Raw genomic sequence first — 72,089 nt, 5'->3', positions numbered from 1 at the left:
CTTAGAACCATATCGAGGTCACATCTCTATGTATACACTTGAAAATGATAAAGGCACTAGGATAAAAAATCTCTTTAGTTTAAAAAACCACCCACATGCAATTCCCCTGAGTAAGCCCATTTGAGTCTTATGAGCCTTAATTCCTTGTTATGAATCCCCACGTATAAACAAACTCTACCGTCTTTTTATTACCCTTGTTTGGCCTTTTTAGGGACTAGTAGAGCGTCAAGAAAACAAAGATGTATTCTAAATATGTGTTTTGACATTAAGTGTGGGGATATCTCAATTTGTAAAGGGGGTTCATGAGCTAATATGTCATGTGACAATCTTGTTCTATGCCTTAATGCAAAATAGACAAAGAAAGAGAGAAAAAAAAAAGATAAATATGCCTTCGAAAAAAAAAAAACAAAAAGAAAATCGAAGAATGCAAAAAAAAATAGAATACTCTCTCTCTTTGAAAGAAAGGCATAGCTTAAGTCGAGGAAAGTGGGACATGAAATTAGAGCATGAGATAAATCAATTTTGAGAAGCTTGGATTTTTACATATATCACTTGGTGCTCTAATTTAATTTCTTGAATTTTCACCTCAATTTTTCTTATTCTTCCCACCCCTAAACCAAAGCCCCATTACAACCAAAATATAAGATCTCTTGATTCAAGTGTGTGCATATTTATAAGTAGTGGAGATTTTGGTGTATAATTAAGCCTATGGTGAAGCATTTTCATAAGCATTTGAGGGAAACACTCAACAACAAAAACACTTGAGAGATTGGCAGATATGAGAGCACAGTCCACTTGTTTTCCATGCTTAATTTTTGATAAAAATCATCTTGTGAAAACTTATTTGAAGCTTGTTGAGTTGTCTTTTATCATATGGTGTACCATTCTTTGAACACTTAACTAGATTTCTGCTTGGGTACTTTCGTCTGCGATCTGTAAAGTTTGGAATGAAATTTTTGAACGTATCTTATCCCTATTTTTTTGAATCGAGGACGAGCAAAGGGTTAAATGGAGGGATAATTGATAAGATCGCATTTTGTGCTTATTTTATATTATATTTTGACCTATCTTCTGACCAAAATGCTCCTAATTAAATATTATTTTGCAGCATTAGGGCAAATGAAATGGAAAATGAAGAAAAGAACCAAAAGGAAAATTCGGACAAGACTCAAACTCAATTTTTGGCAAGAATTTGGATCTGCTTGGACAACCTTTTGATGAATGAGGAGTTTAAGGATTATAATTTTATTTCCATTAGTCTTTTAGTTCAATTAGGAATCTACCTTTAATCTTAGTAGAATTAGGTATCTAGTTAGTATGTATATGTGATATAATTCACTTTAAGAGCCAACTTTTAAACTCTTGAGAATTTTAGATCTTAAATTCTCGTCTCTCTATTTCTCTACATTTTTATGATATTTTCTTATTTTATTTTTCATGCGTTCTTCCATGAGCATGTTTAGCTAGTTCTCTCATTCCGGTTGAAGACTTGGTGAATGCTTAATTCGAACAAGTTGTGAGATCTAATTTATGCTTTCTACTTTTATTCATATTGGTATTTGTTGTTCTCTGTGCTTTTATTACAAATAATCTGATTTATGAATGATAGGTAGTTATTCATTGTCAAGAATATTTGCCTAGCCAATTGAATTTGCAAATGCGTAATTGTTTGTTTAGTTCAATAACTAGTAATAACATATCATAATTGATTATGTAGAAGTTTTCGATTATGTTGTGGGGAATGCACAATTTAACTTAAATAAATTCTCGTACGAATTTATTAGTTAGAATTAGGTCTTTCTAGTTCTTAATGTTGTTGGTAAATTAAATTTTGAGGACATTTCCAAGGTTGTTTACTGATTAGGGATTTAGTCAACAGACGTTCCTTGACTATCCACAAGGAAAGGTGAGATCATTAGGTCGTAAAAATGGCCATAACCAATTTATCTATCATAAATAATTATTATCTTTGCATCTATTATCAACCGTGGAATTAAGCATGATCCTGTCTTTAACTGAAATACTTTTTTTTTATATTTACCTCTTCTAATTATATTAGCTCTTTAGTTTAATTTAGTTTTTATTTTTATTCTTCTTTACAATCAAACACTCCTCTCCCCCCAATTATTTTTATTTTTGAAGGAATTAATTTAAAATCAATTCCTGTGGAATCGACCCTACTCACACTTCTACAAAATTATTCGTAGGAATTATTTTTGGTGGAATCGACACCCATCACTCAAGTTCGAGGACTACTCCCGAACTATCGAAATTGGAGATTCAAATCATACCGGCCAAGCCTCCAAAGCTTCCATATGAAAATCCCCACGAGTCAGTTCAGTTGATTCAACACCTAGTCAATCAACCCATGAAGACGCATAGACGTCCGCATCTGTCACTGATGAAACACGGTACTCACCAATTGAATGCGACTCTTAGTGCAAGTCTCCATAGGACTCTCGATGTCAATTCTTGAGGTCCTCAACTTAAAACGTTTCAAGCCCAACCTTTTGGCAATTGGTTTCATGACCACCATCCGATGCGCGGCTCAACTGCACGGTTATCAATTGGTCTATGGGCTTTGTTGTGATGTTCAAGTAAAAATATAAACATACAAAATGAGTACAACGAAGTGGATGCAAGATAAGCGTACTCATTTTATTCACTTCAAATAATATTACATGATATTGTTAATTTGTCAGAACAAAATACATCTAGGCTAATCTAATTGGCTTTTGAGCATTTATTCTAACAGGGAGGCGCCCCGAAGACCTAGGACTCCTAAACCTAGAGGGACTGCCGCAGAATAGGAGTCCTCACATGCAAGGAGTCCTCCCTCAGGCAAAAAGATGTTGCTGTGAGGTGGTCAGTTGGAGATATGATCGAATCAGGCCTCATTTACACGTATTTTGGTCCCTTTTTCCGAGAACAAAGGTGGTGTGTAGTGTCCCAACCAAATAGGAAGGCACCCCTTATATGTATAGGTTCAATTCCTCAATGGGGACACTTACTATGATCTGAAAAATCACTCCCTATTTCTTCTCTATCATTCCAATTGTACTCTAATCACGACCTATTCCATGAATTTATTTATCATATCTCAATTTTTCATTACACTTTATTTCTACTATTTAAATCTGGAACTAACTTAGGCATCAGAGTATTAATGTGTTGTTTTGCAGGTCTCATTTTTAAATTCTTTTATTCAATTGACCCAAATTCACCATCCAAATCCAAACTTGTTGGATCCCTACTAAAATCACATGCATCACTGTTACATTTGATTGTTAGGGACTTTAATGATATATATATATATATATATATATAGAGAGAGAGAGAGAGAGAGAGAGAGAGAGAGGAGAGATGAGGGATTATACGAGTGCATTTGAAAGAAAATGGACTAAAATCGGATAAGAACACGTGACAAGGAACTGATAGAGAGAGATTTGGACTTTATTTTGCAATAATAAAAATTGAGAAATTGTTTGGAAAAATAATTTTGATTTACATCTCACTTTCAATTTTAAAAATTAATTACTTCTGATGTTAATGAACTTGAAACGTCGCTGAAAATGTGCAAAAAATAAAAACTGAATTTTGTTTGGCTCATGTGATTTAATGATCATTATTAGATATTCCCAAAATACCTTCAATTCATGTCTAGAAATGTTGGCCTATTGTTTAAGAACTGGATTTTCTATTTAATCCTATTGCATATGCATTATTTTATTTAAACTATATATACCATGTTTATAAATATTACCTTATTTATTTTATCTTAAAAAAATGTACAATTGATGTGTGTACATTAAGGTAATTCGAGTCTAGTCGAACATATTATGTTTAACATTATTTGAGACATTATCAAGCTTGAAAAATTGCATTTGAATTTGATTAATTATTTACTTAAAAGAGCTCAAACGAGCTCTAATTGAATTAAACAGGAATTGGGTTTGAATAATTTAATATTTTTAAGTATATTTATTATTTTTGCACTAAGCAAACCGAGTTCAAGTCAAGCTCGAAATCTTATCCAAAAGAAAAGTTGTTCAAGTTTGATTTATTAAGTTTAACAAATTGAATTCAAATAAGCTTTTATCAATCAATTTCAGTCCATTTGTTTTTCGACTCTAGTGCATATTAAATGAATTTGAAATAAAATTACATATTTTCCTATACAAGCTCTGAAACTTTTATATAAGAAAAGACATGAAATCTTTATGGTTGCAGAGTTCATCGAGGAAGAGAGTTTTGAACTTATTTTGGACGTTTACTGTACTTTTTATAGGTATGAGCAGAACTTGGATAGCTTAAACTCACTTCTGCAAAGCTTGAACACCATGAACTTTAATATGAATTAATTTTTTAACGGGACATACTTAAACATTCTTTGATCTTTTAATTAATAATTTATTGCAAAAGCTTTTTGGTATGAACAGTGCCAAAAACAAAATTGAAAGCAAAGAAAAACAACTCAGAAATAAACACTTCATTATCATTCTTTTACTAATATTTACCTAACTCTTTGCAAAAAATACTATTATTGTTCAAAGAGAATTCAACAATATATGTATAGATATAAATATTTCCCTTGCTTATGTCTTGGTTTAACTGATGATAGTACAAACATGAAATTTCAGAGCTATCAGAGCTCCATATAGCCGTTTTCGATCATCCACCTGAAACTCCAATGCTTCTGCTCGCACTTGTACGACCAATAAGCCCATCCAAACGTGGCCTTCCCATAAACGTCGAGCTGAGCTTTTGCAAATCTCCGATAATCTTGCATCGAGGCATTGTCGATGTACAAATCAGCAGTCCATTCTCCTGCAATACGATATCAGAATTCTCTCATTTGTCAAAAACCAATCCTTCAAAACTTCATTTGAAAGTCTAAGTTTGTGTCATTTTCTCTTACCGACAAAGCTCAAAGGACCACCGGGACGAGTCACTTCTTGCAGCTGCTTTGGTCTTTTCTTGTAGACATAATCGACGTTCTGCTGACCGTTCAAGCTCCGGAAATAGTCTGAATACCGGTTGTAGTAGTGAACATCTATGACCGAGTAGTTGAGTCCTGCAGCAAACGGGAGGAGTTCTGTATGGTTTGCTTCTCCTAATCTATTTGATAGAATAACATAAGCAGTGGAAGTGTATGCTCTGACGGCATCATAACCGGCTTTATAGTACTTTCTCAAGCTATCCAAAGTGACACCAGGAGCTAATGGCTCATTCATCAATTCGATTGCTATGAGACTTGGGTGATCAGCATACCTGAAATAGAATGCCCCTATTAGCTTGATATGATACATAAGACTGCTTGAGAAAGTGAGAATAGGGTCTATATTGATATTTGCAGCTTATGAATTTTATCGAAATGCTTTAACTGAATATGGAGATCTCAAATACAACATGAATCCTTACATCAATAGAATTTGTGAGAATAGGGTGAATGTTGATAGTTGCAGCTTATGGATTTTATCGAAATGCTTTAACTGAAGCAATACTAGCAATATTATACAAATTCTATTGATGTAAGGATTCATGTTGCAAAAGAACAGAGAAAAGAACTCTAGGAAACTTAGAACCTATGTACAGCTTGTGAGTTCGAGTTGAGGATAGTTGAAAGTAATTCAAGAGTGAACCTTGCAGCCAAGAAGTCTATGACTGAAACAGTTTCGGGTATTCTGGAATCACCCCATTCCAGGAATCCATCTCTGGTTCCACTGTGATGATTACCGTTCTGTGATCCTGGAACTGCATGCAGATCCAATATGACCTTCATATTGTAGTTACTACAACAGAAATGAAGAAAATATTTTTACTTTTAACAACAATGCTCTAAGAATTTGTGAAGGAAGAAAGAAAAATAATCAAAAGTATATCCTGATCTTTATAGACAGGGTCTAGGATGGAGTCAGCACTTTTAACTAGAGGGGGAAGAAATATTTTGAGCCACATGAAATGCAAGTTTATTATTTGGGGGTGGGGGGGTGGGGGGGGTGGGAGCGCTGCCTCTATCATTCGCCTCTGGCAGTCTCCATTACTACTTATAAATGAAGATAAAACGAAAATGTGATGTACTATAAAACAAAAGATAACAAGCGCATGCTTACAAAGCCCACTCGAATGCGTTGTCTAGAGCTTGCAAAGAACCCCCAACAAATGGTTTTGGTGGAACAGGATCATTAATGATCCACCAGCCCACTGGAATTCTAACGGCATTGAGACCATTCTGGGACATAAATCTGAAATCGTCTTCAGTAATGTAAGTGCTCCAATGATTCTGCCGTTTGTACACAGCTTTTAGCAACTTCTACATTGTGATATTGATGGTGGAGTTGGTCATAAGCAGAATTATTTTTCTTACTCTCATTATTTCAGGAGCTACATCTGGACCATAGCCGTTGGTTAATTGATATTCCCCTTGCAAGGTCTTGACAATATGCATTTCAAATACGGAAGGATCTTGATCCTCCCACTCATCAGGGCTTCCCGAGTAATTCGCCATCACATAATCTTCTGTTGCTGCCTTTCACAGCCCAAATTTTTATACATATAAGAAACCCCAAGAGCATATTCTTCAAAAGTAAAAATCACCAGTCTCTCGGAACACAGTAATTTGATTGTTTGAGGATAATGAAACTTATTCACTCACAACCATCGTATACGGATCACTGGTGTTTGGTAATTCAAGAAAGCAAAATATTACTCCACTAGAGATAGTTTTTACCTGCAGATAAAGGTCATTCGCTGCTTGGATACGGACTCTAAGTGGATTATCACCATTGCGTACAATCCTGAATGATTCAGCCGTCCCTGGTTCAGATGCATGGGCAGATACTTTATTCCCTAAACCTTGAGTACTTAGTCCAATGAAATCTTTGTTGAGAACTCTAAAATTGAAGGTCGTCTCGTTGATTCTCCACAACTGTAGATCAAACAATAATGTTTTCAACTACAAACAAGAATAACCCGCGAGGTGGTGAACCAACCAGGATACCAAAAGAATAGAGAACTCACCCTGAAAGTTTCCCAGCTTCTAGGAATAGCACGGTTAGCTACCAAGGCCGAACCACCACCATTTTCCGCACATAGGTACTTGTTGAGCCTTACAGACTTCAAATGCACTTGAGTTCCATCCTAATTAACAAACAAGATGGCGTTAAAAATTCTCCAAATTATACATCCAAGTGAAAGGACATAGACTTTACATTCACTTAAGAATAAATTGACTACTTCTCAAACTGCTCTGTCATCTACAGCTACCTTCTATTTCAACAGATGAACACATCGATCGAACAAATTTAAGATTACCGATTCTTCAAATTCAGCAACGTAATTAGGATACACTGACAGCATATTAGATTTATCAAATAACATTTTTGAAACTTCAAAGACGAATCTCAGAGCCCGCGAAAGCAAGAAGCTCGATTCAAATCCGACCATCACCCATTTATGAAAAAGAGTTTTAACATCAGAAAAAGTGCAGCCTCTACATAATATAGGTACCAACGGAAAGCAAACTAGATGTCTTCTTTAACAACTTGAGCACAGTCAGTTCAATAATGTGATAATAGGTGAGATTCACACTTTTCTTGGATTGCTCAAAAGGGTTCCAAATTTCCACCAAATACACAGTCGAGCAGCAAAAATCCATTCAAGAACTCAAAAGAATCTGCAATTCTCAATAGCTTCACAAATCAAATTTTATCAACCAAAAAAGGCATCACAGCCATTTCTTGAGATGACTACCCCATCTTATCCAGATCAGGAAACAAGAAAAAGGAAAGCAATCAAACACTTACCAGGAGATCTTTGTTGGGGATGGCATCAAAAAGAGATGGGGTCATCCAGCCTTCAATCACAAGCCATCCCCCCAAATTCACCGCCTTAAATGGCAAATCGTGGCCCAAACATTGGAGCAGAAGCCAAGAAAACAAGAACACTGAAGCCGCAAACTGCTTCTTCATACTCTTCACCTCTGATTAACTGTCACCCTTGGAAAATGAGCTCCTTTTCAAGAAATTTACGCTGTTCTTGGAGCAACCGAAAACAGTACTGAACTAATCATACAACTTTACACTTTATTCTTTTGCTCGTTGAAATCTGAGGTGCAAGCAAACTCCCAAAAGTGGAGGAGAAAATAAAAGATAAAGAGAGAAAGTGGAGGGAAAAGAAAAGTGAATAAAACTCAGCCAATAGATCCATGCATGTCGCATCCCAGCCGTCCATCAAGCTAGCAAATGCCAAAGATGGTGGGGTGAGAAATTTAATCCACCTACGCTCCTTCTGCCACCCAATCCAACCACCCCGACACTGCCATGCATGACCCGGATTGAATTTTGTATTTCAAATTATGTTAAATTTTTCTTTTTGTATTTAATATATAAATATTAAGTATATAAATTCTTCTTTTAAATAATATAGAGGGATAATTATGTTCTCCTTTTTTGAAATTTGGTATAATTGCACGTACATTCCTGTAGTTTGGGAAATTACATGTAGCACCCCTAAAGTTTGATTCCGTCTAACAAATAAGTCCATCAATTAGTCAAAATTTATTGAATTTACTGATATTAACAAAAAACTTAATGAAAATTGATATTTACTTTCGATTAACTCATTACTGACTTATTTCAGGTCAAATAATTTTTTTCGAACTAAATTACCATTGTAAGGTGAAGATATACCTCTTCAAATGCATTAACGCGTGTGGCGTATAAGAATAATTTGATCGTAAAAAAGATTTATACGACCCGGAATAAATCAATAATAAGTCAATTGTGGTTAATATAGATTTTTTCTTCTAATTTTTTTATTAATATCAACAAATTTGAAAAACTTTGACTAACGAAGGGACTCATTTGTTAGATCGAAGCAAACTTCAAGCGTGCTAAATGTAATTTTTCGAACCACATAAAAGTTATGTGTAATTACACTAAACCTCATAGAAGCGAAATATAATTATCCCTAGTATAAATAGTGTAAATTTTGAATGCATCATGTGTATGTGTTAATTGAAATAAAAAAATCTCATTTGACTTGGATGAGACGTAAATAAGATGTTATAAAACGTTTGAAATATTCTTCAAAACATGAATTTATGATAGTACAGAATAAGATGTTCCGGACTTATTATAATTTCTTTTAAGAAAGGGTTTAATGTAATTTAATTTTTTATGATATTGTAAATGAGTAAATTATTCATCTACTAAAAAAGAAATAGCAAATTATTTTTTTGTATTTTTTTAAATAAAACAATTACATGTCTGTTTAAGGAGGTAAATTGCTTCATTATGAAAAATACAGAAGGATAAATTACTGTATTTTTTAAAATACAGAAAGGTAAATTATTATTTTTTTTTTTTGTAGAGGGATAGTTTGCAAATTTATAATATTAGAGTTGGTAGAAATGGAATTTCCAGTTTATTTTGAATATTATAAGTAATTTGTTCAATTTCTTTACAACAGTTCCAAACTTTTTTTTTTTTTAAGGTAAGGTAACTCGCATTAAATAAACAAAAGTAATGTATAACAAGAATGATAGGCTGACAACTTATTCTCAGTTCTGTTGTCGGTAATACTTCATAAGCCCCCGATTTTATTTTAGGGAAAAGTATTATTTTAATCCGTTAAGTATGCCTAATTTTAATTTTAGTCCGATAATTATGTTCATTTTTGTTTAGATCCAGTAACTTACGAAATTGCTTACTTTTAATCATCTGACAGATTTTCGAATAATTTTACCCCTATGCAACTTTTGAAAGGCAGTTTTAGTCCATATCTACTCATAGGGGTAAACTTGTTTGAAAATCTGCCAGAGGACTAAAAGTAAGCAATTTCGTAAGTTACTGGACCTAAACAAAAATGGACATAGTTATCGGATTAAAACTAAAATTAGGCATACTTAGCTTGCTAAAATAATACTTTTCCTAGATATTTTAATAACTTATTTTTAGGATTGAGAAAAAATGAAAGAAATATAGTTTTGTTCTTATAAGTAATGTTTGTTTTATTTGATCATATTTATTATGAAATTAATATTTTTAATTTCGTAGTTACAAAATTAATGTTTTTGGTTTTCATCCACTTTTTTTTTTTATCATAATTTTGATGTTGTAGGTGCATATGGCCGGTAAGTATTTTTGACTGAAGGAAAAATTAGTCTTTTTTTCCCATAATAGCATATGAATGCTCCATTTGACATACTTAATTTACTTGTGGAATAAGTGATTCTTTATGTTATTTCACGTGGCTTCAATTTATAAAAATATGAGAAGGATGATATTTAAATTTTGTGATAAAAGAAGAGAAATCCTGCTTGCCGACCTGTGCTCTGATGGTGATGATAAGCCCAGAACTACAGGAGACAAACCCGGAACTCCCAGCGCTCCACAGATCGTGCTTCCCCACTCCTTCTTGGGACCCAACGAGCTGGACCTATTTACAGACTCGATCATTGACCGAAAGTCCAAAAAGCATGGGTCGAGAAAAAAGGTGATAGCTGGCGAGAAGAAGTGAACGAGCTCTTTTTTTTTTGTCTTAATTTCCTTCAAAAAATTTTTTTTCCTTAAATATAGTTATATTTCTCCCAAAAATGATCCCGAGTTGAAAATACATTGATTTTTCCTCTAACCAAAAATACTTAATAGCCATGTACTGTACACATTGCCTGCGCTGTTAAATTGTAATGAAAAAGTGAATGAGGACCAAAAGTATTAATTTTTGTGTGTTACGAGAATAAATATGCTAATTTTATAATGAATGGAACAAAAATTGAAACGAGCCTAACTTATAAAACCAAAAATATTATTTTTCCAAGAAAATGCAAACAAAAAAAAAAAAAAAACTACTAAAAACAATGTTACATTCAACTGAATTCGATCATGATTCTTTTTTTTCTTAGTAATATATCGATTCAATCAATACATCTATATTACCAGCAGTAACAAATTATAATAACTATATAAAATGAGATAAACACTCACATAATGTGAAATAAATAACCACACGTCCAATTATTGGATTTTAACTCATGACACCAAACTTGTTCATGAAACTTTAATTTAACTTTAATCATTAAGTTAAGACATTATTAGCGACCATAATTCCTCTTATATACACCGACCAGGCATTTTCGTCAGTAAAAAGAGGGAAAAAAAAAAGAAAAAAAAAAGGGTCCAAACACGCCAAAAACATGACATCGCACTAAGAGGGCGTGTTTTTTAACTTCCATTTATTTCTATCAAAATGAGAGTTTTGTGATTAATTTTCATATTTTGGCATAAATAATGTATGAGAAAAGTATTAGTTTAGTCCGCTAAATATGCCTAATTTTAATTTTAGTCCGATAACTATGTCCATTTTTGTTTAGGTCTAGTAACTTATGAAATTGCTTACTTTTAGTCCTCTGGCAGATTTTCGGATAATTTTACCCCTATGCAACTTTGAGAGACAGTTTTAGTCCATATGCAACTTTGAGAACGCATCCGGGCCAATCTAATTGGAGTTTTGATCATCTATCCTACAATGATGTGATCTTTTAATATCCGTTCCTTATGTGTTTCAAAGCTTGTTCCAATATGGAAAGGGTTTTGGAATTATTACTTTTAACCGTGCTACATCCCACCTTTTTTTGTGTAGTATTAGAGGCAACTAACTGGAGGAGTAAAGAAGGGCAGAATTTGGGATATGAGCTCGGAAATGAGATTATTCACTTCTCTTACCTCGACTAACACTACCACTCTCAATCTAGTGTTGGAACACGACGGATCAGAGTTAGTGCACACGTTGTTTCTTCAAAACAAGACAATACATCGAAAAATCAAGTACAAAAAAAAAACAGAAACAAATGCTAATGATGCGATTCACAAATATATTTGGTATGACATGGATGAAGGAATTAATCAGACGATAATTCCAGTGTTAATGATTTGCCATCCCAATCTAGCCAACCCCCTTTAGATGATTGTGGAAATAATGATGACCCCCCATATTAAATATTAAATATTTGAAACTTTAAATCTCCATTTAGTGGACATGTATTGACATGTATCGACATATCTTTCTATATTTTATTTTTTACTAAAGTTTGTTAAGTTTAAATTTTATAAATTTTTAGTTGTAAATTAAGTATAATATTAAATTTAAAAAAATTATATATCACAATTTGAAACAAATAATATTGTAAAACAAAATTATAAATTTTAGGACAAAATGCATAAATTTTTGGAGGATTTGACTTCTTAATATTTCCTTTTTCTTGATTATTTTGTTTTTTTTTTTTTTTTTTTTTGCTAGGAGTTGTCACTTTCATCATTATACTAGAGGATAGAAGCTTAGAGCTAGAGAATTTGCTTATAACCCAGAATGAATTTTTACAATTTGAAAGTGAGATGATATTTTGGCGAAATACTGACATTTCTAGTGATAAATTAAATTATCATGTTTTTATATGTATTTTAATTTTTTTTCATACATTGCGAAAAATCACGATGAATTCAAAATATCATGAATCTTTATTATAATGATGGTAATAGGCATTTTTGGTTATTGGATAATAAAAAATAATTAAATTAATTAATTATGTTGGTCACAAACTCAAATTTAGTTGAAAGTGAACCAAAAGAGTCATACGCAAATCATTGAAAAGTGATGGGATTAATTGAAATTAATTTAGAAAGAAGTGAATTAATTTAATTAGAATAAATTAATTCTTGGAGAGCATAAATGATTGGATCATTTATGAGAAATAATCCATTGGATGGATAGTTCAAAATTTAATTAATCTTAATTAAATTTTGGACTTAATCTTTTAAATTAATTAGATTAATTAAATGGGGCTTGAACTATTTAATTGGTACACGGGCTTGTCTAAGCAATGGTTAATTAGTGGTGATGGGTAAGAAATAATTAGTTGCTAATTTATTAATTAAGTGTGTTGGACTTTGTATTTTAATTAGATTAAATATTCACATAATTTTTTTCAATTAGGTATTTTATTTAATGAATTAAATAGTAAACCTAAAATAGACTGGTAATTGAGCTCAATTCCATGTCTACACAAAATTCACAACTCTCCCTCAACACTCATCTCACGCCTCCTCTCGGTCATCTCTCTCAAGCCCTAGACGAGTTCTCTCCTCTCTCCATATGTGTTCTTTTTTATTTAGAATCAAGTCAAGGAGAAAATAAGATCAAAAACATTAATTTATAGTGTAGATTTGATCTTTTCTTCCCAATTTTGGACTTACTGCCACGACAATAAAATCTGGATCCTTCTTGGTGTGGTGTGGACTACTTTAGAAATTCCTATGTTGAAATCTCGATTGGATGCATCTTGGAGGAAAAAAGCAACACTTATAGCCGATTAAACAAAACGAAAAGATATTTTTCGATTTAAATATTGCACGTGTTTTCTCCATAGCAAAGAACTTATAGGTCGTATTTGTTTATATTTCTGCGTTTTATACACCATTAGCGCGGGAAAATCAAGGCTGCATCCCTTGATTTCTTATTTAATTGCTTTTAATTTTAATTTTTCGCACTTTCGCCGCGTTCCCTAACCAATCCATTACCTTTCAAATGTGTCTGACGGTCATCATTATGCCAATGTTCGAACTCTTCGAGTCCGGCATCAGTAGACCCTCTAGGCAAGGAAATGGGAGGAAGTTTGTTAAGAAAATTGGTGTGATTTTCATACTCCAAAATAATTTTGGGATTTCGAAAGTCAATCGGTATAGTTTCTTCTCGTAAGACAATTATTCTCAAGTATAATAGAAAGCGGATTCTTAGACATATTGATCTACATCAAAATTAGAGAAAGTGAAAATTGGCATTCATTCTTAATGTTAAATATAAGATTTATGACTTGGTCTTTTAGCTAAAAATTACTCCCACTATGTCAGCAAAACTACACCAACTTGCAAGTGGTCTTTTGGGAAATATTTTCATAGTGGGCTTGAAGTCCACAAATAATTTTCATACCCCATTTTTACGATTCACATGAAAAAGATTTTATGGGAGGTAACTCTTTATCTTTCTCATCTTCATAAGATCCCCAAGTATTTGGCCTCGCTTTTCATGTAACTCCAAGTGAATTATGTTATTATGTGTTAGATCTAACCCATCAACCAAAGGATAATCTTACATGTTACCCCCACCGACTCGTGACACAGGGTAACACTAAAATGATCTACTTGTTTTGAAAATATTACAACTTTTCAATACTCTCTTAAAATGTCAGAACTCATGAGACCATGATTTGGAAGGTGGTAGCATCGCATAATACACCATTATGGATGAAAGGTTTGGATTATCAAACACTTGTGATTTAATTTACTATTGGTCTAATATTTGAACTTGAATTTTCCAAGTAAGAGTTTATGTTTTTCATGACTTCAACATTTCCTCACAATATTTATTACGTATTTTGTATGCTTGCTGTTCATATATCATACATATAAGCAAGTAAAGCATAATAAATACTACATGTAAAATAAATAGCACGACCCTATGCATGATCATGAGCCCGTCTTATGCGACCAACCAAGTTCGTGATAGATCATTGGCCAATCTAAGAATTGCGATTGTAATTGTCCTATACTATTATAAAGATTGTATTACATACAATCATGGACCTTGGTCTCTACAATTGGACTCCCACCAACGCTCTTCATCTTTATCATTTTTTTCACCAATTTATATTTTACAATAAAATAAAATCCTCATAATCTATTCTCGTTACAACTTAATTTTTAATAAACTCTAATCATAAGTCAGGGGAAGTACATAGAAGTCAGGGGAAGTACATAGAAGGCAGAAAGACGTCTTATTATGACAAGGCAATAGACAAGGAGTGAATTAAAAAGACATACAGACTTCATCAAATGCAGAACAATAAATAAATAAACCAATCACATGGGTTTAAGGACTTCATGTCATCCTTGTTCATCAAATAACAAACACATATGATATATGTTACATAATATCTTACACTAAAGCATATATCGAATATATGCAGACATCCAATTTCATACATGCATCACAGGTTATTTTAAAATTAAAACTAACAATTAATTTTAAAGTTAGAATTTGAAAATAATTTTTTAGAAACGTATTTGGACATTTCAAATAGAGTTTTAATTTATAAATAATAGGACAAAATGCATAAAACCTCCCTGTGTTTTAAAAAGTATGCAAAAAATACTCCCATATTTTTAGAATAAGCTAAAAACCCCCTCTTGTTTTGTTTTAGTCAGCAAAAAATCCCCATTCTGTTAGCAACTAACGGGAAGTGGAGGAGACGCGCGTCTGCTGCGTTTGGTAGTATTTTTCTGCAGTTTAGGCTCATATTTAATGACACTTTGAACTATAAATACCCCTCTATGGGTCTATATAATATATAAAGAGCTTTTTGACTTGTTTTCTGTCTTCTTTTTGTCATTTCTCACCCTAAAAAATAAGTATTAAATTTTGTCATATTAAATTTAAATTAAAATATTAAATTATATTTAATTTATTTAATATTAAATATTGAATTAAATTATATTTAATTCAAATAATTTTATAATTATTAATTATTAAATCAAAAACTATTTTTAATTAATTAAAATATATATATAATTACAATAATTATTATTAATTAGCTAAAATATTTAATTATTATAATTATTTAAAATATTCTTAATTAACTAAAATATATTTTAATTAATATAATTAAAATTAATTAAAAAAAAAAAGAAAAACTGCGATTTCGCCCCTTTTTTTGCTGGAAACTTGTTTCTAAGTTTCTGGCATCGTCCGGACGAATTTTCAACATCCAATGGTACCATTCGAATCCTCTTTTCAATACGAATATTTCTATGCCTTCAATTTGAGTTTTCGTCAATCATAGAGAGTGAGATCAAGCCACGATCGCGAACATGTTTGTCGTTGATTCATCTCCGTCTGATCGAATCTCGATCTCAAACCACCACCATCAGACTCGTCTTTCAGATGATTCTAACGAGACTGGCTTCAATCAATTTGATAAAGAATTTACCGAGATATGAGGATTTTAATAAAAAGTGCTGCCGGCGACGAAATGATGGGGAAGCTGGGGGTGGGGGTCGGGGGGGCAGCGTGGGTAAGCGGATGGGGTGGGTAGTTAGTTTTTTTTTAATATATAATAATAATATATTTTAAAATTTTAAATTATTTATATATAATATAAGTTAAATAATTTGTTGAATCTAAATCTTTTATTTTTTTAAAATCTAACGGTTGAGATTAATTGATTAGATCTAACGATCAATATTTAATCAAAAAAGATCCAACGGTCATTAAAACAAAAAATAATATATATTAAGTAAGGGTATAATAGTTATTTTCTAAAAAATTAACACCGTTTGTTGGATTTAACGAAGAGGGGGCGATTAAAAGCTGAGTTTTACAAAACACATGGGAGCTTTTAGCCTATTCTCATAATAGGAGGACTTTTTTTGCAGACTGTTTAAAACACAGGGGGATTTTATACATTTTATCCTAAATATAATATAAAAATTAAAACTCCAAATATTCACCAAACCATCAAATGTAGTGATGGAGGACTCCTACCTCCATTGCGCATACCTGGGATAAAAGCCAAATTGTATCACAACTACTATATTTTTTGTTGTGGGCTCACTGTATGTGGGCACGTCTGCCCTTGTGTCACGAGTGGACTATTTTGTCTCGCAGCGGAATGTATTTTTTGTCTATGCGGTGTCTCAAGTTACGCCCAACCTTCGACCAGCCTTTGCACATCTGAAAGTTTATCGGTTGTGCCCGTATGCTCACCTATCCAAAATGTCCATGTTCGCCGAGGCTCTCAGCACGCACGTCTTAGCGTCTCTTAGCGGTCGGCCCTAGCTAGCTAGTTTGCCGTCATGCATCTCGCCCATAATCTCAGTACTCGCCAACACATTCCTCGATGGCAAGGATCATCCTCGCTCCGCCTCGGTATTACGGCGCTCCACATGCGCCCGCAACGCCTTCTCATGCCCAACGCTCACTCGGTGCATCCTCAGCGCACGCCTTTGTCGTGGCCGTCTTCTATGCCTCGCTCAAGTAGGACCGTATCATAAGTCCGAGGCTCATTCGATATGCCGACATCTTACCTTGATCGCGCACGGCATGCCCGACATGTCTTCTTATCTTTCGACGTGGCATCACAATTTGACCACAGTGCGGCATCAACTCACGACCATTCATCTTAGCCAAAGGACCTCCATGGATGGCTAGAACCTAATAGCGCATACCATGAGTTGGATTACGAGGGTTTAGAATGCTTGTCTCGATCACCCATTCGCACGAGAGATGTTGTCCCTGATATCTCGTAGCCCGAAGAGCAACCTTGCGCATCACACGAAACTTCTCGGCCGCTTTTGCGCCCAATGTAGGCCATCCTCGCCCTACGCTGCCCGTCTGATTCTCATGACTTTTAGGGACTCTAAACACTCCTTTAAGATGCTTAGAGTCGGCTCTTGAAGGCTCCCAATATGCCCCCAAGAGATGCTCATTTAGTGCCGACATTACCTACCGTCGCTGTTGTCGTGCACGGGGAGGACTGGCTGGAGCTCACCACTACATGCCCCCCCTTATAATAAGTTTAAAAATATCTTTTTTTGTTCCAAGACTAGACAATGAAATGGGCGAGGAGCGCACTTTTTTCACATCTCCTTGAACCGATGTCCAAATCACGTGTCGCTTGAACTGTTGCATAACCTACGACTTTCAAATCATAACTCTTGAGTTTCAGCCCCATCTGATCATCCATCGTTGAGGAATTGCCCGCACAATACTCTAAAACTACAATCTAGCCACTGCATTGGCAGATTCTGAACATAATCATTGTTTCCTACTCAAACGGAACAGTCTAACTCTGAAACATCTTGGAGGTGTTCCCAACACTCCAAGGATCTGTCCATTGAAATAGTTTGTCAAATTTCCAAGAATAAAGCACTCTGCTTCACACATTTCTCTCATGCTCGCTCGCAGGGTGGCGCCTAGTCATAGCCCTCATATCTCTATGCCCAAACGTTCTTGGAATGACTTTATATTTGACGGATAACATCCCCACACATCAAGGAAGTTTCCATTTGAACAGTATTGCAATCCCCAATTGGTAAAAGTCTCTGCTCGAAGGCCATTTGCATACATGCATGCCGACCGGCATCCCCTAGCCGCCCGCACGTCCTCCGCAAGTCACTATCAGTCGTCTTGCCCAAGGAGCGCCTAGTGACACCTTGCCAGGTGGCCAACGTCATGTACTGTCATATCGTTTTTTCTCAATTTTGTCTATTCTTCTCGAAATGACAAATATAAAATATGATTTAATATTTATATTATGCCCAGAATTTAAATTTCAACAACTATACTTTTTTAATATATAAAATAATAATAATAATAAATGCTATTAAAATAAAATAAAATACATAAGTCAACTAGCCAAGTACAGCAATCTTGCTTTGATACCATTTGAAGGAATCAATACAAGCCCAAGACATAAAATGATAAACATAAATCAATAAATAAAATATTAAATGGGATCTTATCCCACATCAACCAAGCTATTTGCGGACAGTTAATGCAAGTAAAAGGATAAATACCTAAGAGTAGTGGACTTGGGCTTGTACTATAAATACAATTTAATCAAACGACCAACTTGCTTCAGATTAAGTGAGTCAATTAATCACTCTTGATTTACTCAGTAATCCAAGAATATCCATTGCTATGGATGATTGTCTAATAAGAGCCCATAGCACTAGACCATATTCACTACACTATATTAGCCTAGATATCCAGGTTAACACCAAATACTAGGTTGTTCTAAGCTTTTATCCAGCCCGTGGCATCTTGGGCTGGCCTGGTATTATTGCACATGAAAATTGGCTCAAAATGATCACCACCAAATGGTGGTGATTACACTCAAGATGGGCCCACCACAATTAGGATTGTGGTTGGCTTTCCATAATTGTCCTCAACTTTGCCACCTCAACATCCCCACATAATGGCGTGTGTGGCCTTCATATTGAGTTGCATTTTGGATTTCGTACATACAGTTGGGCTGGATGCGTATATGGCCGACGCTAGCTTGGGTCGAAAAGACGACTTAATCAGTTTTCTAATTTTGGATTTTTTTCTAATTTTTTTTATCTGTTATTCTATTTTTTAAAATTAAAGAAAAATAAAAAGAAGTTCTATAAAAATTGCTAAGAGAATTAAAAAGAGAAGTACTGAATTGGTTGATGGTGAAAATTTTAATTGATGCAGTATTGAATTGATTTAAGTCTGGATTTAATGTCAATTAATATAGTACACCAATCAAAATTGAACTAATTAACTATGTCTGTAATTTAAAATTTTAGGAAAAATATTTATGCAATAATAAAAAGAGTATCGAATAATGTAGTGTAGTAAAGTCCTAAAATCTTAGTAATGTGATGTGGTCGAGGTTTTTTGCTAAAGGATAAAATCGGGATTTTACCACGACAGAATGGCAAATCAGGTGAAATGCAATTTTCGCAAAATGTGTAATTTTCAAGAGAATGGAGTCTTGTCAATGAATAGTAACCTCCATAAAAAATTAATATTTTGGTATTTATAGTAGTGTTGGAAGTTATATGGTGTGGTGGGTTGCATTTGCTGAAGGTGTGTCTCATACCTATAAAATTATATTTTTACCCTTAGAAATTAATACTTTTTACTAATATACATCATAATGCAAAAAAATTAATTTCTTATAAACAATTCCACCGTTTTAAAGTAAATGTGATTTGTTGACATTTGAAAAACTTTTGTCTTATATTGGGGTAAAATAGTAAATGATAAAATGATCACCAATCAATTACAGTATTCAATATTATTGTCCCAAACAATTTATAGCTAGTAAATACATCATTAATCATCCTAATGTATCACAAAATTAAGACGGTGTTTGGATAAGCTTTTTTTAAAACATCTTATAAATTTTTACGTCTTAGATGACTAGTTGTTGTCGCACGAGGTTTTCGCGAGTATAAAAAATTATATTACGAAATGAAAAAAAATTTAGAAAAGACACAAAATGTAGTAAGGTGATAAAAAAAAAGAAGCACGTGAAAGAAAAGAAAAAAAAAGAAATATGGGGTAAAGTAAGCAAGAAAGAAAAGTCATAATTATGAATTTATTAAAATATTAAGCATGTAAGAAAAAATATATATGGAGAATGTAAGAGAGAAAAAATTTGATTAAAATAGGGTTTATTAAAATTATGGAAGTTCGTGAGGGCGAATGAACATGAGAGAGAAAAATGAAGTAGTTGGTTGATTGAAAAAATATATATAATTTTAAAATAATTAAAAAATATTAAAATTATTATTATGGATAATTTTTGAAAAAATAAAATGAATGAAAGGGTAAAATGGGATAATAAAAAATTAGTACGATCGATGAATTTTTTTTATAATAGTATAAATATAGATATTTTTTGAGCTTATAAGATGTTGGATCTTATTTTAGAAATAAGCTTCCAAAGTGTTTGGATAAAAAAGATGTTAAAACTTATAAGATACGAAAAATTTTTATAAGATGTTAAGATGTTTGGCATAATATGGTCTTTAATTGGTAGAATGACTAAAAGAGACGTAATACCATTAAAATCAAATAAGTTGTTTTTTGTGAACATATTTTGATTTATAAATTTTTAAAATGCTTTTATAAATAGTTCCCATTAATTTAATTTCAAATAATTTAATAGATAATCTTTTTACAATAACAAAAAAATGACGAATTATTACCTAAACTTTTGATCAAAAATAATATATATACATTCATGCTAGTCGAACATTAATATAGATATATAATTGATATTTTCTTTGTTAATGCAATGATTGTTTCTAGTCGTATAATTTGATAATGTCTTGAATTTATATTTTTTAATAAATATAATATCAATAATTTTATTTTTATTTAACTATAATAATTTATTATTAAATAATGAAGTATTTTTCTTTTTCTAATGTTAGAAAAATTAAATAACAAAAGAAATTTTTTAAATTCTAGAGAGAGAGAGAGAGAGAAAGTGTGTGTGTGCACGCATGTATTTATGTGTGTGTGAGAGAGAAAGAGATAGAGACATAGAGAAAGAGTGTGGAGAGTGTGTAGGTGTGAGAGCAAGAGTGTGTAAGTGTATGAATGAGGATATTTCAATCTTATAACATATTAATTTTATATAGCTTATAAGATCTTATAAAAAAGTTAGGAACATTACCTTTTTTTAGAAGAGTTTATAAAATTCAAAACATCTTATTTAAAACTTTATAAGCTCTTTAAAAAAAATAACCAAATAAATATTTAGAGCTTATAAGCTCTCAAACATCTTATAAGATATTTTAAAGAATTTATAAGCTTAGCCAAACACCCTCTTAAGCCTAATTTAACATTTTAGGGCTTTATCCCATCACTGCAAGTAAATATGGCCCAGGAGTTCTAATCATGCCGATTATGCCACATGAGCTTTCATATGACAACTTTGCGAGTCAATTCAGTAAATTTGACAGCTTACTTGTCAAGCACCCACTAAAATGCATAGACATTGTTGAAAATTTTCAATTTCAAGTAATTGAAACAACGTTTTGAAATATTACAATCAGATTTAGAAATCAAAAGCAATTAAAGTTGCTTTGGAACAAATAACATAAAACAATTAGAAGTGCTATTACAACAAGAAAATTAAATTCGAAAACTTACAACAAGAATTGTATTGTGAAAATTCTCAATACAATTGAAGTCGTTAATTTAAACGAATCACAGAATTACTGCTTGCCTTAAAGAAAATATACGTCCAGTATCAGTAGTGCACCGGGTTCAACATAATTTCTCCCAAGATAAGACGATTACAGTTCTTTTGGTTTTTATCATTATACCGAAGAACACCTCGATCAAACACTCAGAAGCTCGTAATCAAAATTTTATATCTCGAATCTTTAAAATATATACATATATATATAGAAACCGAGAGAGGGAGGGACAAAAATCTCAAAATGAGAGTTTGTGATTGTTGTGTATTCAAAATAGTGAAATGACAAGCCTTTATATAGGCATGCCAACTTCAACAACTAAAACAACAATTAAAAAAATAATAATGAAAAATAATAGCAATAAATTCCCCCATCCAAAACCGATCAAACCTAAATTTGAAATGTCGTTGTTTCATGACATTCATTTTGCAATTTGAAACTGAAAATTCAACATTGAAATGAATGCTATTTCATTTCCAATAATGACATTTAAATGCAAATGAAATTGAAATGTTTGGCAATTGAAACGGATGTTCAATTCTATGGGTTTCCACCAAAATCCCAACAATCCCCCACAGACTCATAGATTTGAACTCAAGTTTCTGTGTTTTGCTTTCAACAATGGTACCTTCCGGTTTGAACTACTGTTTAAGTTATCTAACGTCAATTGTCAGCAGGTCAAATGGAACTGAGCCTTGAATTTGAGCCTTTAAGTGTGACAACGTTTATTAGTAACAATAAGCCACCAGCTTTGTGTTGATCTTTAGGGTTGACACTTAGGTCATTTGTCTTGATCCTGTTCATGAATGCTTTCAGGAATAACCCAATTCCTTAGTTGCGGCCAAACAACGACATTCACTAGCTGGGAGTCTCCAGGGATGCACTGCTAGCATCTCGTCTTATAAGACTTGACCCCATTCAGAGATAAACTCTAAGTATAGCAGTAGTAGCACCTTTCAGATTTCAGGGGACAGACTCTAGATATAAAGTATCAGTCTATTTTGGTGCTTTGACATACCCTTATGACTTGTTGATACCTCATTGAGCCTTCTTGTGGGATCTCCACTCAAAAGGTTGGGTTGCCGTTGTAGATACATTATTGATGGATTTTCAGTCTTATCCCCAATCTGGATTTATGTACTTGTGATAGATTCAATTCTTTCGTCAAAGGATCAGCCACATTGTCCTTTATTCTCACAAAGTTAATGCCTATTATTCTATCTGACACTAATAACATTATAGAATTCAGTATAACTTGGATGTGTGGTTTGGTCTTTTGATTGTATTTACGACTCTTCAGCTTTACTATTGTGGTTTGGCTATCACAATGTACAACAATCGGTAAAAGAGGCTGACTTACAATGGGAAGTTGTGATAACAACTAAAATAGCCATTCTGCCTCGGCACCAATCGTATCTAACGCACATATCTCGACTTCAAATGTAAACCGGGTTATCAAAGTCTCTTCTACAGACTTCCAAGAGACTGCGTTCCCACCTAAGGTAAAAACACAGCAATTACTCCTGGAGTTTTTGGCTATCCAGCTAGCATCACTATATCCCTCAAAAACAGTAGGGAATCTGCCATAATATATGGCCAGTGACACCGTGCCCTTTAGGTACCTTAGTAATTTATCCAAAGCACCCTAATGGATTTTGTCAGGACAACTAGTGTATTTAGCCAACTTAGAGACAGAAAAGGATATATCGGGTCTTGTGCCATTTGCCAGATATTGTAAGCTCCAAATAATTTGGGAATCCCTTAGGTGTGCAACCGAAACACCACTTTCATTTTTGAATAAAGCTACAGAAGGATCATATGGTGTCTTAGCAATTCTACTGTTTTGATAATAAAATTTCTCAATTATCTTCTCAATAAAATGAGATTGAGAAATGGCTATTCCGTCAGTTGACCGAGTCAACTTGATGCCAATAATCACATTAGCCTCACCCATATCCTTCATTTCAAACTTATTTTTTAAAAATGACTTAGTTTCGGTAATAATATCTAGACATAATTTTATTAACAGAATATCATCCACATACAGGCATAAAATTATTATTTTATCTCCTTTAACCTTACAGTATATACACTTATCATTCTCATTTACAGAGAAGCCAAACGTAAGAATAGTTTTATCAAACTTTTCATGTGACGCCCCAAAAATTATAATATATAATTGGGGGATCAATTGGTAAATCTTTATGAAATTTAGTTAATTGGTAAATAAATTATGTTCCATAATTGGAATATAATAAAACTTGAACGGGTTAAATTGGAGCTCGTTATAATATTTGAGAACAAATTATAAATAATTAAGAAATTAAGAAGGACGTAATGGGTATTTTGAGAAAAATTAAATTAATAAATAAAATAATAATATTATATATATGTAATGATGTATACATTAGTAAAATATATATATACATACATATATATATATAAAGGAAAGAGAAGAAAAAAAAAGGAAAGGAAAGGATTTTGGGGGTGGGCCCTCACCCACCGCCCCACCCCCCACATAAATATATATATATATGTATGTTGAATAATTGCAATGTTACCAAATTTCAATTTCCTGTTTCTGCTTCATCAACCGCGCGGAGGAGGTAAGGTTTTTAATTTTAATTTCTATTAATTTATATAATTATATTATTCAATTAGTCCATTTATTAAATGTTGATTATATTGAGTGATCTACCATTTAATCGAAATATTTTATGATTTTGGCTATTTAAAATAGTGTCGAATTAAATATTAAATCGAATATAAAAATGATATCGTTGGTTAATTAGATTATTAAATTTATTAGATTTGAATATTACTATAGCTAATTTATACAATTCCATCGGAATTGTTAACAAAAAACGCAATTATATGTATTATTGTTTAATTAAAGAGTATAATAGCGAGAAATTGATAGAAAATTTATAGAAATATTCCAAAAATTATATTTAATAAATGGTATGTTAATAAAGAGGAAAAATGAAGATTTGTATTTCGATAGAAATGAATTATTAAAGAATTATTAGAAATTGTACAAATGATAGTCAATATTATATTTAAAAGAAATTACAATATTCTCGATATATTAATTGTGTGTGGTATAACTCATTATAGGACATGGGGGTAAAGTGAAAAGACCGAACCACTACCTATTGGATAGATAAAAGCTTTGTAAGGTCGAGGTAAGTAAATAATTAGTATTATCTATATATGCTTTCTGTATTTGTGGTTTTACTGTTATATGAATTTGTGGTTCGTGCTGACATTGATTTATCTGAAGTACATGAATGATGGATGATTTGATTTGATTAACGATATTGTATACGTAGAATGAGGAAATGCGTTGAAATATTATGTTTGTTGTTTGATGTATTGTGGATGTCTGGAATGAGAATATGTTAATATATTGTTTTACGTTACTAGTTGCTTACAAGAATGGTGATATGTGGAAATGAGGGAGTGGTGAAAATTGAATATATATTGTGGCGTGAATACCCCTTGATGTGTTGAAAAGCCTATAAGGCGAAATGAAATGAAAAGAGCTTTGATGCGATATGAGAAAGAAATGAAATGAAAAGAGCTTTGATGCTATATCAAAAAGATGTGATGTGAAAAGAGCTATGATGCGAAGTGAGATTGATGAGCCGGCTGTCAAGGGGATTCACTTGAATTTATATTACAGTGAGATTGAGTTGATGGGAAAAACATAATATCACCTTCTGTAAGCAAACTAGGAAAAATGAAGTAATGATTATCTTATTATGAGATAGCTGTGTGGTGTAGTACAGCTGATTATGTTGAAATTAAATTGATTGTATTACATGCGTGTTGCCTGTTCATCTTGTTTGGGCTGTGTTTGATATGCATATATAGATTAGGCTGGTTATTTACTTACTGAGTGGCAGGCTCATCCCTCTGCTGACATTTTCTTTCAGGAATATACTTGAGGTGTCTGACTGTTGAAAAATAGGTCTACGCGGTATCCTCGAGTAAGTCGGGCCAGTATGCAGTTTTCTCCTCTTAGTCAGTTAGAGTACAACTCACATTTTGTTTGTACAGAGAGAATATAAGCGTACGGATTACTTGTGATGAAACACCTTGTGGTGTTTGATATGTATATATATATATATATAATGTTGTAGGTTGATAATACCTGCTATGACATGTTGGGATTACGTATGCAAATTGATTAGTTGATTATGTGCAAATTTATATATATGAACACAGGGATTAGTTTAAGTAAAATATTTAGGGAAGATATCGCCCTAGTAGCGTTAGGGGGGTGCTACATTTCATGCCATCGTGTGGGTGTTTGTTTAAGTCTATATAGAGACTTAACAAATTTACAGACTTTATGCTCGTTACCATGGTCTACAAACCCCTCATGTTGATCCATGTAAATCTTTTCCTCGAGTTCACCATACAAGAAGGCTGTTTTCACATCCATCTAATGAATCGGGAGATTATACACCGAAGCAAGTGCTATAAGCACCCGAATTATAGTCAATCGAGCTAATGGATAATAGGTATCGAGATAGTCTATTCCCTCCTTTTGTTTAAACCCTTTAGCCACCAATCTGACTTTAAACTTATCTATGGTCCCATCAGGTTTCAGTTTCTTTTTAAAGATCCACTTACACCCAATAGTAGTACACCAGGGAGGGAGATCGATTAGCACCCACGTTTCATTGGAAATAATGGAGTCCATCTCATTTTTGGCAACTTCTTTCCACTGCTTGGCTTCTGTAGAAGCCATAGCATCTTTGAAAGTGATCGGATCATCCTCGTTGTTGTAAGTCACAAAGTCACTTCCAAAATCCTTGACAATCTTAACTCTCTTACTCCGTCTAGGTTCATCTGACTCCTCATGAGTCTGATTAGAACTACTAGGACTAGCCCCCACATTTAACATCTTTTTCACATGTTTAGGAATAGATGTGGAGTCAAGTGAATCATCAAGCAAAACATTTGAAGGTTTTCCTATTTTTAAAGAAAATACATCTTGTAGAAATACAACATCACGAAATTTGACTATTGTGTTGACCTCAATGCCTGGAATTTTAGATTTAATAACCAGAAATCTTAGGGCATAACTTGTCTCCACATACCCAATTTATTTCGTTTGTGTTCTGGGACTAGCACTTTTGCTAGGCACCCCCACACTCGAAAGTATTTAAGGCTTGATTTTCTACCTTTCCACAACTCGAAAGGAGTACTCATATTGTGTTTCAGAGGGACTCTATTGAGAATATGGCAAGTCGTATTCAAAGCCTCTCCCCACAAATACTTTGGTAACCCGGAGGTTAGTAGGAGACTATTAATCATGTCTTTGAATGTTCTATTCTTTCGTTCAGCCATTCCATTAGACGAAGGGGAATATGGAGGAGTCTCTTCATGAACAATGCCAAAAGTTTGACGATATTCATTGAACTTACTCGACTCATACTCTCCTCTTCTATCCGACTTTAATCTTTTAAGTTTCTTACCAGTTTGGATTTTTGCATCATTTTTAAACAAAATAAATTTATCTAAGGCTTCATCCTTATTTTTTATGAGTAACACATACAGTATCTACCACAATCATCTATAAAGGTGATAAAAAATATCGTTTGTGGTCCCTGGTCAAAACTCATTGAACTCACAAATATCTGTGTGAACTAAATCAAGTATTTATGAATCTCTTTCAATTAACTGATAGGGTTTCCTAACTTGTTTAGCTTCTACATAAACTTGGCGTTTGTGATTTCGTTCAATATTTTGACTAGGAATTAAATTCAAATTCATTATTCGTTTGATTGAATTGAGATTTAAAAGACCTAACCTACTGTGCCACAGAGTAGAAGATTCCACATTCAATATAATAGAATCAGAAACATCAATTTTATTATTTTCAACTCGAACTTTGAACAAGCCATCGTTTAAATAGCCTTTACCGACAAAATTACCAAATTGTTAAATTACAACTTTATTAGATTTAAAGACTAATTCATATCCCTCCCTAACTATTACAGAACCACTAATAATTTTTCTTCTAACAGTGGGTGCATGATGAACTCTTTTTAGCGACAAAATGCGCCCTGAAGGAAATTTCAAGTCCACGCTTCCTATCCCAAGTACTTCAGTTGTACTGGAGTTCTCCATGTTTACTGTCTTTCCACTGATGGCCTGATAAGACACAAAGAGAGATTTATCAGCACAAACATACACATTCGCTCCAGTGTCAAGCAACCAACCAGTTGCTCGTGAGGTACTAGCACCGCTAAATCCTCCCACAACCATATTGACAACTGCCTACCCAGTCTTGACCTTTTTATTAGGACAAAGCTTAGCCTAGTGTCCAACCTGCCAAAGTTCCAGCATGGTTTGTTTGCTTTTGGTTTCTTATTTTTGGAAGTCTTGCCTTTATTGATGACTTTCAAGTTTGAGTTAATCTTATTCACTTTTTGTTTCCCCACTATAAGATTGGCCCTAGATTTATGTTCAACAGGCATCTTGTGGGTTTGATTTCTATGTTCTTCCTCAATGCTGATAGCAATCATAAGATCATTTAGAGACAATCTCCCTTTTTTATGCTTGAGTGTCATGCCAAAATTTTTCCAAGACTTTGGAAATTTGTCCACTATGGACATGACCAAAAACTTCTCGGGAAGCTTCATTATAGCATCAGCCACAACATGCTCAAGATTGATGATCTCATGAGTCTATTCAGCTAAAGACCGGTCCTCAATTACTTGATACCGCATAAACTTGGAAACAGAATACTTTTCAAGTCCTTGCTCTCCAATATTATATTTTCGGTCCAACTCGTCCCATAGAGACTTAGCAGTGTAAGAATCAGAACAATAGGCATCAAAGACCATATTTGACAAGGCTGACAAAATCGCTCCTCTGTCTATGTGATCCCTTTCTGCCCATTGAGCTATCTTAGCAGTTCTGGGATCTGTATCGTAAGTTCGGGTCTGATCACCTGAATCACTGACAAGAGTCCTTTCATCGTCAGTCAAATTTTCATTCGTTGTTGCCAGCGTTTGAAAAACTGGCAAGAAAACTTGTTCGACAAACCGGTCAAGTTGACCTTGGGTGTGATCGGAATTGCAATAGAAATCAGCTCGGCCATCTTTTGTATTTTAGGAAACTAGTAGCAGCGTTTCAAATAACGAGTATGGAAATAGCGTTTTTCCAAAATAATTCCAACAACAAAATCTGATTTTTCAAAAACCTGTATATTTTCTTCGAGATTGTTGGAAAATTTCAGTTCCAAGTAATTCAAACAACATTTTGAAATATTACAATCGAATTTAGAAATCAAAAGCAATTAAAGCCATGTTGGAACAAATAACGTAAAGCAATTAGAAATGTTATTTATGACAACAAAGTTAAATTCAAAAACTTACAACGAGAATTGTACCGTAACAATTCTCAGTCCAATTGAAATTGTTAATTTAACCGAATCACAGAATTACTACTTGCCTTGAAGAAAATATACGTCCCGTGTCAATAGTGCATCGGGTTCAACGTAATTTCTCCCAGGATAAGACGGTTATAGTCTTTCGATTTCAGTACTATACCAAAGAACACCTCGATTAAATACTCAGAAGCTCGTAATCAAAATTTTATAGCTCAAGTCTTAAAAAAAAAAAAAGAACTATAGAAGCCGAGAGAGAGAGGGAGAGAAATCTCAAAATGAGAGTTTATGATTGTTGTGTGTTTAAAATGGTGAAATGACAAGCCTTTATATAGGCATGCCAACTTCAACAATTAAAACAACAATTAAGAAAATAATAATGAAAAATAATGACAACAAATTCCCCCATCCAAAACCGATCAGACCTGAATTTGAAATGTTTTTGTTTCATGACATTCATTTGGCAATTTGAAACTGAAAATTTAATATTGGAATGAATGCTATTTCATTTCTAATAATGACATTTAAATGTAAATGAAACTGAAATGTTCGGCAATGGAAATGGATGTTCTTGTCGTGTTTCAAGGTGAAAACGCGACATTAAAAGACAGTCGTTCAATGAGAAGGCTTAAAACGAGCCGTCAAATCGAGGGCGCGAAGAAGATTGGGGGCGATTTTAAATCAAAGGCCCAAGGCGACGCCATTTTGAAGCAATTAGGGCTCAATTCAGAGGCAGGAAAGATTGAGGATTTTGAGGGGATTTCTCATTCCAAATTTAGCCAGGCAAGCGACACGTGTATGGCTGGCAATGAATGAGCCGCTGCCACAGCTGCTGTCATCCCCATTTTGAAGGTTACAGACATGCGAGGCAAAAGACCAATCACAGTCTAAGGAAGGACGAAGTTACAGCGAGCTGCAGTAGTTTTAATAGATTGACAGGCTTTAATCGTTACATTTTTGTCTGAATTTGTAATCCTAATATTTAAAGATGAATGGGTTGTAAGGAAGAGCCATCTTTTGATTAATGAAAAATTATGATTTCTCCTCATCTCATTTCCTCTGTTCTTTCCCACCCCCATTCTATTTAAAGTTTGAAGGTATTTTTATGCAATTTCATTACCAGATTGTTACATTTGGCCTCAGAACCACAAACTCCTTGGACCTTAAAAAGCTAAAAATCTCACAAAAGGGCTGATGGAACACGGCTGAAAGAATTGCAAGAAGCACAAATAAAAACGGACATTATGTTTTTGGATGAGAGAGCAAAAACAAAAGCTAGTGTGGATAAGCTCCATGGACAGATAGACCAAATGATGGAAGTGCAAGAAGGCCTCCAAGCCTCAGTGTTAAATGTTGAACACAGTCTATTCAGTGTTCAACAACTTCAAAGTTTGGTTGAACAACTACAACAACACAACAAGAACAAACCTATACTTGGTGAAAGGTTAACTGCAACCTTGGAGAAGGGTTCTAAATTCAAGGCCACACCACACAATACTTTCAGACAGGAAGGAGGCAGTAGTATCAGACATGAAACCGGTGGAACTCAAGGCTCAGGGACATCTAATATCTAAAACAGATTGGAGTTTCCACATTTTGATGGAGAAAATGCTCGAGGTTGGGTAAGGAGGTGTTCAAGGTATTTCTAGTTGATACCAATACCTGAGGATCAAAGAGTACCTATGGCTTCCATTTATATGCAAGGTAAAGCAGAGCTTTGGTATCAAGGGTACGTGGAAAAGAGAGAGTTCAGGTCATGGGATGAGTTTGTAGTCAATGTATTGGGGAGGTTCGAGGCGCTTGATAATGCAAGGGTGACAACTGAATTTAATAAACTGCATCATGAAACTACTATGGATGCCTACCTAGAAAGGTTTGAAGAGTTGAAGGACCAAATGCTCATCTTCAACAGGAGTTTAGAGGAAGATTTCTTTATGATGAAATTCATCAATGGCCTCAAGGATGAAGTGAAATCATTTGTATCAACCTGTGAACCTACCTCACTTAATCAAGCCATCAACCTTGCTAGGAAGCAAGAACAGACAGTCAATGGCATACTAAAAAGAGCTCACCACCCCACCAGAAACTTATCACCCAAACCACCAAATAGAAATCCTTCCCCAAGACCTCTAATACAACCCACAAGGTTCTTGACTGAGGCTGAAGTAAGGGCCAAAAGAGAGAAAGAACCTTTGCTACATATGTGATGAACCCTATGTCCCAGGGCACAAATGCAAATACAGAAAAGTATATATGTTGCTAGAGGATGAGGGAACCAAGGACTATGAGGAAGATGAGCAAGATAAGCAAGTCCCTGAAACAGAAACTGAAAAGGAAGAAGATGTGTTTGTCTCACTTCATGTTATGAAAGGGAACTTTAACTACAGAACCTTGAGATTGAAGGGAATAGTCGGGGATAAGGAGATCCTTATCCTCATAGACAGTGGTAGCACGCATTGTTTTCTTGATGAAAAGGTAGCTGGACGTTTGGGGTGTAAGCTTGAAAATACACTTCCAATGATGGTACGGGTAGCAGATTGTAGTAAGATCAGTAGTCATTTAACATGTCCTAAGTTCAACTGGGAAATTCAAGGGCACAAATTCACATGTTCAGTTAAGTTACTCAAGCTTGGGGGCTATGATTTAGTATTGGGTTGTGACTGGCTTGGGTTGTACAACCCCATTGAACTTGCCTTCCATCAAAGAAGGATAACTCTCAGTCGAGGTTCCAGCAAGGTGATCCTCAAGGCACTTCCTTGCAAAGCAGGAACAAGGACCCTATCTACACACTCATTAGCTCAACTTATGAGAGGGAAAAACCCTGAGGTACAAGACAAATTATTACTGAGCCATAAATCTCAATTAGAAGGTGCAGAAAATTTCAAGGTGCAAGAAGTACTGCAGATGTATGAAGATGTGTTCAGAGAACCATACTCACTGCCCCCTGAGAGGAACATTGAAAATCGCGTAGAATTGCTCCCTGAGGCAATACCAAGAAGACAACAGCCCTACAGGTATGCCTATGGACAGAAAACTGAAATAGAGAGGATTGTTAAGGAGTTGTTAGACAGTGGCATCATAAGACTTAGCCAAAGTTCATTTGCTTCACCAGTTTTGTTAGTTACAAAGAAACATGGGGGATGGAGGATCTGTGTTGACTATAGATACCTTAACAAACTCACAGTGAAGCACAATTTTCCTATTCCAGTCATTGATGAATTATTGGATGAATTGCATGGTGCAAAATATTTCTCTAAGATTGATTTAAGATCTGGTTACTTTCAATCAGAACGAGAGAGGAGGATATCCCTAAAGCCAGTTTTATTACACACAGTGGGCATTATGAATTCCTTGTGATGCCTTTTGGGCTGTGTAATGCCCCCTCCACATTCCAATCCCTTATGAATACTGTTTTTTAGCCTTATTTGAGAAAATTTGTGCTGGTTTTCTTTGATGACATACTCATCTATAGTAAGGATTGGGGGCAGCACTTGATACACCTCAAGAAGGTAATGGATCTCCGCAGAGAACATCAACTATATGCCAAAAGGAGTAAGTGCTTCTTTGCTCAGAAGGAAATAGATTATCTGGGGCATGTTATTTCTCACAAAGGTGTAGCCACTGATCCCCTTAAAGTTGAATGCATGATTAATTGGCCTGTACCTACCAATGTCAAGGCCTTAAGGGGTTTCTTGGGTCTCATTGGTTATTACAAAAGATTTATACAAGGCTATGGGGCTATAAGTAAGCCACTTACCTCATTACTTAAGAAAGATGCTTTTGAATGGAATATAGAGGCTGAGAATGCTTTCAATCATCTCAAGGAGCTAATGGTGTCAGCACCTGTGCTAGCCATGCCTGATTTTTCCCAGCCCTTCATTGTTGAAACTAATGCTAGTGGGAAAGGAATAGGGGCTGTTCTGATGCAAGGAGGAAGGTCTATATCTTATCTCAGTAAAGCTTTGGCCACTAAAAACCTGGGGCTGTCTACCTATGAGAAGGAATTCTTGGCTCTCCTTCTAGCTTTCACAAAGTGGAAACATTATTTGCTTGGAAGTCATTTTATTATAAGAACTGACCAGAAAAGTCTCAAGCATATTCTTGATCAGATGGTAGATTCAATGCTACAACAAAAGTGGGTAACCAAATTGTTAAGACTTAGCTATGAAGTCCAGTACAAGAAGGGCAATGAGAACAGGGGTGCGATGCCCTTTCCAGAAGGATACATCAAGAAGAAGAACCACAAACTCATGCCATATCCACACAAATTCCATTGTGGATCCAAGAGATCCAAACCAGCTATGTGGAGAATACTCTTTTTCAAACTATAATACAGTCCAAGATTGTTGATGCTACCTCTTTTCTTAACTACAGCTATGAGTCTGGAATATTGAAGAAAGGAGGGAGAATCTATGTGGGCAACCATGGAGGGATCAGGGAGAGAATCCTCAAAACCCTACATGATTCTGCATTAGGAGGACATTCAGTTATTCATGGTACTTATCAAAGGATCAAGTCCTTATTCTACTAGCCTACAATAAAAATTGATGTGCAAGAATGGGTTAAGGGATGTGAAACCTGCCAGAGAGCCAAACATGAGAACAATCCGTATCCTGCATTGCTTCAACCCTTACCAGTGCCTGACCAAGCTTGGTCCTGTGATTCCATGGAATTTATTGAAGGCTTACCAAGCTTTGAAGGTAACGATTCTATCTTGGTTGTGGTGGAGAGATTGACCAAGTATTCTCATTTCATAGCACTTAAACATCCCTATACAGCCACTTCTATTGCCAAGATGTTCTTTGATAATGTTTACAAACTGCATGGATTACTTGTTAGCATAATTTCAGACAGGGATAAAGTATTCACAAGCCGGTTCTGGAAGGAATTGTTCACTCTCTCGGGGGTCTCCTTGGATATGTCTTCATCATATCACCCACAGACTGATGGCCAGACAAAAAGGATAAATCAATGCGTTGAAAATTACTTAAGGTGTATGTGTATGCAGAAACCTAAGAAATGGGCTCAATGGCTCACTCTAGCTGAGCTCTGGTTCAATACTAACTTCCACTCTGGGCTCAAGGCAACCCCTTTTCAAGCCCTCTATGGGCATCCACCTCAACAGCTCCATATAGGACCCTATTTGCAGAGTCATTCAAATGCTGCTGAGTTGATGCAAAAAAGAACCAAGGTTCTACAGTTGTTAAAAGAGAATCTTCAGCATGCCCAACAGAGAATGAAGTTGTATGCGGACCAGAAAAGAACAGAGAGGGAATTTCAAGTGGGGGATGAAGTATTTCTGAAACTTCAACCATACAAACAGGCCTCTGTGGCTTTAAGGAAGCAATCGAAGCTGTCTGCAAATATGTTGGCCCCTACAGAGTGATTGAAAGGATTAGAAAAGTTGCTTATAAACTTGAATTACCAGCAGGCTCTAAAATCCATCCAATTTTCCATGTCTCATTGTTGAAGAAAAAGATAGGATCCAAGTCTATCATATTGCTATCCTTGGTCGAAGGTTGGTTCCTAGGAACAATGTTGGTGTTCCTCAGGTTTTGATTCAGTGGGCTCATTCCACCCCGGAGCAAGCAACGTGGGAAGATTACTATGTTGTTGCTGCAAGGTTTCCCAGTTTTGATCCTTCGGGATAAGGAGCAAAAAAAGGAGGAAGGGATGTCGTGTTTCAGGGTACAAACGCGACATTAAAAGGCATCCGTTCGATGAGAGGGCTTAATAAGAGTCGTCAGATCGAGGGCGCGAAGAAGATTGGGGGCGATTTTAAATCAAAGGCCCAAGGCAGCGCCGTTTTGAAGCAATTAGGGCTCAATTCAGAGGCAGGCAAGATTGGGGATTTTGGGGGGATTTCTCATTTCGGATTTAGCCAGGCAAGCGACACGTGTACGACTGGCAATGAATGAGCCGTTGCCACAGCTGTTGTCGTCTCCATTTTGAAGGTTTCAGACATGCGAGGCAAAGGACCAATCACAGTTTGAGGAAGGACGAAGTTACAGCAAGCTGCAGTAGTTTTAATAGATTGACAGGCTTTAATCCTTACATTTTTGTCTGAATTTGTAATCCTTGTGTTTAAAGATGAATGGGTTGTAAGGAAGAGCCATTATTTGATTAATGAAAAAATCTGATTTCTCTTCATCTCGTTTCCTCTGTTCTTTCCCACCCCCATTCTGTTAAAAGTTTGAAGCTATTTTTCTGCAATTTCATTACCAGATGTTACAGTTCTATTCTATGGGTTTCCACCAAAATCCCAACGGACATTACACGTCCGTCGTCGATGAATTGCGACACTCATAATATGAATGCATTATTTAATCAAGATCCATCTAACGAGCGACTTTTGCTCGCATCAATAATATCATCTGAAACTATTTTTTTCTTTTTACATTTGTTTTATATTTCATTTTGTGGAGAATCGCGTTGGTATTCTTTTATATATTCATGGCATTGTAGTTTTTTGAATTCCTTTTACATGCAAATAAAACTATAATATGTGATGTATGGCATTTTATGGGAAACTAATATAGGAGTTTGACAATTTTTCAAAATGGGGTACTCATTAACACATTGTAATTAGCAAGGATTTTAAGGTGCATTTGAAAAATAAGGGATTGAAGTGCGATAAAAGGAAAAAAATGAAGGACTAATAGTGAAATTTGATCTTATAATGAAAGCATTTCATAATTAATAGGATTCACTGTTTGGACAAAGCTGATGCATAATAGCCTCATTCATTGCAATTTAATGTAGTTGTTCTCAATCATCCACTTGAGACTCCAGTGATCCTTCTGGCATTTGTAAGACCAGTAAGCCCATCCAAACGTGGCCTTCCCGTAAACCTCCATCTGAGCCTGCCCAAACCTTTGATAGTCTTCCTTCGTTGCGTTTTGAGCTGCCCACTCACCCGTCCATTCTCCTGGAAATATTACACGGAGAAGATGCGTATGACGTGATTTAAATTATATTTATTTAATTAAATAAAAAATAACCGATCAAAACCGATAAAAATATAATAATTCTAAATATGCACTAATAGAATATAATTGGTGGAATAAATTGATTAAAAAAATAATCATCTTATTAAATAAATAAATGGGTGAATAGCAATTTATCCCCCCGTGATATTAAAAATGAGCACATTACCCCCCTATGAAAAAAATATAGCAATTTACGTCCTTATATAGGGAGGTAGATTGCTTCATTTTAAAAGTCATAGGGGGGTAAATTGTTGTATTTTAAAAAATATAGGGAGGTAAATCACTATTTATTTTTTCACAATGGGGTAATTTGCTCATTTGCGATATCACAAGGGGGTTGCTTGCATTTTTTTCATAAATAAATATATAGAGGGTATTAATATTCTAGTGAATTAGTATTATGATAACCAAAGTTAGTTGCTCTTAAGGAGTTAATGAGCTTTAATAAATAGTATTAACTATCAAGCACACTCAATGCTTGTGCTTTAAGTTTTTATTATATTTATTTAATTATATAAAAGAGAAGAAAAATAAATTAAATAACTGATCATACTAAAATAATTTCTATAATCTTTAAATGTGCATGTATAAAATATATTTTTATAAATTAAAATAGACTTTGGAGAGAGTTTTGAAGCATTAATCGGGTCCCGACTTAGTCTGCATAATTTGTTTGTACTTATATATACATAAATTTAATATTTTTATATATTAAGAGAACAATATATACGTTTTAATGTTTATATAAGTAAGACATATATTCTAAAATTTTTGTTATTTCAATATCTAAGACATGCACATATAAATATATGTCCTTTTTCCGCCAGCGCTCAACCTTCTCGCAGGTAGAGTGATCCCCGACGAACAAAATGACTGAAAAGTCGCGAAAATAAAAAACAGGCAGGATCAAAATTATACCCTAAAAAATTGGGCAAAAACATCAATTGATCTAAGTTATGGAACAAAAAATACATGTAATCCTTATTCTAACGTCTCATAAACTCCATCTTTGTGTAATTTTATCTGAATAGTTCAAGAATTTATTTTTAAATACCATATAAGGTCTTATAAACTCTACACAATACTAAGGGAAAAGTATTATTTTAGTCCGCTAAGTATGCCTAATTTTAATTTTAGTCGATAATTATGTTTATTTTTGTTTAGATCCAGTAACTTATGAAATTACTTACTTTTAGTCTTTAGCAGATTTTCAGACAATTTTACCCCTATGCAACTTTTGAAAGGCAGTTTTAGTCCATATGCACTCATAGAGGTAAAATTGTCCGAAAATTTGCCAGAGGACTAAAAGTAAGCAATTTCGTAAGTTACTAGACCTAAACAAAAATGGACATAGTTATCAGACTAAAATTAAAATTAGGCATACTTAACGAACTAAAATAATATTTTTCCCCAATACTAATTAGGCTATGTCGGACCATAGATTTGGACTTGACTAAAGATTTGAAACTAATAGATTTCAAATTCATTTTGTGAACGCTTTAAGGCTAAATTTGAATTGGTGAATTTTAATATCTCCACATAATGGAAAGAATTTGAATTCAGATATAGTTTAAAATTAGAATAAAATGATTGAAAATCTTTTAGATTTAAAATTAGTCAAACAAATCCAAAAAATTTCCTTTTTTAGAAATTTGAAATTCATACTTTCAAATTTGTCAGTCCAAACGCAACCTTAACCAACTCGGACTTACCAACTAAACTCAGAGGACCGTCTGCCGGAGTCACTTGCTGCAACGCCTTCGCCCGCTTGTCATAAATGAAGTCGATGTTATCCTTCGGACTAAAAGTCGAGAAGTAATCGGAGAACATATTGTAGTAGTGCACGTCGATGACGACAGAATGAGAGAGGGCGTGCGCAAGGGGAAGGAACTCTCTATCGTCGCCGGCCCCCAGTCTGCTCGATAGTATCACATAAGCACTGGAACTGTACTTCCTTACTGCATCGTAACCTGCTCTGTAGTAGTTGCTCAAGTCATCGAACGTGACCGCTGGTGCGAAAGGCTCGTTCATGAGTTGGATGCCGCCTAGGCTTGGCCTATTAGCATACCTGACATTCAGATTTAAAGTCAATGGTTGGTTTCGTTTTACTTTTACTAGCGGCTGTACTAACAGTAGTACACGGCATATTCGATATATGTATAAAATATTTAAAAATTATCAATAATTTGAAGAAATCTAGATAAAAAGTAAAGTAGTTGGTTAATTACACTTAAACTTCTCTAAAAATATAAAATTACAATTTTTCCTAACAATTATAAAATTACACTTACATCTATTCCAAAATTTCTTCATTTACACTTTACCCCCTTCCGTTAGGATTTGGACGAAAAAATTTGGTGTTAGCAGAAAAAGATTACATAAATTTTCAATTTTGTCCGTCATTTAGTTTTCGATGTAATATTTTTGTACTTATAACGCGATAAATATAATATATCTATAGATAGATAGAGTGGGGTTAATATCATCACATTTTTTTTCTTTTAAGTACAAAACTATTAATGAAAATATTAAATCAGGGATAAAATTAAAAACTTATATAAATACTTTTACTAACGTCGGCATTTTTCGTTGAAACTCTAACGAAATAGGATTAGGTATAAACAGTGAATTTTTTGAGTGGGTGTAAGTGTAATTTTAGAAGTTTTTTTTGGAGAAAATTATAATTTTGTATTTTTAGATGGGGTATCCAAGTGTAATTAATCCAAAAATAATTGATGTGATAATAATAAAAGGGAGAACCTTTGAGCAAGGAATTCTATGACTGCAACAGTTTGTGTTATGTGGGATGCTCCCCATTCCTGAAATCCATCTCTGCTTCCACTGTGTTCAAAACCATTTTGTGATGCTGGAGGTGCATGAAGATCAACTATCACCTTCATCTTGTACTCCCTGCATATGTATCATATACCCCACTTCCATATATCAAATATTAATCACACAAATTTTTATCTTAATTTTCATATAGGGTGAATAGCAATTTACCTCATGCGATATTGAAAATGAGTATACTACCCTCCTGTGAAAAAAATATAGCAAAATTTACCCCCTATACTTTTTAAAATGAAACAATTTATCTTCTTATAAAGGTAGGTAAAAATTGCTTCATTTTAAAAATCATAGGGGGGTAAATTGTTGTATTTTAAAAAATACAGGTAAGTAAATTGCTATTTATTTTTTCATAAGGGCGTAATTTGCTCATTTGCGATATCATAAGGGGTTGCTTTTATTTTTTCCTATATATATACATGCAGCATATTTATGATAAATTTATGATATATATATATATATACTCTCTCTCTCTCCTCTGTCCCACTGTCGTCGCCCTCTCTGTCACTCTCACCCGTAGCCAACGCTCTCACCCGTAGCCAATCGATCAGATAGATATGAAATAGATTTAAAAAAACAAAAATTAATATATGATTCAAAGTGGATAAAGTAATTATTTGGTGGATAATATGATCGTATATTGGCTGGTAAAAAAATGATGTGAATCATTTGAAATATTTATGAGTAATTATATTGCTACAAATATTTAAAAATATAATTGGTGTTTTAAAATTTGGTGTTGCGGTGTAACAAATCGTCAGTTGTGAGTGAGATATGCTGTTTTTTTTTTTATATTTATCTATACTATTATTAAAAAAAAAAAAAGAATTCTTTTCAAAATAAAAGCAAGAAAAAATTACCCACACTTACAAACGATGGTTGATGACACAGTCGCACTAAATTTAAATATGACAATAACACCCTCAGTTAGAACCAACTCTTTTATTATGCATAAGTTGATTTTCTTTTATATATTTGTTCATTGTTTTTTTTTATTAAAAAATGTGATGAATTAGTTTATATATTATATTTTTATTTATAATATATTTTAAAATATTAAAAATTATTTATAATATGTATGTAGATATGGCGTGCAACAATGGCCAGTACTATTATAGAGGAAAGATGGTTTATAGACTCAAAGTGATAGTTTTGATACCACTAGACCAAATTATTATAATACCAAAAATGCTCTATTATTAATACAACATATTTAACTTCCCAAATCACGTGTTGAATTAATTATTCAATCACGTATCTTTAAAAAATTAATTCTATACAGTTACGTGCATTCACAAATTAAATTTATTCCTTTTTATTTAAATTTATTATTAATTAAAATAAAAATAACATATTAGTATTTGTATTAAATGTAAGACAATGACAAATTTTAATATACAAGACTAAATTATGAGCTTCAATAAAATATGAGAAAAGTATTATTTTAGTCCGCTAAGTATGCCTAATTTTAATTTTAGTCCGATAACTATGTCCATGTTTGTTTAAATCCAGTAACTTACGAAATTGCTTACTTTTAGTCCTCTGACAGATTTTCGGATAATTTTACCCCTGTATAACTTTTGAAAGGCAGTTTCAATCCATATGCACTCATAGGGGTAAAATTGTTTGAAAATCTGCCAGAGGACTAAAAATAAGCAATTTCGTAAGTTACTGGACCTAAACAAAAATGGACATAGTTATCGAACTAAAATTAAAATTAGGCATACTTAGCGGACTAAAATAATATTTTTCCCATAAAATATTAATACCATGGTATCTGTGGTGGCAGCTGCCATGGTAAATATTTTTACCATGGCTTTTATCTATGGCAAATAAATTTTTTTTGGTAGAAAATTTATGTTTTTGCATTGATTTATTTGGTCAATAAAAAATATTTACTTTGAATTTTAGTTCATAGCTATTAAAATTATAGTCAATAGTTAATTTTTTTCTAGTGTTGTGTAAATTGATTTTAATTTTCGATATTTGTGTTCAATTTTAAAATAGTCCACCCTGTTCAATTGACTTCAAATTAGTCACTTCGATGCCTGGTTTTCTCATTTTATCTTTATACAACTTTTTTTTTTATATAGAAAAATTATTTTGGTCCCTTACTTTGATTTTGAATTACAGGTAAAATTATATTTTTTGTCCTGTAATATTAAATTATTAGTATTTATAATCTTCTAACTTACTTTATTTACACATTTAGTCCTTTTCTGATGAATTTTAGTTCTGAACATCTCATATTTGGTTATTTTTTGATAAATTTAATCCTATATTGACAATTTTGATCGTAAAGACTCATAGTTACAAGACTAAAAATGAGATCTATTACAACGTGAAAGGAGACTAAATTGTCGATATAGGACTAAATTTATCAAAAAGGACCAAATCTGAAATGTTCAAAATTAAATTCTTCAAAAAATTTAAAAAAAGGATTAAATATGTAAATAAAGTAAGTTACAGGACTAAAAATATAATTTTGCCTGAACTGAAATTTCGTCCCTCTTTCCGAAATATAACTGTTTTTAATTGAAAGTATTTATTATTGGACAATTATTTAAATAATAATTTGATAAATAATGTAAATATAATTTTGCGACTGCCATGAAGTTCTTGCACTCTTCAAATTAATAAAAAAAAGTACTTGAATAAATAAGTTCAAGAAAAAAAATTAAATATAAAATAGAGCAAAAACTTTTAAGCAGAAAAGCTTCTGAAATAGAACAGAAAGAAAAAATGAATATGTCAGCTAAAATGCATGAAAAATTGTCTATAAAACCCCTTACAATCAATGTATATATAAATATATTTATGTAAAATAGAGAATAATTTTTTTTCAAGTAAAAATTTCCGAAAGCCAAACACTATGTTTGTTTTCATTTTCAAATTATTTTCGAGACAAGTCAAAATATACTCAATGTTTGTCATCATTCAAAAATACATTATTTAGGTGTTTTTAACTGTTTTAGCATAAATACATACATATATATATACATACATATACAAAAATATATATAAAAAATCATGATTTGACAATGAACAGTAATTTTTTACTCCCAAAACACAACATTAAACATATAATACTTATTTTAAATTATCTCCAAAAATAAATCCAGACATACATATTATTTCTAATACACACTTATTTATCTTTGTTTTTCTCTCTTTATCTCCACAAAACACTTATATTTTACAAAATTACGTGCAAGGTACCTATTTTCAAATTGAAAATAAAAAATGTCGAGAAGTAAAATGAATTTTACTCGCAATTATTATAGGCAGAACTATATTTTTGGTCCAAGAAGATACCGAATATGAGTTTGTTATTCCATACTTTATTCTAATTCCAAACTTTAAAATTTGCCGGGCATTTGATCTTTCTTTCTAAAAGCCGTTATATTTTAACCGAAACAGACCATGTGAAATTTACGTGGACAGTTTGAAATTTCGTTGGCCGTTAACGTCAAACCCTTCCATGTGAGTTAATTTCACGGGGTTTTTACCATCAAAAGCTAGTTAAGAAGCAGACTTACGGAAAATTTTTGTTGGCATCAAGCTTAACCGAATCAAATCAATTACAGAGCAAGTATATCACGTTTGTTATGTAATTGGTCACTTTATTTGAATTGTATACCAATCACAAGACAAATATATAATACTTGTCATATAATTGATTTAAGTTCAACTGAATTGAATCCGAACTAAAATTTCTTCAAACTTAGTTAATACCCCAACCGACAAAATTAAAATTTTGAAATAAAAATTTATAAAAAAATATGAAATTTAAATTAAACGATCACCTCATCTAAATACCACCTATTGTAGAGTAGAATTTTGGGAGTGAAGATATATATATACTTACTCTGCCCACGTGAAGGCATTGTCTAGTGCCTGCAAAGAGCCCCCAACAAATGGTTTAGGTGGATCAGGGTTGTGCATAATCCACCACCCAACCGGAATTCTAACAGCCGTCAGCCCATTCTCAGACATGAATCTGAAGTCATCTGCTATTATGTATGTGTCCCAATGATTCTGTGATTTGGACAACTTGTCATTACATAATAATAATAATGTCAAGAAAACTACAAAGTCAGTTCGAGAAAACTTCAACCATTTATTTTTATTATCCTTAATAAAAATAGGATTAAATACAGTATCATCTTTAAAATATTCACTCTACATCAATTATTCTTAAAGTATTAAAGCCTTCAAAATTCCTATGATCTTTGCTTTTTAAATTTGAAAAGTCTGCTTTACTCTTATAAAAATTGCTTTATGAAAAAAAATAATAATAAAGAGATGTTTAACATGCCAAAATCATCATTTGTTTAATTTTAATTTCACTTGTTTATCGAGCTTTTTTTTATTTTGTAATCCTAAAGTACGTGTGGCTTATTTTGTTTTAATTTTACTTATTTGTTAAACCAAGTTAAACTAAATTGGTACGTGCATAAAATTACCACATTTATAGAAATATATTAATTTCATATTTTTTTATTAGTTCATCAACCCTTTTGATTTTATTAATTGTATATTTATTTAGGTAAATATATAAATATATGTGCATGTATAAATTAATTTTTAATATAATTTTAGAAGTAAAACTAAAATAAATGAGCTCAAAGTATTTTAGAATTACAAATATTAATCATATATGCATGTAGAAAAAATCTTAATGAATAAATTTATACATGCATATACGATTAATTTTCGTAATCCTAAAATATTTGGAACTCATTTTATTTTAGTTTCACTTGCTTCTAGAATCAAATTAAAAATAAATTTCTACATGCATATATATTTATATATTTACTTAAATAAATATACAATTAATAAAATCAAAAGGGCTGATGAACTAATAAAAATATAAAATTAATATATATTTATATATATGATAATTATATAAATATGATAAGTTTATGCATGTATAAATTTATTTTTAACTGATTTGACACACAAGTAAAACTAAAATAAAATGAGCCACATGTATTTAAGAATACAAAATAAAAGGAGCTCGATTAACAAGTGAAACTAAAATTAAGCAAATGGCGGCATTTCAAAAATCTCTTTATTTTTTTTTTTCACAAATCCATATTTTTAAGGGTAAAATGGACTTTTCAAACTTTAAGAGCAAAGGTCAAAATTTTGTTTTTGAAGGTTTTAATACTTAAGGGGATAATTGATGTAGGGTGAATACTTCAGGAATGATAACTGTATTTAACCCTATTATCAATAGTCTAAGGATATTTTTGTCCATTTTTATTTAATCTAACGAATTATAACAAAGAGACGGGGGTAAGTGAAGGTTTAGTTAGTTTAGGGAGGTAATTGATGAGGATGACATACTTTAGAGGTGTAAAAATTCAGGCATTCATCGTTGTCCTTTCCTTGTTTTAGTGTTTTCTTTTATAATTGTAGTGACCAAGCGTATTGCAAATATGAGAATACGATAATGTAATAAAGTAAAAATGCTCATATTACCATATATGTGTATATATATTATTTAAAAATTCATAATTCTTGACAATTAAAAATACAAACTATTTAGTGTGGGGGGGGGGGGGGGAAGATGAACAACGATTTAAATTTTTTCTACCAATAATATTCTATTTATGTGCGTGTAAAGTTATGTGATAAAATTATTTTTTAAAAATATCAATTTTTATTAATTATTTATTTTATTTTATTTTATTATGAATTAAATAGATATAATAAAAAATTTAAGCTGTACATAAGTAAGGAGTCTGTTAAATAAAAAAATATTTTTTTTATGTAACTAGTGTTGTTGCACGCGATTTTTTTTAGCATATAAAAAATTATAATGTGAGATAAAGAGAAAAAAAAAATAAAAGACACAAAATGTGGTGGGTGAGGAAAAATAAAAAAGTATGTGAGAAAAAAAAATATGGGTAAAGTAAGTAAGAAAAAATAAATTATAATTATAGATTTATTAAAAATATGAAAACTTACAATAAAAAATAAATTGTAATAGGATATATTAAAATTATGGAAGTCTGTGAGGGCAAAGAATATGGAGAAGATGAAAGAGAAAAATGAAATAGTGGAACGAGAGAAAAAAATTATAATTATAAATAATTTTAAAAATATTAAAATTACTATTATAGATATTTATTTTTAAAAAAAATGGTGCAGTCAATTAATTTATTTTTTTAATAATAGTATGGATAATTAAATTACCTTGACGGCTGATGGAGCTTTATCAGGGCCATAACCATTTGTCAACTGATACTCGCCCTGTAAGGTTCCCACTATGCTCATTTGGAACACTGACGGATTCTGATCGCTCCAATCATCTGCGCTTCCACCATAATCTCCCCTCACTGAATCCCCACTCACTGCCTTTCTCATAGTACAAAAATGATAAACACATCATTCGATAACTCTAATTATCAACACGTAGTAAATGTTATAATTATACTTATGATTAATTGTTATTATGAAATTGTATACTAATAATATGACAAGTTGCGTGGTTGATTGTTATATGCATTGCATATACATGCCAGAAAGACATTATTACATGACCTTCGATTATCACATTTGCACTGCATGTAATTTTTTTAGCAGAAAAAAGTAACTAAAAAATGATCAAATATATAAAGTGTAAATTTTATAAAATTAAAACAAAAATAATATATATATATATATATATATATCAAAGTATAAACAAAAACACTATCTTTTGGAGGAAAGAAATGTGACTTTTCTTCTCTCCGAACTTGCACAAAAGATGGCCAACTTGTCTTCCACATCATAATTTTAGCCACGTAGGATCATAAATCAATAGAAACGCATCTAGGTGTCATGCCATGTCACTTTTCCGGCACAAATTATAAATCCAATCGACCGGAAGACTAAAACTAATCAATTTTGCAAGTTACTGGGGTTAATAAAAAATGGGCATACTTATAGGACTAAAACTAAAATTGGACATACTTAACGGACTAAAAAAATATTTTTTCCAAACTATAAATAACGTTGAACAATTATGCTGACACAGAGAGTGTGCCATTAATTACTAGTATTACTTGAAAACAAAGGTTCATGATCCGAAATATGAAAAAATAAAACAAAAGTTGATTATTCTCTATATTATCAATAAGTATGGCTTAAAAATTTGAGTAAATTAATACTATCAATTACGTTTATATGAATTAATGTGAAAATTTAATGTTTTTCTACAATTAATTAATATTTGACATGATTTTAAATATGATCAAATTAATAATATTCGTCATGATTGTTAATTTTTTCAGCATAATTTTATAGTTTGACCCTAATAATTGAATAGTTATATTTGTTATAGTGGAGGGACAGAATATTTATGAAAATTAATTAGTTAATGATCAGAAATCAAATAGCACACACCTATTGGATCAAATTTACCATCAGTTCTTCCACTCCACGTAGACATTGACATGAACATATTTCAAAATTAAAACACCAATTAGAGGGGTTTTTGCAACTTCTTCAAATAAATTTTTATTAATTTCTTGTTGAAAATTAGCGAAAATTAAGAGTATTGTTGATTTATATTTTTTGCCTTTAAATTATTTATGATGAGTTGGTTTATGTCAAAACTTAGCTCTCTCCCAATTTTTACAGCTTCAACTTTTAACTATAATTTTTGGTCCCTAATCTTTAAAAATTATTACAATTTTGATCCATTCGATTCATTCAATCTTAACAACTTTCAATATCCTCTATTTGTGGGGAAATATTCGTCTCATCAAGGGGAATCGAATGGTATATTTGATCGTTGACAACTCGCCATGATGGTGCCGAAATTTTAACGAGGGTTGGCAGCAATTCGTCGTAAAATAAAATATTTTTTTTTAAGAAAAAAAATTTATCACCGCGGTGACATAGAGAATTTTTTTTTTTTAAATAAAAAATTGTGGCACCGCGGTGCCACTTATTTTTCTAAATTTTTCTAAAACACATTACTTTTCTAATTTTTCTTTTTTCCTGCATTTTTTAAATAAATTCCCCTTCATTTTTTTATATTAATATAAATATATATTACATTTTTTGTCTCTATACTTTGGGTCAAATTCAATCTAACGGCCCAAAGTATAGAGACCAAAAGTGTAATATAGATTTATACTAATAAAAAAAAAAAAAAAGGCCCTTCACACCTACAAATGGAGGTTATTGACACTGTTGCACCAATTTTTGTAGAGTCAATAATGATCTTCAACTGATAAAATAACTAATCATTTTTTTGTTATAACTAACTTATTCAACTTTTTATGTTTTGCATTATCTGATAAATTAGGTTCTTTTTTTTAGAAAAAAATGTAATGTATTGCTTATATATTTGACTCTCTTATTTAGAACATATTTTAAAATATAAAAAAATATTTATTACATGCACAAATGAGCGAAAGTACCATAATAGCTAATATATATATAATAAAAAAAAAGTCATCTACACTCAGACGACGGTAAATGAACCACTGCACTAATTTTTAAATATATCAATTATATCTCTAATTAGATCATTTTAAAAATGAATTGTAATTAATCTTTTCATTTCCCCAATTTTAACATCACTACACCAATTTTTTCGATGTATCAATAGTACCTTAAGTTGGTTTCTTTTATTTTTTATTTTATATTTTTGAATTATTTTATTGCTTTATATATTTTATTTTTATTTATAATATATCTTAAAATATAAAAAAATATTTATTATATACATACAAAAACAAAAAAATCACAACAATTAATATATACATGCAAGAATGATGGGCCACGATAATTAATATATATATATATTTATATATATATGTTAATTAATAATTACCTGTAAATAGAGGCCATTAGAGCAACGAATACGCACTCTGAGGGGGTTCTCATTGTTCCTCACAATGACAAATGTCTCATCTTCCCCTGCTTCAGTTGTACGGGCAAATGCCCTTTTGCCTTGGTCGGAACTGCCCACTCCAATGAAGTCTTTGTTGTAAACCCTAAAGTTGAATGTGCTCTCATTTATTCTCCATAACTGCACTCAATTAATAGGATTAAAAGTTAATGAAAATAAGTTGAAAAGACTTTTTATTTTTTTTAATTTTTTCTCTTTTAAATTTTTTGGTTTTAAACTAATTAAGAGGATGTTTGGCTGAGCTTATAAGCTCCTCAAAACATCTTTAAAGAACTTAAGAGGATGTGTTTGAAATTTTTTCTTAAAGAGCTTATAAGATCTCAAAATAAGATGTTTTGGATCTTATAAGTTCTTTAAAAAACAGTTAACTTTTCAAACTTCTTTTATAAGATCTTATAAGCTATATAAAATTAATATGTTATGAGACGAATATATCCCTATTCATAAAAAATATTATAAATTATACGACTAGAAATAATAATTGCATTAATAACGAAAACATCAATTATATGTCTATATTAATATTCGACTAGCATGAACTTACATATATATTATTTTTATTCAAAAATTTTATATAATAATTCGTTATTTTTTTTGTTATTGTAAAAAGATTATCTATTAAATTTTTATTTAAAACTAAACTAATGTGTACTATTTATAAAAGTGATTTAAAATTCTTTAAAAAACAAAATATGTCAAGAAATAACAACTTATTTGATTCTAATGGTATTATGTCCATTTTAATCTTTTTACCAATTGAAGATCTTAGTATGTCAAAACCCTAACATCATCTAAGCTCTTAAAAACCCTTATAAAATATAGGAACTTATAAGATGTTTTAAAAAAGCATAGTAAAAAACACCCTCTGAATTAGAAAAAAAAAAAAAAAAGCATAGTAAAGTAGGAGCTTATTTTTTCTTTTTCCCAAACACTTTTAAGTTTTAGAATTATTTAACTTACAACTTTCTTTACAATTTATTTTCGCTGCAAAAATAATAACTATCGGAAAGATTGTCGAAGAGTCCTATTTAAGTAATTGATAGTATTATAAGCTAGTAAGATCGATGCACGTACCCTAAAAGTTTCCCAGCCGCTGGCAGTGGGACGATTGGCCACCAAATCCGATCCACCACCATTTTCTGCAGATAGATACATGTTGAGGCTCGTAGACTTGAGCTGGACTTGAGTTCCATCCTGGATTAGGTATTGACGAATTTTAATTTCTATAAGTTTCTGTTAACCTTTTCTGTAGGTGATCGTGGTTTGTTCAATGTACTTATATGTGCGAGGGTAGAATAGCCAGAGAATGTTAAGGGTATTTTTGTCATTTCATATATTAAGACAATTGTGGAGCTGATTATTTTACAAACTCTTAAAAATAAGTTGGGATTATTTTGCTTATATCCTTGAGGACTTGTAATGATGCCTTTAAGATGTTAATCATACATCAAAGAGTTGTTATTATTTAGCTTAATTATATGATCCAATGATAATAATTAAGACATCTTATCCTTTGGAGCATTTTAAAAGATATGCTAAGACACTTATAATGCAATAGAATTTTCTCTGAAAATAACAACAACAACAATAATAAGAATAAGAATAGGCAAAAAAAACCCATAACACTAGAAAAAATGTAACTTTTTTGTTATAATTAGTTACGAAAGTTAAAAGTAAAAAAGCATGAAATATTAATTAACAACGTCTACTAATTGTTGTTTGTACAAGCTTGCGAGGCCTTTTGCCACAGCTATCATAGTAAATACCGACTAATCGTGGTAAAAATTTAAACTTTGGCAATAGTTTTATGTGATAGTAATAAAAAGTGTTAATTTATCATGATTTTTATACCATAGTCATTTATAATATAGGGTATAATCCTTTTTTTTTTTTTTTTTTTTGCAGTGTGAGGAAAAGAAATCGCAATGTGACCCCCTAAAAACATGGGAGGTAGTAAGCCCTTTTTCTTTTTTTTAACTCTGAACTTTTGCTTGCATTGTATTATTTGGTCTACGTATCGGAACTGATAACATTCGAGATTATGCAGGATTATACACGAAAGATCCTTTTTGGCTCTCTCTTTAGCCCTATGTGTCTTATCCCTAGGAGGTCTTCCTCTACTAGCAGGTTTTTTCGGAAAACTCTATTTATTCTGATGTGGATGGTGTTCCAGTAGTCTTTGTGAATTAGTAGTTTTGAGCACCCCCAACTTACGGTTACACCTATATTTAAAAATAAGATATTTTGTAAAAAAAATTTGAACCCAACCCATTAGGTTGTGCCCTAACGACATGGGAGGTAGTATTTATTTATTTTTTTTTAAATTTCAGGAGTCAAAGTTGTTTTCCACTGTAGGAGGGTTTTGTGCCTATTAATATTTTTTTAAGTGGATAAAGTGCAATTTATCTTAATAAATTCGTCCCGACGTCTTATAAATTATAAAAAAAGACAAGGAAAAAAAAAAAAAAAGACAAATCTAATACCAGAAGATCTTTGTTGGGAATGGCATCAAAGAGAGATGGTTTCATCCAGCCTTCAACCACAAGCCATCCCCCCAAATTCACTGCTTTATATGGAGGGTTTTGCCCAAAGCTCTTGGTGATTGCTACACAGAAAAGCCATGACCAGAAGCCAAAAGCTACGAGTTGCTTCATGCTTTGAGCTGGAGTACTCAGAACAAACAAGTTTGGCAGGATTTTATAAGGAAAAGCAAAGGATGGATATTGGTGAGTACTAATTCCCATCCGTTTTTGCCCCATGAACTATGCACGTTTTTTTACTTTGTCTTCTAAATTGTTTGTTTCTTTTTTCAATTATCACATCAGCTACAAGAGTTTTACAAATTACCACCTCATATCACTTTTTCGTAGAATTTTTCACCGAAAAATGGTCACATGCAGCGCTCATGTGCAAGAACTCCTTTATTTCTAAAAAGTCCTTTTTTTTGTTTTTGTTATAAGAACATTGTGTATTCCTAAAAAAATGAATCAGATTTGAGATGATATGGTTAAAAAATTACGCCAGTGCGCTGCATGTGAGCATTTTCTGCTTGAAAATTCCATCAGAAAGGGTCGTAACTTGCAAAACTCCCATAGTTTGCATGACAAATTAAAACGAACAAAAAAAAAGAATAATAAAGTACAAGAACAATCATAATTCGAATAACAAAATATTTTTTAATTTCCAATTCCCAATTCAATGATGAAACTCAAGTCAATAAAGTAGTCATGGACTTGGGGGAATTAGGTTGCGGTCCTTTTGACCTATCCAAATGGGATAATAATTTATTACAGGGTTCAATACAGTTACTACCCTTGAAGTATCCACTCTACATCAATTATTCCACTAAAGTATTAAAACTTTTTAAAATAAATTTCGACATAGGATGGTTTTGATATTTTAAAAATCTCTTTAATTTTTTTTTCAAAAAATAATTTTTGTAAGGGTAAAATGGACTTTTCAAACTTAAAAATTAAAAGTTAGGGGAGTTTTTGAAAGTTTTAATATTTCGAGGGTAACTGATGTTCAGTGAATACTTCAGGGATGGTAACTGTATTTAACCCTATATTATATCTTTGACTTATATTTATCTAAAACATCTTATAATATATTTTTAGAGTTTGATGAGATTTTTATTTAAAACATCTTATAATATGTTTTTAGAACCCAATGACATCTTATTTTTTAATTTTACGATCTTTCAACATCTTATAAGATATTTTGAAAAGTTTATAAACTGCCTAAACTTTTCCATAAAATTAATTTCAGTCATATTTACTAAATTAAATTTGTAAGATCATACAAAATTGCTTTTTGTTTTTATTTTTTTATTTGAAAAAAAGCCTACTAAATTATATGTATATATAGACTTACTTGACAAAAGTTAGCTCACAAAAATAATTAAGGATAAATCAAGGAAAAGTAATAAATGTCTACCTCAATAAGTTATTGTAATAAAAAATTATATCTATTATACTTTATTAATATTCTACAATTACATCTATAGTATAATACAAAAAAACTTTTTATCGTACTAATTTTTAAATACTCAAATTTATTCTAAAATTCATTTCCCCCTGAAGACAAATTTGGTTAGAATAGTAATTTAATTTTTTTAATAATCTCACAATTTTGTATTTTATATCTCTCACTGACTACTCCATGTTTCTCTCTCTACAAACTTCTTCATATTTGTTTTCTTACAAACTTTTATATTTTTAATAAACTTACAATTACAATATATTTTTTCTCAATCATCTCACCCTATCTTTCTTTTTTCTTATCATATTTTTTTTCTCTCGACCTCACATCACAATTCTTTTTTACATACCCGTAGGAACAACGTGCAATAACGACTAGTAAATATTAAGTAAATTTATTTTATAATTTTGCACATACATCGAGTGTACTATGACGACTAGTACAATTATATGATTTTTACACTCAACCCGGAAGGCTAAAATACATTTCGGTCTTGTAAGTTAGATCATTTGGCATTTTTGTTCTTTTATTTTTTAAGATAGTATTTTGGTCCTATATTTTTTTACTTTCATTGGAGTTCACCCTTCTCTCCGAAAATATATATATATGCATTTCATGGAACCTTTTAAAATTGTTGGCCACCGTTCCTATTAACTCATTTTTGCCAGTATTTTTGTCCTTTAGCTTTTGCAAGTAGTCTTTTAATCTTGTAATTTTTTAATTTTAATAATTCCAGTCTTTTTTTCTTTTCTTTTTCCCCCATCGGAGTTCACCCTTATCTAAGGTGGAGTGAAGTCCAACCAAGAAAAAAAACAAAAAAAAAGCTGAAATTGCAAAAACTAAAAAGATACAAGATCAAAATCCTACCATAAAATATTAAAAGACAGAAATTTTAAACAAATTAAATTATAGAAAAAAATATAATTTTGGTCCAGTTTTTTAGGGACGGTGGCAATTTTAGTTTAGGTCCAATTCAAAATAGCGACTCAAACCAGTAATTCTTTAAAAAATAGCAATTTAAGGACAAAATGCCCTAATTTTGTCAGAATCGCCCACATGATACGCAAATAAACACATAAATTTAGGATTTTTTCAAAAATTCGGCAAATTAGCTTATGTGGGAGTATTTTTTCAACCGGAACTTACGTGGCAAGGGGTAAGCATTGGCTAAACAAAATACTTCCACGTATACTAATTCGTCAGATTTTGAAGAAATCCCCAAATTAATGTAGTTTCATGCTCATCATGTGCGCGATTCCGGCAAAATTAGGCATTTTGTTCTTGAATTGCTATTTTTTAAAATTACTATCCCGATTCGTTATTTTAAATTAATTTGAACTAAAATTACCATCACCTCTAAAAAAATAGATCAAAAATATATTTTTTCTTAAATTATAAGACTAAAAATATATTCAATCCCAACGTGGAAACACTACACATGATAAGGTAACCCATAATTTCATTCTAGGGTTCTGTTTATGTGGAGGAAAACCTGAGTACATGAAACGTGCATGACACGTGAGTTTTCACTTTTTTGTTGCTTTCCACCCAGAATTATTCCAACTCTATTAGGTTGCGTTTGTGATACACTTTTTCTTCATTTGGTTAAATCAGTAAGAACATAAATCGTGTCATGTACTCATATCATGTTTGTGTGCGTATTATATATAGCTATATTTTAGAATAAATTACAACAATTTCTTTCTAAAATTTAGCAAAATTATGAATACCCCTTATTATTTAAAAATTACTTATACCTCCCTGATTTTAACGATATTCTGACAATTAACCCATTTCGTTAGTCTTCGTTAGTTCTCCATCTATTTTTTCTGGTGAACTGACCAAAATGCCCTTGTGGATTAAATATTATAATTTTACTTTATTTTATTTTTTGATTTTTTTATTGACTAAGTGAATAATTCTTTTTATAATTTTTTAAATTTTTTCATCCACCTCTATTGATTTTTTTACCAATTTTTTTTAAAAAAAAATACAGTGAGAACATAGTTCACAATTTCATACATTCATTTAAGGATTACATAATTTCATCAAAACCTGGGAGGTGCTTGTAATTTTTCAAATAATGAGGGGTATTCGTAATTATGTTAAATTTAAGAGAAGGTCGTTGTAAATTACCCTATATTTTAATTTATAAAAAAAAATATCAATAACTCGTTACTATGATAGCAATATATGAAATTGAAAGTGCGATAAAAGATTCATTATTTATATTAGACCCACTAGATATGATATATTACATTTGATAATGACTAAAGATTAAATGTGGAAAGAAATGGTAAATACTAAATAATTATGGCTGCACTACTTTTCCAAGCTAGGCAAAACATTAGCCATATTTAAAAATAAAAGTAAATATTTTGATTATGGTTAAAATCATCAAAAATATTCATTAATTATAGTCAAATTTTAATGATGGTGGATAATATTAATTCACTATAATCTTTTAACGACAATCAATAAAATATAATGAATAATTTTATTTTTATAGTGACGTTCGACATCACTGTCAAACCTCTATCAAGAAGCATTTCTTAGAGTTGTTCAACGGTGTTTGAGTTTATAAGATCTTTAAAATATTTAATAAATGTCGAAAATTGTTTTGTGAAATTTTTAGAAAATGAACTTATGGATACGAAGACAAAATGTTACTTAGAGCTTATAAATTTCTTTAAAAGTATAAAGGACATAATTCCAGCTTATTTTTAAAAAATTATGATAAATTTAGTGGAATATGACCAATGAATTATAATATTGATAGTACTAATATCATATGTACTTAATAATTTTATTTTACCTAAATATTTAAAATAAAATAGAATATTTTATAAGCTCCAAAAATATCTAACAAATATAAAATATATGAAAATCTCGGAAACCATTATCATACCAAGAAACCAAACAACGCATGAAAAATTTGAGGTTTTTTTTGTTTTTTTTGTTTTTTTAATGCAATCAATTAATTGCCTCTTAAATAAGATAATTACTCCATAAGCAAAGTCATGAATGGAAATAACCAGAGGATGATCATTTTTTTTTTGGGTAAATGTAAGTTTCATTAATAAAATAAGATCGTACAATAATAGCAGTGCTCAACTGGTGGTTTCTCCCTCGACAGGCCAAGGATACGCCATAATCTATATAACGCACATGAACTAACAGAACGGGATAAATTAACACTGATAATCCTCTGTCTAATATCTTCCACAATAATAGTAGCTATTATATTCGGTGGTCGCTCCGTATGCTCAAAGTATCTCAAATTTCGTTCCCTCCAAATATGGTAAACCAGGAGTGCACGATAAGCCAAGTTAATGATATGTTTACCTCTCCATTTCCTTGCAGCTCATTCAACGTCCCGTGATCGCAATAAAACCGGGAGGGGGGGATGCTCGGCAGGCTAAATAGAATTGAGGTGTCTGGCAAAATTTAATTATATGAAATATTTTATACTTAATTATACATCTTTAAAAAAAAATTCAAAGTTTATGAAATGTTAGATTTTGTTTTAAAATAATTAGCTAATATAATAAAATTTATAAGATGTTAGTTATGAATATTCCGTAATTAATATAAACAAATTGGAGTTGTTAAATCTTAAAGATAAGAAATTGTATACTTTCTTATCTGAAAATTAGACGTCGACATATGTTTGAATAAAAGTAGCAGTGGAATGATTTTTAGTATATTATTCCTATGTTTGGTATGTCAAAAAAATGAAAAACGGAATTGAATCAAAACTTTTCAAATTACTGATTTATATGTTCTGTAAATAATGAAACTTAAAAACATTAAGAAAAAAACAACTAAGCAACGGCTCATTACATAAAAAATATTATTTTGAAATTGTAAATTAATTATAAATTTATAATATATATTACTGAAAGTTTTCATATATTTAAATTATTTTAAAAAATTCTTATTATTTATATACTTTAGCATACATATCGAAAATGTAGAATACAACAATATATTGTATATATGCTAATATATGATATTTTATAGGGTAAATGCTACATTTGGTTCCTTAAATTTTCATTTAGAATTATTTTAGTCCCTAAACTTCATTTCTTTACTTTAGTATCCTTAAAATTTAATTTTTGTCTCGATCCCTCTTTTCATTCTTGGGTAAAAATGTAGCCGAATTTTGACTCTTTGGAAGGTAAATGGTCAATAAATTTATTTTTATCACTTAAGTCCTTTAAATTTGTAAAATTATCAAATTAATTCTTTTCTTAAACAAAAAATGACTATTCAATATTTTTTTTATGCCAATATGTTGTATTTATCTTATGAAAATAATAAAATTTTGAACTCTTATGAATATGATAATAATATATTACTTAACTTGCAATAAACACTATCTTTTTTTTAACAGTAGTTAAAAAAATTTATAATTATAAATAAGTTTTAATAAAAAAAAGTTTGTAATTGTTTATTTTAAGAGTTAGATAATTTTAAAAAAGTTAAACTTTAATAATATTTATTAAATATTTGGATTTTTTAATAAAACGTCGGTAGATTATACTTTGTATACTAGTTTATTCGGTGGACTTCATATATGTATAATTTATTTTTAGAGGTTTTATTAATATAAATATATATAGCTCCATTTTATAGGAAAAAATCTATAAAAACCTCTTAAAATAAATTATATAATATATATGAAATCTATCAAATAATCTAGTCAAAATTATATTTCACCAACTTGTTTCTTCAAAATCGTAGCTATTAATATTTAAGAAATATTATTAAATTTTAAATTTATTGGCTTATCTTTTTAACTCTCAAAATTAAAAAAACAGACTTAGATTTTTCAATTATATTTTCAGATTAGATAATCTTTACGAATCTATTCATAATTTTAATTTTTGTTGTCACTTTTGAAAATGTAAAAGAGAGGAGAGAGAGAGAGAGAGAGAGAGTATTTAATTTTACATTAAGCAATATGTTATTAGTTCAAAATTTTCTTTTTCATACTAAATAATTACATCATATTCATCATATAAAAAATATAATTTCCTTTCTAAAACAGTACTAATTTGATAATTTACAAACTTAAATAACTAAAGTTATTGAAAGTTAAATTGACAATTTTAACCTCCAGAAAGTCAAATTTCCATCATATCTTCGTCGAAAATGGCCAAAAGGACCAAACTAAAACAAAATTAAAAATTAAAAATGTTAAGCTCAAGTAATAAACTTGAGGGACTAAAATTATTTTAAATGAAAACTTAACGGACCAAATGTAATATTCACCCAAATGTATGCTTATACTAATATTAATAAAGATGTTAATATTTTGTCAAGAAAAAAGAATTTCATTCCCTACACGTTAGGAATAGGTAATATCATGATGTATGGGGATGGAATCACTATCTTTTTTCTAAGAGAATAGAAATTTCTACAAAATCATCAATTCCTTTCCTTATAACAATCACATACGTAGAAATTGTCTAGGGAGTGCCAACTTCTTTCCAACCCAGTTCCTACATATCAATCATGGCCTAAATGTTTTAAAATACAATCTAATACCGTATAAGTTCTAAAAACATAAAAGTTTAAAAGCTTACTTTTCCTAAAATGTAATTATAAATATATTTCAACATTTTGTGGTAGGATCAGACTTAACAGAGTTTGAAGCTGATAATATTCATAGGCTCAAAAAATAAACCCACAAGCTTTTATGATATAGAGACTACAAGCACAAAGTATCCTAACCCACATCTAAGTTTATTTAGCCCAGCCCTTATTTTGTTTCTAGTTGTTTCCAAGAAAAGGGATGAAACACATGTCCCCTAATCCAACAGATTGAATGTAATGGTGAAGTTATTTACAAAGTTGTTGGGAATGAAAGAAGAAAACAAATTCAAAGAAAAGTTTCTTCTTCTTCCTCTAGCTTGTGGAGCTCTTTCCTAGCTCGAATTAAAAAAATCAACAATCTTATTTTAATACCATAACATTTTGCAACATCTTACCGAAAAACCTATAAACTCGGCCGACACCTTGAATTTGACCTCAAATCTTCACAAATAGAGCAAGTCTACTAGAAGTATCTATTTAAGCTCTTAATTTCGGTAATTACTTGTATTTTCACCGGCACAAGGAAAACCAGTTCAATAGTAATTTACATGCTTCAACATTCTTACTTTCTGATGATACAACACGGTCTAACACACCATCTCCGGAAGAATGATTGAACTACACAACTTCAAACCAGGTTACTGAAGAAATTTCCTCTAAGTTACAATCTGATTCTTCTACAGCAAATTGGTTCTGCAGTCATTGTACTTCATACATAAAATATTTCATTAATTATAAACATAACACAATTTTTAAGCACGTATTGCATGCATATAAACAAGTATACGACAAAAGGCACTACCAATTTCAATAGATGATCCAAACCGCTCCATATTGTTTAATTATCCCTGTTGTTTACCTTACTTCCAATATGCGGCATTTCTTTTTGCATTCTTTCTCCACATTCCCATCAAGTTGAAGTAAAATGGATGCTGGAACACCTGCACACCCATTGGCCGTTAATGCAATAGCCGGAAGCAAAAGGCAAGAATAAAGATCAAGGTATTGGGCAGTGTAGTGTTGTGACTTAAGAAAAAGGCTGAAATCTAATATCAAGCCACAGGGAGAGCTCCAGACAAATTCAGTCATTTCTCATAAAGACTAGCTTTTGAAATGTACAAATTTTGCTAACATTACTAAAGTAATGAAGGAATCAAATTTACAACTGAAACGTAATCATCTTTAAAAGAATGCTTTATCGTTTTAACATTCTATACAGAAGCTCGTCCAGTCTGCACCAACTCCGCTAAGTTCACATCTTCAGTTGCATTCAAAACTTGCAGTAAGAATCAAACTCCCACCAGCCTCCCAGAAATTGATTCATCTTTCATTCAGAAACATTTGTAGCTTTTGCATCTGAGTGTATGATTCAACAGACTGATTTACTTTTACAGACCAGAGTGCCACACCTTTCAGCAGTTTGAATGGCCACGCTCGTTACCACTGTTATACTGCCACAATAGATCCCGAGTCCATCATCATAGAAACACACTCTTTATGCCATAGGGCACGGGAAATAGGCTAAAGCAGTTGGTATCAAACTCTCCAGGCTGCAATCCACATCAATAAAGCATGTTGTAGTAAGCCTTAATATACCATGAGTCCTACTTACCCAGATAATTCAGTGAACCTATGAAGATCCTCGTACAGTTGACTATCAATTTAGCTCATTAGTACAAGGAGATATTACGTATACCCAATGGAGGCATGGATTCGAAACAACCAACCCGAGACGAGGCAAATCTTCAGGTGTCCAAGTGAAATGTGAGCTTAGGGTCCATCTTCTCAAAATGCAACGGCAGGTGTGCAAGTTGGGCCAATTTACTCGAGTTTCTTCAAGCTCAGATTCCATCTTTCCTCAAAATGCAAGAGTTGGTGCACAAGTGGCGCTTGCTTCACCCAAATTTCTTTGAGCAGCTGACCACTTCGCTCAAACAACTTTTTTCCTACTGTACTTGCAGCTTTCAAGTACACTAGAAAGCCCCTCATCATTTTCAACAATTAAATCATCACGCACGGCATGGTGCTTGAAATAGCTCAAGCCTAAACGCATGTCCCACTGCAATAAGCTGAGCCCCATAAAGCAAAAGGGATGATTTAGATATTAATTACCAGCTGTTACAGGTCTCGCTTTCCCAGAACACCAGCAACATTTTGCTTCTTTTGAATGCCATGTTGCCAGGCATCTCGAGATCGGTCACTAGATTGATCAAAATCATCCAATGAATTTTCAGCTCCTTGCCTTAAGATCCGATAACTCCCATTCCTAGGAATTGAAGATATATTTGACTTTTCATCCTCTTCTGATGGTGTGCCAGACCTGGACTCCACATGTGAATCATGTGACCTATATCGTGGTCCCGATCGTAAGCCCCTTGTACTCGAGATCTTGGAAGACAATGTACCATAAGTAGAGGACTCAGGAAAGAAGTCTTTAGGCAGAGAATCCATGTCTAAGTAACAGTTTCGAGTTCTGGCATCAGCAATCAATGCAGCCCAATCTTCAGATTGCACCAGTGCATTGGCATTTCCCATTACCTGTAAGTAATTAAAGACAAAACAGCAAACAATTTAGCTCAAAGAACAGACAAAGGTACAGCACGGGAACAACACAAAAGTAAAAGACATGAGGAAGAAGAACCTCACCCAGAGAGCTCTCCTTGCTCGTGTAAGAGCAACATTCATCCGACGAATGTCTGCAACAAACCCAACTCCATGACCCGATGCACGCACACAAGACATGATAATGACGTCACGTTCTTGGCCTTGAAAAGCATCCACTGTATTAATATAGATGTCTTTTCCTTCATCTGAATTCAAAACATCCTTGAATTCACGTTGGAGGCATTTCAATTGCAGCTTGTATGGAGTAATTATGCCAACAGACACTTTCCCAACCCCTAGTGACTTCAGAGTTTTCTGAAGGTGCTCATATAAACGAACACAAAATTGTGCTTCTTGCGTGTTCTGATATGAAACAGAACCTCCGCGATGAGATTCTCGACCATGAGTGATATCAAAAAAGATATAAGGCCTCAATAGGGGATCTTTGTAATACACCTCATCTGGAAGATTAGCAACACTCTCACTGTCTGTAAGACGTCCTTGGTAGAAGTACCTTGAAGGAAAATCTCTAATCTGGGGATGCATCCTATACTGCACGGATAACAGCATCGTTGGGCAGCCTGCTTGCTGGAACCTCTCAAAAAGGCTTCTACTGTACAACAGGGTTCCAGCTGCCTTACTGATGACAGTAGCAGGGAGCTGCTGAGGATCTCCAACAAGAACACAGCGAGCTGCACCAAGTGAAAGTGGAGGCAACACTGCTACTTCGCTAGCCTGGGCTGCTTCATCAATCACGACCATATCAAAGCCGTGAGTCAGACGAGAGAACAACTTGCGCCCACTACTTGAGACTGTAGTGAAGACAATTTCAGCCTCATTGGCAAAACTTGCTTCCAGATTAGCACGAGCTTCCTCCAAATTAAAGTTGCTACCAGCACGGAACCTGCCTTCCAAAATGAGCAGGCGGGACATCTCAACTAATATTTTGTCTCTGTTCTCAACTACTGCCGCAAGATTTTGAAGTAAAGCGTCTCGGTTTTGGTCTCTGGCCATAAGAACATCTGGATCAACACCAACAGATCCTTGTGCACGACCAGTGGCAGCAGCAACATTAAGTTCTCTTTGAAGGCAAGCAATTTGCTGAGATAACTGAGTTTCACGAATCCTCAAATTGTGCATCCATCCGTGAACTTCATCACGACTCTTCATTAGAAGTTGTTCAGTTCTTCGTTCCACAGAAACGGCTTGAGCAGCCCGAGTCTGAGAATCTACACCAACTCGAGCGACATCTGGCCGATAAACTTTCATCTCACCATCAATAAATCCCCGGTCGAGGACACGTGCAAGCAGTTCGTCAGTTGCAGCATTTGAGGGTGCACAGACGAGCATCCTAGGTTTTGGGCAAAGTTTTGGAAGAGTTCGAAAAAGATTCTGATCCATGCTCTGGAGAACTTCATCAATGGATCCAACTGCCACATTATCTGAGTTGTTCTCGTTAACCTGCTTGTAGCTTTCAGGTGCCAGTTTCTTTAGCAATGCAGTATAGTAGTGCTGATACTGGACAAGATGGATCACGTTAAGCATCCCCCATACTGTATGTGTTTTACCTGTTCCAGGAGGCCCCTGAACTAAAGTAAAAGGCCATGGTTCTTGTTTCTTAATCATGCCATTTGATGTACCAGCAGCTGTATGCATTGCAGCCCATTGAATTGCAGCCAGCTGGGGTTCATTAAAAGTTCTGTGCAGGTATTCAACAAAGTTTGGAGTAAAGCAATCAGGCATTGCAGGTGGTTGTTCTTCATATTTGGGGAATTGGTCAGGACTAGGCTGAAGAATCGCATTTTGCATCTGCAAGAGGGCATCAGGGACTGTCAAGCATAAAAGCATTAACACTGATTAATGCCATTAACTATGAAAACAAAGTTGCAAAGAACCTGCAAATTAAGACGTCGAAATGCATGCAGAGCAACATATTCCCGCTGTGTGGTTGCCAGAGAACCAAGCACAGTCAGGTACCAGACACCACCTGGGTGGAGCTTCCGCAATATATGATCATCACTAATCTTGCTGAAGTACAACACAAGAAAAATTAATAATATGCGCCAGAAACTTTATAGGCCTAGATAGGTAATGGTTCCAGCAATAGCAAAACCAAATCTAGGCCATAAATAGATTATTTCTAAAGTGAACATATCAGTCAAAGCACAAAAAGACAGTATCAGTCACCTGCTGGAATCATATAAATCCCCAACATAAAAGTGAAGAATTGCCCCAGTATGCTCTCGGGTGTCAATAGGTATATGTCTCCTCACTGTCCCAGCAACACGCCCACTAACTTCTGGCTTCTCCTCATCCTCCAAAATTGAGGAACTATTCCTCCTAATATTGACTGCAGTGCATCGTTCAAAGTGTGTAAGCATATAGCATCCCAGTTGACAAATCACACTTAGACCTAATGTTTATTTTGAAGCCGAGACAAGAAGGGGAGAAAAAAGAACCAAAAGCATCCAACAGTAGACGTATACCTGCTCCCGGCCTGGGGGATGAAAGAACTGCAACATCTCCTTCCTTAAATGTCCACTTGTATTCATGTGGTGGAATTAGTATCACATCAAACCATCCTAGGAAGCCAAAGCAGAGAAGACCAAAACAGAATTTAAGTAGCTAGATGTGAAAGAATCTCGTGCGGCTAACATTATCTACTGCTAGAAGGAGATACGAAAAACTGGACAGGATACACTTTTCATGTGTATAAACAACAGTTGTCTTTGTTGCCAAACAAAACACATGAAACAGTTTCACATAGTAAAAATAAGATGTTATAGCTAGAAGTGGCTCAAACCACTATAGGCATGACCGCACAACAAGAATGGGCTACGAAACCGATATTCAGCAAACATAACCCTCTACTGGAACTCAACAAAGTGTAAACAGGTTGCTTTATTTTGCATAAGTAAATGCTCAGGATCGAAAAGACCATGACAATAATAACCGAGTATCACCATTTTCAGCGTGTCCCCTAAGTAGCTATCAGGAATCAGGATACTAAACCAAATAGCAGTAACTCAAATAGCATATACAGTAGTATCAAGAACAATATATTGGAGAATTGGTTGGCGGAACTTCTCCATTCTATTGAAACACTGATTGAGAAAACAGTGTTGAGATCTAATACAAGAGAAAGCTTAAGTAATAGGATCATACCCCTTTCACGTCGTTCAATGCTTTTTATGCCTACCCTAACATGATTTGAAACTGTTTCAGATGACTCCTCCCACGTACTATAAAGTTGTGCCCGGCATTCTTCAAAAAGCAAAGGCTCAAATACCCTAACATACTCTTCTACTGAATCAAATCGACCAGGAACACGTTGGAGCTCCTCTACCTCTGTTTTGCAGAAATAGTTCAATAAGTTAACAAATCAGACAAAAATCTAGGACTGATCATTTTCCTTTATAAGAAGAAACAATTATAGACTCAAAGCTCCTGCAACAAATATACAGTAAGAAAACAGTAAAGGGAAATTCTCAAGGTCAAGATATCAGAAAAGCTGCTAAATACTAGCCACAGCTCAGCACTTCAGTGCATACACTGGCACAGCTATAAATATGATGTCACCAAGAGGGTGATATCGGAAGTTCCGTACATAAAAGATAATTACTACAAAATGATGGACAGAATTTGCGAGAAGACAAGCTGACCAAATATTAATCAATAGAATACCACACTTCTGGGGTTGGTATGTACAACATGGAGATGTAGGGTGCTTCTGCTGTTTGGGTCAAATACAGTGATCATTGGCCACTGAATTGGGTGCTCTCTAGTACAAAGAGAAAAAGTAATCCATTGCGATGCATACTATGCAAGCGAAATATACTCGCAAAAAAAATAAAATAGCCAAAAGCCTTGGAAGGTACAATTGCAGACACAGAGATATCGGCAACACTAAAGAACAATTTCCATCTCCAGTAAGTAGCAAACTTATCTTTAGGAATAGAAAAAATCATGGCAAAACAAGAAAGAGATCAAAGGTAAGGTAACCACGCAAACAAACAGAAAGTAATCGCGTATTTACAGGTTTTAAAAATACTTAGATACCTGGATGATGCCAAAACTTCTCATTTGTCACTTCCCTCAGTAGGCGTTCCACCGATGTATCTTGATACTGGTTGCTTGTGAAAGTTGGCTTTTTGGATGGTAGTTTCTTTGAAGTTAATTTCGGATCACTCAAACTCTGACTTATAGCTTGTTTCCTACCAGGAAACTGTGAATTCTTATGTTGCCTTGTATCAGGGGGCGGCTTCCATGAACTCTGTCTGGGAGCAGGTGCTGCTTGTCCTTCTGAAGAAACATCTGTCGAGCTATTCAACCTCCTTGGAGGTCCAAAATGCCCAGAGCTACTGTCGCCATTACTTTCAGATTTACACTCATTCGGCTCCACAGAATTATTGCCTTCATTGGTCGACACATCAGCCTGTTTTGCATCCCTGACTAGAGGCTGTGTTTGCTTATCCCCTCTCTCAGCTGATGGCAGAGTTGGTCGAGACTCTTTCACTGTTCGGGTTATAGTAGGTGGAGGAATCTGCCTTCTAGGAGTTGAAGTCTTCAATGCACCAGCTTGTTTAACATCTTCTATATTGATTAACATGGTCTGCCTGCTGCGCTTCTTTCCCAACATTGCTTCCTTCTGCTGGTCAAGCTTAGGACGCTTCCCAAGATTATTTGCACACTTTAATGCATGATTTGCTTCAATTCCTCTAACTTCTCTCTGTTTCTGCAAAGGAGCAGCATCTTCCTGCCCATTGGTAGATGTATCACCTTTCTTATCATTTGTTTCTGGACTCAGCCCAAAAACAGGGACATCGTTTTCATTCTTAACATCACCAGGATTAAGAGATATATTCTCCACACCTCCAGCAGGGACATTAGTTCCCATCATCTCAACCGTACCTTTCTCCAGCACCTGTTTATCATTTATACCACTTGAGTCTTCATGGATAACACTTCTTCTGTAAGCATCAATGGAGCCCTCCGCATCAGACCATTCTCCTTCTTCCTTCTCAATAGCTTGCGTATCCATAGGACCTCCTGGTTGCAGGTTTGTTGCAATCTTTATATCCTGGCCATTACTAAGTTGGGGTGATGAAGCAATAGCGGGAAGCATGTCAGTGGAACTCCTTTTTTCAGCAGAACTATCAGATCCCTGGATAACTTTGGACCTCACAAAAGGCTGGAAACCAGATACAGCAGAAGCATGGGAGAAAGCATGGTTATTTACTATCCCTTGGGGACCAGCAGATGCAACAAACAAGCTGGCTGTTGCGGTACTTGAAGAAGGAATCGCCCTCTGAGGCTGGAAACAAACACCAGCATCATTATCATCTTCATTCTCAGCAGGGGGTTCATTAAGATCAAATAACAGCCGTCCTTTTGAGCCCATTTCGCAAGTAGTTGCATACAAGCAAACGGATGTGTCCAAAAATGTCTACCAGTAATTTTATTTGGATAATTTTCAGTAGGAAAAGAACATAACATGCCAACCAAAGTGGCAATCAGCACTAATATTCGGGACTTTGGGAGCGGCCAAATAAACAATAAAAGCACCTTCTGTGTCAAAGTTTGAAACAAAAAAGTGTAAGAACCAAATGCACACTATAAGTATAAAAAGGGAAGCCAAATAATATTTGGATGTACAAAAAGGTTTGAATTATTATAATCACAAACAACGGTAAACTATGAGTTCTTCCAACATACTACATTAAAGTTACAGTATAGTACTGTATCAATTTACTTAACAAAATAGCCCCAAAATAATGTTTTACTAGAAAAAGGGGGGAAAAGAAAATCTCAAGCCTCAAGGCAGCATTAATGGAAAAGCAAGAGAAGAATATCAACCAACTATGGAAGTAGTAGAGCAGGCACTCGCATTGGAAGGTGAATTTAAGTAGTTTCCTTTTTATACTGTAGACTACATACTCTGTTTCATGTCCATATCTTAATGTCATGGCAGAGAGAGTATTAATGGAACTTATTGAATACAGAGTACTGAATATACATGCATGTACTATGTATGAATACGACAAGAATGGATCAAAGAAGAAACAAACAAGAAACTAAATCATAATCCACACACACAGAATCAGAAACTATAGACACTACATCCTGCTCTCCTAGGAACTGACAAAGGGTAAAATCCTAGTACTGAATCATCAGATTTGACGAAGATTCTATCCCAAAATGGGCCTTGAATCCATAGCAGAACGAATATAACAGGTAGTAAGGATATATAAGCAAAGAACTAATAACAGAGATTTAGAAGTAAGGTATAAGATGAAGAACGCTTCCCAATTGATACTCACATATACCAACACCACATAATAACCTGGGACCCAGAAAGTAGCATTCAAAACCAATAGATCCCAAATTATGCGACTCCATCCGTAATAAACCTTATAGAGCCAAAAGAACACAACTAGGGCAAACCTTCAGGCCTCTCATACTACCCAACCAAATCCTACAAATACCAACCACATCAAATTCTTGAACTTCAGCTCGACATCAAATTCACTCCTCATAACAAACACAGATAAGAACCAAGAAGTGCGCATTCTCTTAGAGCACCAAGATTAGGAATACAAACAAGTACAATAGGAAAACTAATCTACCAAACATTACAATTACCCATTACCACTAATTGGCATCAGAATCGACAACAATTCAAAGTTCAGATCGAAAGTAATTCCACTACAAGATTAACCAATCCCTATAGTCAAACGCATTACTCACGATCTAATTTCTAATCAAATTAATAAATCCTTCTCCACCCAATCAAATTAACAATCCTCTTCCTCATCCAAACTAAATTCAAGCTAACATAGAAGAAGAGAGAGAGAGGATGGAGAAAAAGGAGTCAGAGAGAGAAGATTTTACCTCAAGAGGACACCGAATCTAGAGAGAGAAACAATTATTTAAACCAAAAACTATATGTATATTTATATATATAATAAAGTAATAACACAAAATTAATAATACTAATAGTAATATTTATGTGCAACAGAAATCAGTGTTGTTTTTCTTTGTATGTATAGTTGTATCTATAGGCGGTGAGAGAGCGGCGTAGAGAGAGAAAGTAACTGAGGGAGAGGAATGCAAAAATCAGAGGAGGCTTTGAGGGGTATTTATAGGAAATAACGAGGGCAGACTCACCGGCTACGGGTTGAGCCGGTCACCACTAATTCAATTCTCGCCGAGAATTAACCGGAAGGGCGTTCTCGTAATTTGACCTCCAGTGTCCAAAAATGCCCAAGGGCCTAGGTTTTTGGTTTCGGCTTGGTGGGGATGTTAAGATGAGCGGCTCCGGGGTAAACTCGAAATTTCACATCGTACGGATCATGCTAATCTGTCGTAGCATTGCTTTGACCGTGTTGGATTCCATGCTAAAAGTGATTAATGGCCGTCTGATTCCCATCACATTAGGTACGTTGATTTTTGTACAACCCTCATAATTAAAATCCTTTATTTCATTTAATGTTTATTTTTCTAATATGGAAATAGGGTAATAATATATGATGGTATTATTAATAATCCACCAATAAGAATAACCTTACCTTAACTCGCAATCGCTGTACCAAATAATTTTTTTTTTGAATAAATATATATATTTCTTCAGTTATAGATGGTATTACGACTTTCATTCGTCACCTCTTTTATTTCATGTTTTCAATAAAAATACAATAATATATATATATATATATATTCATTTGTTTTTTTGTTATAAAAATAATTTTTCATGTAAAATGCTTAGACATTTTTTAACTATATTCTAATTTTTATAATTTTTTTTATGAAAATTACAAAGAAATTACGAGATGAAAAATAAATGAAATGTATAAGTTTCAACGTAGAGGTGCTTCATCTTCACCCTCCTCGTACTTGTTATACATATAAAAAATAAATTATTTTCTATATCATAAATCAATACAGTTCAAGAATTATAGTAAGTCAATATTACTAAATTTTATCAAATAAATCAATGTGAAAACTTAAATTTTTATCATGATAGTCAATATTAGTTATACCCCTGGTTTGTTCAATGAGATAAAAAGGAAGTAAAAAGGGAAGAAAAGGGAAAGGGAGGAAAATAATATTTTTTACTTAAATTGTTAAATATGATCGAAAATAAAGTAAATTTATAATTATTTTTTTTTTGGTATGAGAATAATAAATTGAGACGAAAGAGTAATTTCTATAATTTTACCAAGTATTCATTTTGAACTAGAAAATTAACAAATTATTACACAAATAATTTTGAATTGTTAAAAAATTAAAAAGAAAATCTGAAAATTCATTAATAAAAATACACACCAAAATAAGAACAAGAACGAACCTTTTTCTAGATGACAATATCTCAAAATAAAAGAAGCTTTTTTCTATAGCGAATTATGTATATACGTAATATAGTAAATAAAATCAAAACAAGTGCTTTTTTCTTTATGTATATATATATATATATATATCTTTTTAGCTTTATATTTTATTTTTCTGTTCGATCTTTGATTAATAACAAAATTGAGCTTCAGATAGGCTTCATATACGTTCAGTCTTCCACTTCATTTAATCTACCTAACCAAACATAAAATTTACATACACGATGTAGTCGGGGTCTTTATGAAGGGATAAAATTAGGAATTTTACCTATGACACAATTACGCACCAGATGAAACACGATTTTCGACAGAGGTATTTTTGCAAGAAAAAATAGTCACTATCAATGAATAGTAGTTACCTTAAAAAATTAATATATTTGGTATTTATAGTAGTGTTGGAAGTTATATGGTGTGGTGGGTTGCATTTGTTTAATATGTGATTCATATATGTTAAATTACTTTTTTACCCTTGTGGGTTAATAATTTTACCAATATACATCAATAACATTTACATTCATTTTAACATGCACGTTTCTTGTAAGTCCATTTCTCTGCCAAATCAAACAAGCTCTTAATTATGACCAAAACATCAGTCACGGTTTTTAGCTATGATCATAGCATCTGACGTGATTTTTAGCTACAACTCATGTTTTGCCTTTATCTGATGAAATAATAGTCAGTAGTCATTACAGGCTATTGTTAATTACCGTTCACCATATTTTTTATTTTTTACCATAGTAATTAACTATAATAAAATACTTCTTTTATCAATAAAACTTGGTGCACACTATAAGAATATTGATGTAGTTGAGGTTTTTTACCAAGGGATAAAATCGAGAATTTTACCTCAGCACAATTGCGCACCAGGTGAATAGCGATTTCGCAAAATGTGTAATTTTCAAGAGAGTGGTATCTTGTCAATGAATAGTCTTCTTTAAAAAATTAATATTTTTGGTATTTATAGTAGTGTTGGTAATTATATGGTGTGGTGAGTTGCATTTGTTTAATGTGTGCCTCATATATGTTAAATTACTTTTTTACCCTTACGAATTAATATTTTTTACTAATATACATCAAATATGCACGCTACACATGAGAGAAGTAATGAAGTGATAAGACAATTTTTTTTCTTACAGAAGTAAGATTATATTAATATTTTTTAATAAATTGAATAATTAAACAATATATTAATGTTATCAATTTATTAATATAATTAAGAATTATAAAATAAAATTACGAAAAATTTATATAAGGTGAGATAAAAATTTTATCAATATGCATACACATAGTTACATACTTGTCTAGTTTTATGTCACTTAGTCCCTCTATCTGTTTTGGATTTTATGTAATATTTCAACGTTGTTATCATTTCTTTTGTTTTCAATGCATTAAGTTGCTGTTAGAATAGCAAATAGGCATGATTTCTGCTTTGGAATTTGGCTTTCTCTGTTTGAAACATCGTACTTCTAGTAATTTCCAATATAACTAAAGAATCAAAATCAGATTCGGAGGGTGTTTCGGAGTTTATAAGCTCTATAAAGGAGTTTGGTAAAGTTTTTTTTTTTTATTTGGATAATTACATTTATATCTCTTGATTTATAGTCTGTCACACAAATTATTCTTATTTTTTAATTAATTACATATACACTCGCTAAAATATCATTATCACTTATACAAAACCATCCGTCACTTTTTTGAAAAATTACACACACTCCATAAAAATGTTAGCATCATTACACAAACTACCCCTATTTTTTGGCTGTCAAGAGTAGTTTCTGTAATTATGCAAAAGACCGGGGTGATTTGTATAAATAGACTATAGGTTAGGGAGTGTAAATGTAATTAACCCTAATTTATTTTCATGAGGATCAAAATGCGCTCGCCAACTTCCCCGAGACTCGAACCCATGATCTTTGGTAGGTACAAGATGTTGTGATTAGACCACTTGTCGCCCCAAAAATATTTTGTAAATTTTTTTTTCTGAAGATGTTATAAGATTACAAAATAATTGTTTATAATGTTATACTTTTTTAAAAAAAAACAAATTAAGTTCAACCTATGACTACATACATTTGGATTGATGAGTTTAAAGTTAAAAATTTCAAATTTCTAGTAACAAATTATTTCCATTTGTGTGAATGTATACTATTTTAAAAAAAAATAAGTGCTATACACAAAATGGCAGTTTCACCATTGTTGCACAATTTTTTGTGATACAAAAAATGCCCTTCAACTAATAAAATGATTAAATTATTCAACTTCTCAAGTTTTTATACTAACTTAACTATCAAATTAATAGATTTTATTTTTATTTATAATATATTTTAAAATATGAACAGTTATTTATATGCATGTAGAGACGGCATGCAATGACGGTTAGTAATTATAAATAAAAAGGATTTTTGAGCATCGATAGATCTCAAATTCTTTTTCATGGAGTCATTTAAAATATTTTATTCAAGTTCAAAATTTTCAATCCCAAATGTAGCCTAAAATCTTATAAACTTACTAATTTACACATCAAATAGACAAAAACCCTCACTATTTTATTAGTATTTCACTTTTATTTCACATAATTGACGTTTTTCCCCTTAAAGAGTGAGACAACAGTGCGGATCTACTCGGACCTAAGACCCGTTCCACTTTGTGAATCCGCGCCACCCCACTCCACCCCGGATTGCCCCGCCCCATTGATATAAATAATTCATTCATCTGTATTTTTTTTAGTTTCTCAATAAGTAATATCAATTTAAATTAACATATTTTTTTTTATCTAAAATGAACTATACAATACAAATAATATATTCAATTAATATTTTATTTTTTAATAAGTAATATCAGTTTAGATTTAAATATTATGACATAATTTTCAATCTAAAATGAATTGTATAAGATAAAGCATACACTAAACTTTTATTTTTTTATTAAGTAATATCATTTTAAATTTAGTAATTTAATATAAATTTTAAAATGACTTATATAATATAAAGACTATATTCGAGTAATTTTTTATTATTTCGACAAATAAAATCATTTTATGTTTAGGTACTTTAAGTTTAATATAGTTTTTGGTATAGAATGAATTACATAGTATAAACAATACTGTCAATACATCCAATCTATTCTTTTAGTTTCTTAATAAGTAATATCAATTCAAATTAACATAGTCTTTTTTGTCTAAAATGAATTATATAATACAAATAATACATTCAACTAATTTTTCTATAAGTAATACCAAATATCATTGTAATTTTGGGATAATTTAACAAATATTTTTTAATTTAAAATAAATTATATAATATAAATAATACACTTAACTAATTTTTTATTTTTTGTATTTCTCAGATAGTCTTGAATATATGCAAAATTATTTAAAAATTTACATATCGTACTATAATTTTTTTTATTAATAATGTATTATATGAATAAATATATAATATAAACATTTAAAAAATTAATCGGGGTGGGTCCGATAGAAAACTCGTAAACCACCTCGGACCCGACCCTAACCAGCTAGAAAATATACCAATTGTCATAATAAGTGATGAGAAAGCCAAT

General features: G+C 32.4%; 4 protein-coding genes and 1 long non-coding RNA gene across 9 annotated transcripts; 2 read left to right on the top strand and 3 right to left on the bottom strand.

Annotated features, from left to right (window-relative positions):
• Positions 1–4,477: 4,477 nt before the first annotated feature.
• On the bottom strand, positions 4,478–8,132 carry LOC105165941 (putative glucan 1,3-beta-glucosidase A). The gene is made up of 8 exons (XM_011085095.3): positions 7,806–8,132; positions 7,021–7,140; positions 6,731–6,928; positions 6,368–6,529; positions 6,114–6,283; positions 5,643–5,792; positions 4,919–5,271; positions 4,478–4,827 (listed from the first exon to the last, which is right to left on the bottom strand). Exons 1-8 carry the CDS (start codon positions 7,968–7,970, stop codon positions 4,646–4,648), a joined length of 1,500 nt encoding a protein of 499 aa, XP_011083397.1. The 5' UTR covers positions 7,971–8,132; the 3' UTR covers positions 4,478–4,645.
• Positions 8,133–24,359: 16,227 nt separating this feature from the next.
• Positions 24,360–26,011, top strand: LOC148787485 (uncharacterized). Its single transcript, XR_016066489.1, has 3 exons — positions 24,360–24,406; positions 24,918–24,985; positions 25,739–26,011. It is a non-coding gene; the product is annotated as an uncharacterized LOC148787485 (long non-coding RNA).
• Positions 26,012–31,461: 5,450 nt separating this feature from the next.
• Positions 31,462–32,565, top strand: LOC148787484 (uncharacterized). Its single transcript, XM_088882381.1, has one exon. It carries the CDS (start codon positions 31,462–31,464, stop codon positions 32,563–32,565), a length of 1,104 nt encoding a protein of 367 aa, XP_088738507.1.
• Positions 32,566–35,856: 3,291 nt separating this feature from the next.
• Positions 35,857–50,709, bottom strand: LOC105165997 (putative glucan 1,3-beta-glucosidase A). Of its 2 annotated transcripts, XM_011085167.3 has the most exons (9): positions 50,442–50,709; positions 49,033–49,152; positions 47,881–48,078; positions 45,249–45,410; positions 42,913–43,082; positions 38,958–39,107; positions 37,910–38,265; positions 37,033–37,070; positions 35,857–36,136 (listed from the first exon to the last, which is right to left on the bottom strand). In XM_011085167.3, exons 1-9 carry the CDS (start codon positions 50,700–50,702, stop codon positions 35,981–35,983), a joined length of 1,611 nt encoding a protein of 536 aa, XP_011083469.2. In that variant the 5' UTR covers positions 50,703–50,709; the 3' UTR covers positions 35,857–35,980. The 2 variants fall into 2 exon arrangements, with proteins under 2 accessions (XP_011083469.2, XP_020550982.2); XM_020695323.2 differs by lacking the exon at positions 37,033–37,070 and having other exon boundaries at positions 50,442–50,706.
• A 7,901-nt stretch (positions 50,710–58,610) lies between these two features.
• LOC105165940 (putative helicase MAGATAMA 3) lies at positions 58,611–67,249 on the bottom strand. 4 transcript variants are annotated; one of them, XM_011085092.3, is made up of 8 exons: positions 67,036–67,249; positions 64,204–65,712; positions 63,310–63,492; positions 62,631–62,726; positions 62,332–62,494; positions 62,040–62,172; positions 60,187–61,953; positions 58,611–60,078 (listed from the first exon to the last, which is right to left on the bottom strand). In XM_011085092.3, exons 2-8 carry the CDS (start codon positions 65,543–65,545, stop codon positions 59,659–59,661), a joined length of 4,104 nt encoding a protein of 1,367 aa, XP_011083394.1. In that variant the 5' UTR covers positions 65,546–65,712; positions 67,036–67,249; the 3' UTR covers positions 58,611–59,658. The 4 variants fall into 4 exon arrangements, with proteins under 4 accessions (XP_011083394.1, XP_020551124.1, XP_088738718.1 ...); XM_020695465.2 differs by having other exon boundaries at positions 64,204–65,709; XM_088882592.1 differs by having other exon boundaries at positions 64,204–65,458.
• Between the last annotated feature and the right edge of the window lie 4,840 nt (positions 67,250–72,089).

This window comes from Sesamum indicum, linkage group LG7 (genome assembly GCF_026168435.1).
Source record: "Sesamum indicum cultivar Baizhima isolate 11 linkage group LG7, ASM2616843v1, whole genome shotgun sequence".
NCBI lineage: Eukaryota > Viridiplantae > Streptophyta > Magnoliopsida > Lamiales > Pedaliaceae > Sesamum > Sesamum indicum.
Note: the sequence above shows the minus strand (reverse complement) of the source record. Positions and strands in the feature narration are given on the sequence as shown.

Coding starts and splice junctions, on each gene's coding strand:
- LOC105165940 (XM_011085092.3), bottom strand. CDS start 65,545: ATGGGCTCAAAAGGACGGCTGTTATTTGATCTTAATGAACCCCCTGCT. Junction 62,495..62,630: donor ATCCCCCAGGCCGGGAGCAG/GTATACGTCTAC, acceptor GATGCACTGCAG/TCAATATTAGGAGGAATAGT. Junction 60,079..60,186: donor GAGCAAGGAGAGCTCTCTGG/GTGAGGTTCTTC, acceptor AATTACTTACAG/GTAATGGGAAATGCCAATGC.
- LOC105165997 (XM_011085167.3), bottom strand. CDS start 50,702: ATGGGAATTAGTACTCACCAATATCCATCCTTTGCTTTTCCTTATAAA. Junction 48,079..49,032: donor GCGGCTGGGAAACTTTTAGG/GTACGTGCATCG, acceptor AATTGAGTGCAG/TTATGGAGAATAAATGAGAG. Junction 38,266..38,957: donor ATAGAATTCCTTGCTCAAAG/GTTCTCCCTTTT, acceptor TCTGAATGTCAG/GTATGCTAATAGGCCAAGCC.
- LOC105165941 (XM_011085095.3), bottom strand. CDS start 7,970: ATGAAGAAGCAGTTTGCGGCTTCAGTGTTCTTGTTTTCTTGGCTTCTG. Junction 5,272..5,642: donor ATAGACTTCTTGGCTGCAAG/GTTCACTCTTGA, acceptor ATTCTATTTCAG/GTATGCTGATCACCCAAGTC. Junction 4,828..4,918: donor TGGTCCTTTGAGCTTTGTCG/GTAAGAGAAAAT, acceptor ATCGTATTGCAG/GAGAATGGACTGCTGATTTG.
- LOC148787484 (XM_088882381.1), top strand. CDS start 31,462: ATGTTGCTAGAGGATGAGGGAACCAAGGACTATGAGGAAGATGAGCAA.